At 40.0% G+C, this 62,636-nt stretch overlaps 1 protein-coding gene and 1 long non-coding RNA gene across 3 annotated transcripts; one reads left to right on the top strand and one right to left on the bottom strand.

Annotated features, from left to right (window-relative positions):
• Nucleotides 1–8,433: 8,433 nt before the first annotated feature.
• Nucleotides 8,434–55,463, bottom strand: RDX (radixin). 2 transcript variants are annotated; one of them, XM_071554538.1, is made up of 15 exons: nt 55,185–55,463; nt 47,055–47,126; nt 37,208–37,291; nt 32,302–32,397; nt 29,860–30,134; nt 27,910–27,993; nt 27,287–27,433; nt 25,719–25,815; nt 24,961–25,124; nt 24,206–24,336; nt 21,872–22,032; nt 20,845–20,937; nt 19,759–20,001; nt 18,605–18,765; nt 8,434–9,096 (listed from the first exon to the last, which is right to left on the bottom strand). In XM_071554538.1, the coding sequence occupies exons 2-15, from the start codon at nt 47,064–47,066 to the stop codon at nt 9,060–9,062; spliced, it is 1,785 nt and encodes a 594-aa protein (XP_071410639.1). In that variant the 5' UTR covers nt 47,067–47,126; nt 55,185–55,463; the 3' UTR covers nt 8,434–9,059. The 2 variants fall into 2 exon arrangements, with proteins under 2 accessions (XP_071410639.1, XP_071410649.1); XM_071554548.1 differs by lacking the exon at nt 8,434–9,096 and adding an exon at nt 13,502–13,526.
• A 67-nt stretch (nt 55,464–55,530) lies between these two features.
• On the top strand, nt 55,531–61,815 carry LOC139679510 (uncharacterized). Its single transcript, XR_011699205.1, has 3 exons — nt 55,531–55,576; nt 56,900–56,937; nt 60,793–61,815. It is a non-coding gene; the product is annotated as an uncharacterized lncRNA (long non-coding RNA).
• The last annotated feature ends 821 nt before the right edge of the window (nt 61,816–62,636 follow it).

Genomic DNA, 62,636 nt, shown 5'->3' with positions numbered 1-62,636 from the left:
TTCCTAAAGTCTAATCTCAACTTACACTCATTTAGTTTCCAACCATTGCCCCTTGTCCTGTCACTATCTGCCCCTATAAAAAATCACCCTTCTCCTTTTTAGAAACCCCCCTGAGATACTGGAAGGTGCTATAAGGTGTCCCCAGAGCCTTCTCAAGGCTGAACAATGCCAACTATCTCAGCCTGACTTGACAGAAAAGATGCTCCAGCCCCCTGATCATCTTTGTGACCTGCTCTTATAGGTTCATTTCTTTCTTGTGTGGGGACCCCAGAGCTGGATGCAGCACTCCAGGTAGGGTGTCCCCAGAGCAAACAAGGGACAAAATCCCCTTCCCTTGACCTGCTGTCCACGCTGCTTTGCATTCAGCCCAGGACACAACTGACTTTCTGGGCTGTGAGTCCACATTGTGTACTCATGTCCAGCTTTTCATCCATGAGAAACCCTGAGTCTTCTCTGCAGGGCTGCTCTCAATGAGCTTTCCCAGTCTGTACTCGTGTCTACGATTGCTCTGACCCAGGTGCAGCACCTTGCAGTTGGACTTACCGAACTTCGCTGTGAAGGGCATCCTATCCTTGAGGTATGTCACCTGCACCACCCAACTTCATTTCATCTGCAAACTTGCTGAGGGTGCAGTCAATCCCTTCATCTGCGTCACAGATGAATATAGGGAAGAGCACCGGTCCCCAGACTGAGCCATGAGGGACACCACTCATCAGCATCCCCCACCTAGACATTGAGGCAGTGACCACAACCCACTGGCTGCATCTAGCCAGCCAGTTTCTTAAACACTGAGTGGTCCATTGTCCTGGGTTGAGCTGGCAAAATGCCAACTGTCCAGGACAGAGTGAAAAGGGTTCCTCCTCCCCCCAACCAGCCAAGGGAAAAAGAAGAGGGAGAGGAAAAAAAAAACCCTCAGAACAGGTTTATGCTGAAACTAACTACATATATTTATACAGAAAAGAGAAAGCTACAATATAACACACACTTACACAAGTTATGCATATATAACAAGGAATAACTTCCCACTCCCCAATTAATACAAAGCAAAGTCTATTACACTAGATCTGTAAGTACGCTAAGAGACACATAGCAAGAAACAGAAAGAGGAACAACAAAAATGTTTCTACTTCCCTGAATGCAAACAAAATGCAAGCAGAGGCAACAGAAGCAGGGCCTAGCATAGTAGAGGAGCTGCTAGATGTCTTCCTCTTAGTGCAGCCATGATGGAACTAACCAAACCACTCCCACACACTGGATTTTACACCCTTTGAGATGATGTAGTATGGTATGGAATACAATATTATTGGCTGGAAGAAGTCAGCAGCTAGCTAGCTCAGCCCAGCTTAAATCAGCTGACAATCCTAGGCCTAGCTGAACTTTAAAACCTAAATTTAGGCCCACCTGGCCAAACCCATAACATATATCCATCAAATCCATGTCTTTCTAATTTGGAGATAAGGATGTCATGTGGAACCATATATAAACATATGGTTTTACATAATCAGTTCATTTTTAATGTGGTAATTCATATTTAATATGGCCTTTCCCTTCATAACTCTGTGGTTAAGTAGACACATCACTTATTTATAGTAGCAAACTCTGGATTTAGACATTATGCCGGTGAACCTGACCTCCTTTCTAATACTGCTACATATTTATTTGTCTTTAATTGAGTAACTGCTAGTGTGGCCTGGCTCTGGCTGTTGTGGGGTAAATAAATAGAAGTTATCTGATGAAGGCAAATATGCGGCAGCAGGTGATATAAGCTGTAATAGAATACTCAAAATACACAGAGCTGTTGAATTGCAATTTTTCCCAATTGCAGTACCTGGCTAGGGCTGGCACTCCAAACTTGCTGGGACCATTTCCCTTCCCTCTACAGCCTATTGTGCAGGCACAGGAGCATCCTGCCAGCCCTGCAATGTGGAATGAAGTGGGGTGATACGAAAGCAGATAAAATGAGCAGTTCTCCTAAAAAAAAACACAGTGTTTTTGACCTTCATTAGTTGTGACCACTTGAGTTTGCTTAATGCAAATGTTTTGCACAGCTGTGAACATGTGCTGTTCCACTGCATCCTGCCTGAGCACATCATGTGGCTGTGCCTCCTCTCAGGGCAAACGGAGGCACTGGAGTGAGATGTGAAGCTCCCTCCCTCCCCAGCAGCTTGGTGGAAACACTGCAGTGACACACTCCTGGGGATGCTGATCTCCCAACGCACAATGTGCATGAACCGGACTGATCTTAAAAGCAGCAGAGTGGAGAGGTGATGGGAAGGTTCCATATGTGTAATGTGAGGGGCACATGGCACTTCCCTGGCTCACAGGGTGAGGAGGCCCCATCCCAGCATATATCACTGGTACACTCCTTGGCTGGATGTAGTGACTCCTCTACAAGCTCCAGTATGAGACTGCTTGGCCTCCAACCCACCAGTCTGTGCCTGCACTGTATTTTTCTGATCTGCTTCTGGACACAGCACCTCTGTTGCCTTGTCAGAAGTCAGGCTGGGCATTGCTGGCCCAGGTGCTCCCATTTTCTTCAGCTCAGCTGAGCCCTCACACTCTCCACATAGAAATACATGGTTTTTTCTAAAGCACTCTTTGAATAGTTGTAGCTACTTTTCGATAAATCAATGCTTGGAGCTTGATCAAAGACAGGATTCAGAAAGAGGGATCTGAGTGGATGATCACATCTCCAGTGGGAAGAGATGAATCGATGAATCAATGAAGAGGTGAGGTTTCCTTGGCTGCTGTGAGTTCCTTTGGTCAGGTGCTTGAAGTCTCTCTCTAAAGTACTTTTGTCATGTCCCTGCATGATGGATCCAGAAATCAACTATTTGCAGGAGATGAGGAAAGTAAGTAGCACCTCCCAGGTGCTTTCCTTAATGCTTTTCAAAACAGTCACATTATTCACCTGGCAAGAAAATGCAAATTTGGAGGGTAGAGCCTCCATCTCCCAAAGCACAAGTAAAGGAAGGACCCACTTTATGGGCTCAGAGCTGCAAATCACTTCTGCTGCATTTATCAGGCTGAGCAGATCTGGCCCAGGACAGCATATGCATGTCCCTGAGGGCCCTATCTTGCTCCACTTGCTCTGCAGCATCCACTCCAGTGAGTTAAGAAGATGGGTTGTTTTTCATGCAAGTCACTGTTCTCTTGAAGGCATTGCTTAGGGCAAAGGAAGAGAAAAAAATACATCATCCATTTCACATGCAGAAGCAGACAGAAGATACACTGACACGGTGCTGTTCCAAAGCTGAGAGCTGTAACTCCTGAAAGCTGAGGAGCAGATGGTGGGGGTGGGTGGATGCCCAACCACAACCATCAGCTCATTGTTGCTGTAAAGAGTGAGAAGTAACAGGGCCTGGAGCATATTCAGAGCTTGGGTCATAAACCCAGTATAAGATCTATTGAACAGGTTATAACCTTTCTCTGTTACTTAGCATTATGTATGCTTAATTATTTAGCATACTGAAGTTATTTATTTTCTAAAAAACAGTTGCCACTTCCCTGTTTGACTGTCAACTGTAGGATGCTTCAGCTCTTGAGCTGTGGAATGCTGGGTGACCATCATGCTCTTCTCTCTCCTGGGAGGGGGCCAAGCACCCCCAGAGCACAGCCTCCAGGTACATGTGGTTGTAAGGATCCACCCCCTCTGTTCCATACAGAGGGTTCATTAGTGGCAGTGTTACACACTGAGGGCAGGGCAGTAGAAGTGATTTTGACTGATGAACTGCTTTAAGCATCACTATTCCCAGTTGTGTAACTCCTCTTCAGTGAGACCTCACAGCCACTACCAGGGTTATGCTCTTTCCATGTTTTTTGAGGAAACTGGTAATCTGGATAATGCAGGAGAGTTACAAAGCCACAAGAGTGATTTGGCATGTCCCTAGAGATGCTGGTTTCTTCATAGGTGGTTTGCTAGCACAGGTTGGATTTAATTTTATGAGATTGCATCAAGAATGCCAAATCCAGCCCTCTTGTACTCAAAACACTGAGCTGCCAGTGTTTGTGTAATCGAGGTTGGTCTCTTTGGATGGTGCTCATACCATCACCTGAGGCTTCTCCTCCATAGCGCTGACTTCTCCCTTGAGCTGATCAAGAACATTGAGTTTCCTCAGTTCAGTCAAGAGTCCCAGTCCCAGGAGGATCTCCCTTCATCATGCAAGGCATGCCTGGAGAGCCTGTCACCAGTTTACAAATTTCTAACAAAATACATGTCAGGCTGACAGGCACCACAGCAGCCCCTGATGCAGGTTGAAGTGTTGTGACACTGGAGACGAAAGGACTATGTCCATCATCCTGGAGCTGAAACCTTAACTTGACAACCTGCATGACCTTGTCTAGAGCAGCTACAGGCACACAGGGATGCTCTTCGCAAGATCATTTCCAAGCAGGAAAAACTGTCACTTTGGCTGCTCTGGACAGCATCCTCCAGCCTTGCAGGATCTTTGAGCTCACTCTGTGATGGAAAAATAGAAGGGAGACTTAGAGATTTTGTGGCCCAGTGCATTAACTGTCCCCTTTGCTTTGAATGTAGAGAAAAAATCTGGCAAGAAACGGTCGACATTATGAGCCCATGCATTAAATGCCACCATCACCCTGCTCTTCAGTGTTAACAACAGCGGACTTGTGTTCAGTAGTCTCAGGACACACTCCTGAGACACCTGCCATGGCAGAACCAGCAGCAGAAGTGTTGGAAAGGATTGAAACTTCCTCCACCATTTTTGTCACAGACCCTGTTTCACCAGGCCTTCCAAATCACACAGCAGGCTCCCAGAGTCCTGCAGCCAGCACCAGGAAAAAGGTGCTGCCCTGCATTTCTCTGCCCATCCCTGGGGACATATCCAACCCACAAACCTGTTCAGGGAGAGCCTGGGGGAAGCTCCAGGCTGAGGAAGATCTGCTTAGATCCAGCTTGTAGGAGATCAAGGGGATCAGTTCCCACAGGACTCCTGCAGGGCAGTATAGGGGCAGGTTGAGGAGCAGGGGTGGTCCACTCCTTCCCTGACCAACAGCTGGGTGTTGGGACGTACACACAAGCACCCTGAGGTAGTGGTGCCAAAGGTGTTCCTGGTATCACTCTATCTAATGGTCTCCATAGCAACAGCCAAGTTTTTCTCCCCCTTCCTGCTCAGAGCTGATCTTGCCAAGAGTAGCAGGTAGATATGATGGAAATTCAACGCTGCCATTAATTTACATGAGCTAGGTGAAGCGCAAGCAAGGGGATCGTGGGGAATAAGGAGCTGGCAATGCTCACCACGCAGGTTCCTTATGTCGGCTGGGCTCACCTTACACAGATCCCGATTGCACCTGGAACCAGACCTGGCAGCAGTGGTTTGGATGAACCAACATTCCACTCCTGAAAAGGGGAAAATTGCACTGGGGTCTGGCCAGGGTGGCTGGGAGAAGAAATTTGGTTTTCATCCACCTATACAAAGCTTTCATGCATGCATAGTCCTGGATTTTAATTTAAATGAATGCAGCAGAACTCCCTGCCTTAGGCAGTGTATCCTATCTGACATCCCACTGTAGCCACCTTGCAGACAACAGCAGTACCTTGTGCTGCCCCAGCAGCTGGTGAGTGTGGCACAAGTCACAGGTTTGCAGGCTGACTATAACAGACCCATTGGGGCTCAAACAAAGGAAAACACTCAGGGTTTTTTGGGGGGTGCAGACCACTAACCTGCCCCCACTGTTCACAGGCCGAGGCTCTGCCCTGGTCTCATCATGGTCACCCTGCAAGGAGAAGCAGATGCTCCACAAACTGCAGAGAGCCGTGGTGTCATGTTTGCTTGTTTACTTATTTCATACCAGATTAAATGAGGTTCCCTTGGCTCCTTCTGTGACAAAGTGATCTAATGAATGCCTAAATTCTGTGCATACAGGATGCTGCAAAGCTGCTCGTGGTTGGCATGTGCTACATCTATAGAATTATTTCAGAAAAAGGAAAATGTCAGCATGATAAAAATGGATAGTGTTAGTGTGCCATGTGCTGCCAGGAAATGGGGCTGCTACCCTGTTCTAAACCTGGATCAGATTTTCAATGGAAGTTAACTTGCTCATCCCACCCTTTTGATATTTAAAACTAATTTAATGGGATACCCCCCACCTGCAGCTGAGGGTCAGCAAGCGCTGCTGTAGGAGGCTGCTGGGCTAGGAAGGTGCGCAGCCTGTCAGTGCACATCAACTATGGAAAGCAAAGGGACAGCAGAACAGTCACACCATCACAAAAACTGTGGGAAAAAAGCCCAAATGGCTGTAGGTTTCCAGTATTGTCCTCTGCAGCTGGAGCAGTGAGGTGGCTAAGCCCCAAGACCCAGGGTGTCTGCACCCCAGTGACTGCAAGCCTGTCTAGCCCAGGCCGGCTGCAGCCTGGCTGCTTCCTAACCCAGACCCTGCAAAGACCACGTTGCAAAGACCACTTGTGAAATTAGAGGAAAGATCCATGATGGTCTTCTGCAAGGACAGATAAAACTGCTGGCCAGACACTGAGTGTAGAAATAGCATGGAGGAGAGAGGGACAAGGAGGGACACAGCCACTTGCAAGTGACAATCAAGTTGCTTCCTGACTCACAGACCAGGCCCCACTCTTTGATGCTGCGTATTCACAAGCACAATGAAATTCATGTTTTCCTTCCCTGCAGGATAGGACTTTTTCATCATACAACCCTGCTACAACAATTCAAACAGATCTTTACCTACAGGCAAGTACCAATCTGCTATTTCACCAACATTCTCACTAGGGAAAACCCTGACTGCTGCAGAGGTGACTGAGATCCTGCATCCAACCACAGGCATGACTGCCACCCTGCAGGGAAGACAGTGACCATGTCCAGCCATTTAGGCTCATACGAAGTGGCTGCTGGAACAGAGAAGAGCAATCCTCAGGCTGGGCCCTCCAGCAGCTACCAGTGGAGAGCTACCACTCCTTCCCAGAGCAGGTCCTGCCAGCTCCTAGCAGCAGGTGAGAACCTGCACATTCCAGCTAACAAGCTGCCAATCTGTTACAGCTGGACCAGAGCAGCTTGAACAAAGCAGCAGTGCTACAAATGCTGCAATTGGGACCCCAAAGCCTTCATGACATCAAAACCACTATTTTCATGTTTCCATTTTTAGATCTGGCTGCTAAGGTATATGATTAAACTTTACCTTGCCCCATTCGTCCTCTTCAGGACCATCCACCACAGAACTTCAACATTGACAAGAGAAGCCAAAAAGCATTGTGGGCAGATAAAATACTTGGGAACATTTCATGGTTCATCACGAAGATGCATTTGCATGAAAGGGTTTTATTACCTTTCACTGTTGGTACCTGAAGCCAACACAGTCCTAAAGAAGGCTGCTTCAAGTGGCAGCTATTGTAGAAACATTTCAAAATCTTGCTAGACATAAAACTTAGGAGGCCTCATGGAGGCCACTGTGTCTTGGTCCCCTCAGCACCAGGAACATCTCTAACCCCTGGCGTGAGTCACACAGGGAGAGGGAGGGTGCAGAAACAATTTTAGAAAAATCATTCAAGTGCTGAGCAAGCTGGTCCCAAGACCCCAGTGCTGCCCTACATGTGCAAAGCAGACCCTGAAATTCCACAGCTCTGGGTTTTATGATCCTGTTGGCATCCTGAACCCAAACTTTGTCCTACATGGGCTGAGCTGGGGTTTAACTTCAACTGGTGGTGTGCTGGTGTACCGTTAAGAGGCAGAGGAGGCTTTCTTCTGGACAGGCCCTGGCTCTGCAGGGGTTTCAGTGGGAGGCTGGCAATGACCCACAGCCCACTCTACCCACCCACAGTACTGAGGTGCGGGGGATGTGGCTCCCAACCCTACCAGAATGGAGAGGCTGTTCCAACAGGCAGTGGTGGCTGCCTACAGGAGGCACCGCAGCAGCACCAAGGTAGCATCCCAGGCCCACAGGATGCTTGCAGAGCACCAACACAGCTCCCTCCTTGGGCAGTTACCAGCTGATGATTTTGGGCATGTGCTGTAAGGCTTTGGCAGCTGCTGTTTAGATCTAAGTGCTCCAACAGATCCATCCCTGGAGTTCCTAATGCCAGAGGCTGTGGAACATGAAGGCACTGTGAGGAACATTAAGGCGCACTGTGAGGAATATACCAAGGTTTGCTATATTCCCAAGGGCTGCTAGCTGAATTTGGGAGTGATCTGGGTGTCCATCTACTCAATTACCAGCTTCCTTACATACCAGATGATGTCTTCTTCAAGAGCAATCCATTCTTTGCAAATAAAGCCTCCCATTGGCTTACGTGGTCATAGCACAAAACATTTACCTGGAAACTCTGCTTTGGATTGGCAAAACAAAACAAAGTAAACTTCTCAGAGAAGCCAAAAAAATTCACTAGCACCACTGATCATCAAATGAATAGTGATTCTCTGGATTAAGGTTAAAACCCATTTATTTTGGCTTTTGTGCAGGGTGCACAGTTTGACGCAGTTACGTATACACAGTATGCACATCCTGACAGGATACAAAAGGGCAAGGAGCAATGGGTGCTTACACTGCACTGTATGTACAGACATAGGAAACTGGGAGTGTTACATTAGAAAAGTATCTGACACTATTCATGTATCATCAAGGCTATTAGAAATTGTGTAGAAAACCAATAAAACTTGGAAAGTATCTACTATTATTACACTTTACCCAGGCTGGATAGAGAGTCAGGCTTCCCATACTACAACACTTGTGGGCAAAGCCTACAGGATCCCTCAAGCACTTTGAAGGGTCACATCACTGTTCACTCAAGCACATCCCATTACATGTTAAGATTAACACATTACTATTATTTCCCGTTTTTCTGGGAAGAACAACAGCTTAAGTACTTGAAAAAGCTAATTTTCTCCTGGGAAAAGACAACAAGGAAAGATTCAGATACCATGAGAGAATGAAACATTAATAAAATGTTGTAACAGCACTTCCTTGTCATTCCAAAAACCTCTTCACTGACCGGGCAGCACTTAATTTAAAGCGCTGTACATTGTCCAGATTTACAGAAGTGCAATAGCAAGCCTTGGCAGACCCCAGGTCTTCTGCTCATCTTTACCTTGCTCCTATCCTAAGGGCTGCAAGAGATCGTACTTTTGTAACCTGCACAGAAAGACACAAAGAGATCAAACAAATTTAGCAAAATTATACTAAACAAAAGCAATAGATAGAAATATGCAGCAATGTCACATGAGCCATGCTTCACTCCCTGTAACTATTCCATACTTAATTTCTGACTGAACTTGTTTCCTAAGATGTCAGCAGAATGAGGGAGCATTAGAAACAGAGTGATTTAAGAAAGACTTGGCCAAGCCCCACAGGGACATGCAGAACCCATCTTTGTTGACTCTCAGCTTGAAGAACAGGTCCAACTTTCTTTAAGGACTCTTGTTCACCAAATTCTTGCACATAACAGTTCAGGTTTTATATCAGACTTTTGCATTATAAAGAACCCAACTGAAAATCCACCCAGAGGGTAGTTTTAAAGGACCGATTTGCTATTGCAGGTAGCACAAACCACAGCTGAGTGCAACATAGGTAAGACCATTACAACTGCTCCCAAAAGTAAGATGCTGAAGTAAGATGCCTTGTGCACAAATACACCGAATATAGGACATATTTGTAGAACATTCAATCACAGCCGAAATTATTTCAGACATCTTTTCCTTTTAGCACAGTATATATGCCATTTGCTGTGTAAGCTCTGGAGTTTAGTTTATTCAGTTTGTTGCCTTGCATGAGCCTTTTGGAGAAAGCTGAGGACAGCATAAAGAATCTCTCTCAAATTGATTCCTAAGTTTAAAGTTCTCCGGTGGAAGTCTTTACATTGAGACAAAACTTATTTTAATGAAGATACTGTTCAAAACTATGTATTTTCCATGTTTATAGTTACAATTCATTATTGAATTGTTACAATTCATTGTTGAAGTGGCTTGAAAATTGCTTTCCTTTTAGAGAATTACTTCCTCAAATAAAATAATAACCAGTATTTTACATGCAGCCTTCTTATAGCATGAACTTCTCATTCTAATTGTTTTAGAGAACGAACCACTTCAGCTGTAAGTATTAATAGACCAGAACTTATTTAAAAGGAATCAGAAAAAATACTCCATTACCAGATTCTCTTTGTCATTAATAAGCAGGGGAATGAGTAGCTATTCAAAAGTAAGAAGCCTCAAATAGCACTTTTTTTACATGTACAAGTGCAACTACTGGATATAACACGTAGAAACAACACATCAAATTTTATACCACAGCCTGTTTCTCACCCAAGTAATTTTCTGGCACAGAAAGGCACTGAGAAATTCCAGGTCTTGAGCATAAGCAAGTAAGACATGTGGTTAAGACTCTGGTGTTAAAAGTCTGACAGCAATTCCTGGACAAGGATGCGGAGAAGAAACAGGTTTCTGTCAATGAGTGAAACTGTAGGCTGGGAAGGCACCACTGAAACCAGTGAAATGTTTCCTGGTACTAAAAGATCCCCAGAAACAATTGGCTTTCACAGGAAGCTAAAATCAAACATGCAGGTAAGTAGATCTGATTTTGAGATCAAGGACAAAACTGAACCACACTCACCTGCCCGCTATAATATTCTTTTTAAATTGTATTTTAAACACAGTTTTAAAACTTCTCATTTCTAAAACAATTCAAGATCAAAGGTTATAAAAGTAGCAACTTGTATATTTCACTTTAAGACAGCCATTACAAGGCCTGATGTCCTGATGTCACATGCTGTCTTAAAAAACTTGAGCTTAACCATGCTTTATATACATATTTAATATATATGTGCATATATATATACACACATATAAATTATCAAGGTCAGTTAAACACAGAACAAGTCATGATACTTTTCCCTCAGAAAAGTTTCATCCATTAAGCTTCAGATTGCAAAGCTAGTTACAGTGTCATAGGTAAAAAATATTTTACAAAATCATTGGGGAAGAAAATAAGCATTTTTACCCTTACATTGGTAGAATAAGCTGAAACAGAAGTAATTAAAGGAAATATGGCTGAAGAATGAAATACACAATACTTTCTTCTCTGGTGTTCTCTAAATAATCTGGCTAATGCAAATAAATAAAAGCCTGGTGAATTTTAGCAAAGTACTTTTCTAGCACGAATTTAGTTTGAGAAGTTCACCTCGCCATAGGTACGTGTCTGCCTCTAGTTTTCACCTTGCAATCTAAGTAGTTAGCTAATGCAATGTATTTTTTTTTGCTAAGGCTTAAACTTCCCCCCACAATGTTTGTAAAATATAACATCTCCGTTCGCTTAATTTGCATTCTCATCCTGAAACAAAGTTATTTAATTGCCTTAAAGACCTCAATGATCTAAACTGAAATCTCCTCCTCAGATGAAATAAATGACATGACACATTAGCAAGAAAAAAAAAACAACACCAAAAAAACCAAAACAACAAAATAAAGACAAGGCCAAACGCAGCAGCAAAGCAGAAAACAGAGGTGAGAAGTTAAGAACCAGTTCAAAGAGTGGGATAAATGCACATGATAGATAGATGCCACTGGTAGAAAGAAGGTTCTCCAGTTTCTATTTTCATGGTCCCATGTTAAAATGAACAGAGACAGGTATGAGATCTTTTCCCCACACACCTGCCACTGCTTCTTAAGTACAGGATAGGCTGAGGAGCCACAGGATACCCAACCCCTCCTCTCAGGTATCTGTGCTTATGCTATAGAGGAGTTCAGTTTTTAATTGGGGTGACCTGCAGAGAAGGTTCAAAGCTAGGCAGGAGGCCAGGAACATAACCATAACTCCATTAAATAAGACTCCAAAAGAAAAGCCAACTATTTATGTTGGAGGTTTTCTGGTTTTAGTATTTTCACATGTAGGACATCCGTTGTGCAGTAAAGCAAAGCTGTAGCACAATACAGTTGTGCCTGACAGCTCTGCTGTTGGAGCAGCCTTAACCATCCTGCTCCAGTGCTTTATCTTGCCTAGTCCAGACACAGAGATGACCCACACAACGACAGCACAGGATTTCTCTTCCATGTGCTCCCTTGCATGTTTGAGTAGGGCTGGGCTCACAGTCGAACCCAGTGGGTATAAACACTGTGATTCAGATTCTGTATTAACATACTTGTTTTCTGACATTTCTGAACTAGTCAATACAGTTACTTATAAGGTGGCATCTGCCATGCATGAACTGGTAAGAAGGAATGTAGCCAAAATCAATCCAAAGATTATTCCAAGAAGCAGCAGTTATAGTTTTAAATTTAAAGATGATGAATTCACTGGCTTTGTTGAAAACAACAATAAGATCCCAAATGCAAAAGAAGAGGAAGAGCTGTGTTTCTAGATGCTGTGAAGTACAACTGGCACCAAGCAGCAAGCTAGATGCCCAAAACACTGTTCACAAGAGAAGAGATCCAAGAATTCAAAAGGTGAATTAAACTGAAGAAAAACTATCAAGAACAGGAAACAAACAGCAGAAGTGCAGATTAGTGCCATGAATATTTCTTATAATTTTTAGAAATTTTTCTGAGGTGTGAACAAGGCTGGAGTCCTGACTCAAATCCCTAAACACTGAATCCGCTCACTCCACCTTAAATTAACTTGTTCCCAGCAATAAAGGTGGTGACCGGTCTGTGTATTCTGGATATTATTTTTCAACTTACTTTGCTGAAGATTGAAGTGCACTTGGCAGAAAAGTTTTGAGTCTCAGTCGCAATGCAAATGAATCTCCTCCTAGTAATACAACTTCAATTACCATATTAATAGAGATTATTAATTAATCAGAAGTGCTATTTGAATAAATGTAAAGTGTGGCTATTTCAACTCATTGATATATTTTAAGATATCATTTGACACAGTAGTCAACCATTCACTGGAAGCACAGATTAGCAGAACATTACTGAAGCTATAGATTAAGAAGTTAAATACTGTATCAAGTTTAATGAAGATATCAAGGGTGAGTAAGAAGTGTGAAAGCTGAGGCCATAGGGAGCTGTGGATTGGATACGAGATCCCGCAGAGTTCAGCGTATGTGGTCACTGAGCCCGTCATGAGATTACTGTTTCACACGGGTACACAGACAGGGGTTTCGTGTTGCTGGAACAAGCAGTGGGGCAGCCAGAACAGTTCATGTACACAGCTCTTGTCAATGCAGAAATATGCTAAGGCAAAATTACCAGACTGCAGAGAATGTCTTCTGCTGAAATTTAGCAAGCTGTAACACAGAGGCCACTCTTGGGAACAGATGGCCTTAAGAACTCCAAGACCTTTTAGTTCTGGGCAGCAGGCTCTCTATCAGCCTTCAGATAATGGCAACAACTCCTCTGCGAATCAGGTAGCTTAAATGTAAACAAACAAACAAAAAAACAAACAAGCAAAAAAAGCAATGCAATTGTCCTACCTCTGAGCTTGATCTCTTTTCACCTGATCCACTTATCCAGAGCACAGGAAACATTAACTCTTATGAACACGTGCATTAGGAATATTTACAGCAAGCAGGCCGCCTCCTTTGATGTGCATTTCCATCTCCCCTCGTTTCTTCTGCTGCCTAAAGCCTACTGCTGTGAACAGAAACACTCTGACACATTATTTACAAAAGCCAATATAAACACCTCATGAAATACCAGCAATTCAAAATGCTCCATTTCCTTATCCTAACTTTGTCTTTCCTGAACTATGAGCTATGCAGGCACAATCTGTCTCATCCTGAATATCCAGAATGTTGTAGGCACTGCTAATACTGTGGTCCCTTCTTGTGAAGAAATTTGGTGGTTTCGTGGGAAAGCCTTTTGAGCTGGGGGAGCCCCCTTCACTCACATTGAACAAAACATACACACTTGATGTGGCAGCAATCTCCTTGCATGGAAGGAAGAAAAAGCAAAACAAGCCAAAGTTTCTCTAACGGCATTCCAAAGCAGCAGTTTATCAACTCAGACAGAAGAGAACACAAGTGACAAACTCCATGAATCAAAACAAAATCAGGTAATTGGCCTATGCCTATAGATCTAGACTCAGCTCAGTGAAGTGAAAACTGAAACTTGTTTCAGTAAATTGGCTGCTGAATTTGCTAAACAAAATATTGGTCACACAGATGCTGCAGTAGCACAAGAAAATGAGTCCGCAACACAAATGAGTGGGCCAGTAAGGGATTCTAGCACACAACATCTGTGTGTTTGAGTTTTTTCCCTCTTAGAGCCCTCTACCATTTCACCACCCCTTCACAGCCCTAAGTTGCTCCTTGCTGCTGACTGGGACCCCAAACTGGGAAAGGACCAGTCATGTAGAATTTACATGCTTGCAGACCAATTGGTTGAAAAGGCATTGCTTCATGCTGCTCAGATCAGAGGGACACCCCACTTGGCAGATGCCCACAGCCACCAGTCAGAACCATCTCCTATGCCACCCATCCAGCTGGCAGCCAGCACAGTAGCTCAGCTGGGGAGGCAGGTGCTTTCTATCTCCAAGCACAAACAGCAGAATGTGCACTGAGTGGGTCAAAGAAATCACCACAGTCTGTATGCTGATCCATTGACACTTACTACATGTTTCCAGGAAAATCTCATCACCTAACCAAGATGAATTAAATTATGTGTATGAGAAAACTTCTATTAATAAGGGAACTTTGCTCTTTTAACTACCTGAAGGGCAGTTCTAGCCAGGTGGTGGTTGGTCTCTTCTCCCAGGCACTCAGCAATAGGACAAGGGGGCATGGGCTCAAGCCCTGCCAGGGGAAATTTAAGTTGGAGATCAGAAAAAAATTCTTTCCAGAGAGAGTAATCAGGCATTGGAATGGGCTGCCCAGAGAGGTGGTGGATTCACCATCCCTGGAGGTTTTTAAACTGAGATTGGACATGGCACTGAGTGCCATGATCTGGTAAATGGACTGGAGTTGGACCAAGGGTTGGACTTGATGATCTTGGAGGTCTTTTCCAACCCAATCAATTCTATGATTCTTTTGTAAGGAAGCTTTCAATTTTCTTATGTTGGTATTTTTACTCAAAGTACGTTTACGAACACTAGAGGATCAGCTTGTCCACTGGGATATGTCATCTTTGTTAAAACACCTGACTGTTGAAAGTAATCTGATGTCTTGGGCAAAACAACTTTCTAGATTATCCACATGTGAACAGACATGGAAAATGCTTGCACAAAAGTTCCTTTTTAACAGCAAAATGTTTAACTAATTATTTCAATCTCTGTATTTTCCTTAAAAATTTAGAAAACACATATCTGAGGAACTCTCTCCTCGGAAGTTTGAAATATTTCATTTAGAACAAACCTCATTTATCACTACTGGTACTTAAAGCAGTTAACATGAACAGCCCTACAGAACATGTTTTAAGGAAGAAGCAAAGGCACAATGCTGCTTCCAAACTGGTACAAGCAACAGAAAATGTAGGTTTTGATGTGTAGAGGGGACTGCTTCCAGAACACAGAATACCTTTCACAACAAGGCATTCCATTGGATTATATCAGTCTGGCCTGTAAACAGGGGCACTACTTTGCATCCTTTTCTCTCCACCTCAAGAGCATATTTAAAAAAACCCAATCTTTCAAAGCACTTACCTCCCCTTTCAAACACAATATTCTGAAGCTACGTACCTATGCAGAAGCTCTCTAACAAGTGACAAGCCTCAAATCTAATGCTTCAGCAGGAGAGGCTCCAAGAAGAGAGAAATATCAATCTAGAAATATGCAGTTAAAAGCATCAAGTACACATTTTAATTCCTCACATCAATTCTGACACATGGAGTAACAAAAAAGGTCATGTGCTTGTACTGAGTGGAAGGCCAAACAAATACAACAGAGAATGGAATGTCACCTGAGAGGAGGTCTAATTTACACAAGAACTGCTTAGCAGATTATTTGTATACCTACTTACACTGTTCCTGCATTCTCCAAGCCTATTACACAGATGAGAAAGACCATTAACTTGCCATTACCTAAAACATATGGCCATGCATGTATTTGACAGCACTGTCCACTGTAAGGTGTGGTATCAAAAAACTACTTCAAGGTTGCTCAATGCTTAAGAGATATGGACCATTAAACTAAATTTCACGTAACCTGGGGCTAAGCAATATGTAGGCAGTGATTGAAAGTTCTTACATTTCCCAAAGATATGGCCAAATTACCCTCCGTTCTCAAGAGACCAAACTTGCTCTGATGATTCACATCCTGTTTTGAATCGACAAACACCAGTGCTTCCTCTCAACTGTACATGGTAATTTCTTAAGCAAAATACCATTCTCTAGGGATACAATTTTTTCTTTTTTTCCACATTCTGACCAGAGTATGAAACAAAAGATGATCAGAATTTGTACAGTGCTCTGGAAAATGGCATTGGAGTGTGCTCAGTGTAAAGCTGTCAGAAATAAAAGGCATTAAATAACAACAATGGGCCTCAGAGAAATTAACTGTATCTCTTTATTGTTAACCAATGAATGTTATCCAAAATAGTAGATGTAATTGTAGCTTAATTGTACAACACAAAACATGATGCTAAAGGAAAGAGCATGTGGAAAATTACTTCACCAAGTAATCATTAAATGTATTCTTAGTATTTCTGCACCAGTAAGTGTTCCCAACTGCTGGTGACAGCAGCTATTACCGCTTTGTTCATGGTGAAAATCTGTATTACAAATGGTTGTTCCTGGGTGTTTAGATTTAAAAAAAAAAAAAGAAATCACACAGCTTTGTAAATGGATCTAATCCATTTAGCCCTACCCTACATGTTGTAGATTTAGAACAATAAACTTGACTGGTGTTTTTTCCCAACACTGAAACTGATGTATCAGTGTTAGTGCACACTTTCCAGAGAAAAATGAAAACTCACTGGAAGCACAGTATTTCACCTGCTATGGCAAACTGTTGGAATACTTCAGAAATTTGCTTAAGCTTCGGGGTATGAAGCCTATGAAACAAAAACTGTTCTTACAATGCACTGCAAGTTGAAACACCAACTTCCACCAAGCAGCATTTTGAAGCATGTGCACAGCACCTGCACATCAGCCTTCAAGGTGAAGCAGATATGTTTAGCCCCACAAACCAAAAATATATTAATGTATCTTTATTTAATTTTCATGATGTCACCCCACATAGCCAAACTTTTACTCTGCAAAATAAAAAAAAACTTAGTTGGACTGTTTGTAAGAAATTTAAATCTATTGTGCATGAAAAAAATGTTTAATAAAATGGCAAATTTTAATAGATAAGTGTAAATTTATGAGTGCATAATATCAAACAGAAAAAAGCTGAACCATCCTCAGAGAAAATTAGGTTCTTCCTCCGTAGGTATTTACTAGGGTACACTAACATAAGGGATAATTGCAGTCCACATTAACTGTAAAGTTAATACTAAAGTTCAATTTATAAGCAAATTTCTCAAAAAAGCAGATCTCCTTTTCAAGAGGGAAAGGACACGATCTGACATCAGATATGACAATTACAATACTAACTTCACTGAAAACTGAAGCTACAACACTTTTACTCCAATTCTGGGAAGTTTCGTTTTGTATTTGGAAACCCAAATCAACTGACATGCACATTCTACACCCCTCCCAGAAGATAGGATACCAGTGACAGGTTACAGCTTTAAAATACATCAGATGTTTTCACAATTTAAACTCAACAGAAGGCAGTTAGACAGTATTTCGCACTATAAATCCATCAAAAAGTAAAACAAAATCCTAGGAGTAAGGGCTTCTAGCAATCTGTGGTATCACTGTGTAGTGACAGTCAACTTAAACAGTTTTTTCATGGTGTTTGAAGGACCAGTCATCATGTACATAGTAGTGAGGTAGGATACTGTCCCCTCCCTGGGACTGATGTTTTCATATGCTCCCTTGCCAGAAAGGTCCAGGTCTCCCTACTGCAAATAAAATAATTACAAGCAAATAGCACATTAAGCTTTGTTTATTTTTTCCCCCCTCTTTGCTGCATTAGAACACTTTGCACATCTAAAAGAATCACATAGGAAAAGTAAGACTTACTCAAGCCTATCAGCAACCATGTGCTGCTCACAGGTAGTGTTCCATTTAAAAACATTCCTGGAACTACTACCTGCCATCCAGACCTTTGTGAACAGGTAGGCAAAGAAAACCATCAATGATGACAGGACATGAAACACCAAAGAAATTCACTTGGGAGAAAAAATAAACCAAAAAAAACCAAGTAGAAAAATAACCAAAAGTGAAGCAAAAATCAAACTCTTAATGGTATAGCTATATTGAAAACTAATTCCAAAATTCATAGTGAAATAGTACCTATCCAGTTTAGTTCCATTCTTCTTTCTATTTCTTAAAGTTAAGCAATATATACACTTGTCAGTTATTCTGTACTTCACATCTGTTTCCAAAGGGGATTAAAAAAAAAAGAAACAATGAAACTGAAAGCACGATGGGGAAAAAACTGCTCTTAATCTTCACACCCTCCCCCCCAAAACCTAGGGCTGGGAGACTGCCTTACTGTTGAACAGCTTCCCCTAATGATCTGTCTTCTAGTCACTGTAGTCAACCTGGTATTAAGTGCTTTGGCAAAGTGGGGTGCAATCCATCAAATCTGCAAAGGCCTGCTTTTTTTCTCTGTTGGTGGTTCAGCTTTACGAGGAACATATATGCAAAATAACAGCTCTCACATTGCTTCAAACTCATCAATACGCTGCTTTGTATTGCCTTGTCGGATTTGTCGAAGAGTCTTGTACTTATCGCGGCCTGCTTTAACATTCTCAGCATGAAGGACATCATTTTGTGTTTTCTTGGTTTCATCTCTGGCTTGAGCCAATTCAGAACTTAAAGCCTGTTGAATAAAATATTTGCATTTAAGTCCTTTGACTAATGTTTTAATGGTTCTGGAGTTTCTGGTAACAACTACTTTGCAATTTGGATAAGAATTTCTTGAACGCCAACCTATGAAATGCTTGTTGTGCTGTTCAGTAACTCACATTGTGAGATCTATCACAAAGAACACAGAAGGAAAGATAACGAAAGCATAGGATTCCTTACTTAAGTGAGAGCATCACATGAAAAACACCCAAACAATCAAAAAACCCCCACACCTCATACACCATAACATCCAAGAAGAAAGGGATCAGCAGGATAAAGCAAACCACCTTATTTTTAAATTTTTGCTTGACTAAAGACAGGTCTTGTTCACCTCCCTGATTTTATTCAGTGACTGAACAAGCAGGAAGCACATTATACATATATGGTGCTAAGATATTGCTACCAGAAGAAGTAGCAACTTTCCATTTCTTCTGTTTTTTCCCAAATAGACATTCCATAACCAGAAAAAGGGTTGCTACTAACATAGATTATTCTGCTTTGAGGGATAAGACTAGTCTAGGAGGAAACAGTCCATTTCAGGGAAATAAGACTAATCCAAAATGGGCGTAATTGAGTTTCTGAAATTACAACATCTGTGAATGACTGGAAACACACACAATAATATTAAGCAAGCATCTGTTCATACCACTTAATGAGTTTTTGTATTGAGAAAGGAAAGCATTACCTTTTTCCATTCAATCTCCTGGACATTCCATAATTATTAGACATATTTACTGGCCAATGCAATAACATACTACTTACGCTTTTAGGCTATAAAGCCCAATCTTCTATCCAACCTTTCTATCTATTTCACTTCAAGAACACTGTGAATGATATTGATCAGTAAATCAGTAATAAAACTAGTAAATGATAAAAAGGCTGTTTCCTCGGCAATGAGACTTTTACAAAAAAAAGTCTGAAAACCCAAAGCCTGAATTACGCTGATACTACTATGAATCTTCATTACCTGGAGCTGTTTCTTAACACGTTCGTTTTTCTGTGTTTCTGTTACCCGTTCTTCTTCACTCCTGTGATTCATAACACCATCAGAAGACAGTTCTGCACTGGCTTCAGCATTGTTCTCATCATGTTCATCATGTTCATTCTCTGTTGGAGGAATAACTGGTGGGGGAGGAGGTGGAGGAGGAGCAGACATCACAGATTTCAATTCTTCTTTGGTCTTTTCCAAGTCCTCTTGGGCTGCAAAAGCCTAAATACAGTAAAACAGCACTTAGCATCTTTTAAAGTGATTTATCAATAGTCAGAAAAATAAATATTTGAGATGTTTTCAGACACATGGAGACTATCCTTTGTAATTGACATGACTAGCTTACACACTGAAAATTGTCAAATTAAGATATAGGGTAAAAGACATGACTCAAAATCAGCCATACCAGAGTCAAGCTATTTCCAGCAAGAGACAAGCGAAGAGTGAAAGAATAGGGCAGTCATACTGATTGCTTTCCAACTTTCTTAGCCTCCTGAAATTTAAGGCTCATGGATTTCCTAAATCAGAGGTGATGTCTTTAAACTTCATACTCAACCAGGACACATGAAAATTTTTTCAATCACTTTTTGAACCCATACCCACAGTTAAGTATTCATATTCCACAGTTCATTACAGATTCTACAAAGAAATGCTATTTTGCTTTAAATTACTGTCCAGTTGCATTTCATGTGTCTCTGTTATTGCTTTGGTTAATCTTTCCACCACAACTCATGATTCTATACACCTCCCTCCTGAGGTGTTTTCTTCTCTAACACAAAGCTCCAATTTACTTCATCACCATACAAAAGAGGCTATTTCTAATCTTTGACCATACCTTTGTGATGAGATATCCCCCCCATTCACGACTACGCTATATCAAGAAATGGGTTAAACAGAAGCCAAGGCTGTCTTCAGTGGACTGGAGAACGAAAACCTTTAAGAAAGACTACTCTGAAGCCCAAGGGAAAGAGAGATATTCGACCCCATGGACTTCCAGTGGGATTTCTGCACTCATCTCCCTTAGTTTCTTTGAAGTTCTGACTTCACACAGCATGGGCTCATTACTTTGTGCTGCCATTCCGAAGCCTCCTCTTCTTTCTTTTTCTTGGCCTCCTCTAGAAGGGCAATCTTGGCTGTGAATTCAGCAATTTCTGCTGCCTGAAACAAGTAAGAAAAAAGAGAAGCTTTAATTTGCCATCATTTTGGCCTTGCAGTGGAAGAAAGCAAAGCCTTTGCTTGTGATCCAGCTTGAAGGGAGTTAGTTACCATCCATCACTTCTCTGCTAAAAATAGAAATTTTAGGCATACATGAGAGGGGTAACAGATCAGAGTACTCTTGTCTGATGGGAGTAAGTCCAGAAAAAAAATTAATCTTCTGCACTTCCAAAGCTTACCGGGAAACAGCAAGCTGTAGTTACAAATTAGCATTTTAGGCTGTTTTAGTCTAATACAACTGTAATGGTCCCACCATTAAGATTATGATTCTGGATCATAATCTCAGTACTACTAAGCTAAATCTTGCCTTCAGAGTTGCATGCTAAATTTACAGAAGATAAAAAGCTGGTTTATAGTCGAGAATTCATTCTTCTACTATTTTCATGCCTTTATCGACTATTATGCACAAATCTTGAATTAGAAGTAGCCTAGCACAGAATGTGAGAAGATACTGCAAATGCTGGAAATGGGATGGGAAAAACAACAATAACAAAAAAACCAAACCCAACAAACCACAGTGTCGCCAACTCCCCACCACCACCAAGCTTCAGAACAGACCCCCCCCAGACAACAGGCTTCCCAGTGGACTACAGAAGGAAGCCTGACACTATTAGGAAGATAATGTAATGAGTACTTTCAGTCTGAAAGGTCATCCTCTTTGTTTAATTTCCTGCTGCTCCAGTGGATTTTTTTTGCCTTGCCAAGTAGTGGCAAATCTAATGCAGTTTTCTAAAGCAGTTCCCACAACAACCTAGTGGTATCTCACACACTTTTCAATGTACTTCTTCATTTGACATAACCAAGAATAACAGCTACATTTTCAACTATCTTTTACAATTCTTTTTTTTTTTTTCAAAATAGGGTTAAAGTTTCTTACTAGCTGCTCCTGGTTCTTCATTTGATCAGCTGCCTGCTTGGCTAGAGCAGCTTTAGCTACTTCAGCTGCTCGACGCTCTTTTTCCAGGCGCTCTGCTTCCTCTTTTGCACGCTTTCGTTCTTGATCCAGTTCTAGAGCTCTTCTAGTCTGTTCCTCTAGTTCTGCCAAGAGCAAAGTTTGCAGACAAGGTATCGCTACCAAGCTCTTCCTCATATATAACACAGGTAACAGCTGTAACACACTCAAAGTAAAGTAATTAAATATTTGCTAGCATTTTACAAGGCTGCCTCAAGCTAAGAAAAGCTGTTGAGGACCTTACCTGGAGCTTTGTTGCATGTCTGATTCTGCCCACACCCCTAAAACATCCTTTGGATATAGTTCATCTCACCTGACAGTTCTGCTAGTCCAGTGTTTCAGAAAATTGCCACCTCACTGATAAAAGTAAACACCCAAATATATGTACATATACATGAACATACAGCCACACTCTTACTAGTGAGGAGATTTAATGTACAAGAAATCTTACTAGTGAGATTTAATGTACATGAAATCATCCTCTCTTGCAGCAACAAAAGCAAAATACTCCTCTACTCTACTGAAATGCCTGACATACTCCATAATTGCAGCTGAAAATTTAGGCATGTGCCTCTGGCAGAGTGACCCAAGACCAATTGCAAGGGTCAGAAAAATTCTCTAAACAAAAGATGAGAAAAGTTTTAAAACAAGAGAGTGGTAATAGTTGTGTAGCTGCCTGGACAGCAGAATATTGAAATCTAAAGGGTAGAGCCCTTAGAGAAACAGGAGGAAGTAATAATCTATCAGTACTGCACAGCAAGATTTACGCACACAAAATACACTCCTCCTCTGCTGTGAAAAATTAAGTGACTACAAAAAAAGTCTTTCTGAAGCTTTTTGCTGATTTTAATGATAAATTTTCTACTGTGTTCTCGGTTAGGCATGGCTGCCCTAGACTCCTTCACCAAAAAACCTTAACTCATTTTTCGGAACAATCCATTTGCCCTTCACTGTATGCTTTAATACTGAAAAGCATCTCCCCAGCTTTGCTGACACAAGCTTCATTTTAGCACTTGTAGTTTTCAGTGGGTCTCATGTAACCATTATTCTTCAGTTGGTTTCCCAGGTCTACTATTACTTCAGTTTTACAAATAAATTAACAGTATCACAAGGATGTGGAGTTCTACAAATGCAGTACTACTTAGAAAATTAAGTAAGATGTGAAACTATTTAAAAACACTGCCCAAACAAATCTTTCCACGAAGACTGAGAACACTAAACTACCATGTTAACTACAGAACAGACACCATTTATATAAAGATGTTTCCAAATGCGAATAAAAGGCTAAAAAGATCAGCAACACATAAACATGATGTACTGCATCAGAAATTAGGTTACAATGCTTACAAAAGTTATGGGAAAATGTATAGTCAAACCTCCAGAATCACCCTGATACTGTTCTGTTCTGGGCCAGACAGTTGCCCCTTAAACAATTCCACGGCACAGTTACTGTGTTTGTTACCTGTCTGGATGTGTCCAACCCTTCTGCACTGAAAGACTGAAAAATGCAGTGGTAGAGCTGGAGAGCAGTGTCAGGCACATGTAACTTATTTGCATAGATTTAGTCAGTGATTCTCTCTATCGTGCCTGAAGCCAAAAGTTAGGAAAAGAAAGGAGCAACAAAACATTTATGAACATGACCAAACCTGAAGCAAAAATCCCCAAAGTAACATGTTGAGGAGGGACTGGGAAGTCGTGGAGGCAGGGACTCTACAGGGTGATTAAACACAAAGAACTGTGATTGGTGAAACATGTTTTGTCCTGAAAGTCTGACAATATTTTAAGTTTCAATTTCTCATATCTTACAAGGAAATAGGAAAATGAAGGAACAAAAAATTTCAAAATTAAAAGCTATATTCAATAAAACCCTAGAGGAAGTACTTTGAATCTTCCTCTCTAATTTCCCTGCTCACTCCAACTCCAGGTTTGCAGCAGTTTAAGCATTTTTTAATTCTGAGCTGAACTACATTAATTTCCTTTTTACTAAATTGAAACTTTTGTTATATTAGAAATTGGTTTTAAGTTAAACAGATACACACAAATGTATGCACACCATTGCTTAAATGCTGAAAAAGAGTATCTTTTACATCCAGTAAAACACCACTAAATTCTTGCTATTATTAGTAAAATAAACTTTCTAAAAAAACAAGCACAAAACAAAAAGCCTCCAACATATGAAGTGAAATGTGGAATTGAACCACTCAACTAAACTAAGCATTGTCATCACATTTAAGAAATCCATGACCAGTAAGAGCTCACCTTTCTGAGCTTTCATTGTTTGTTCCTCAATTTGTCTTAAGCGTTCCATTAATTCTTCCTTTTCACGCTCTATTCTTTCCTTCTCCTTTTCTGCTATCTCCCTTTTCTTCTTCTCATTTTCTAATTGTGCCCTGAAAAAAATAATAAAAGGAGGGTTTAGGCTCTCAAACATGTTAAATTCTACTCTTTGGATGCTGCTAGCCTATTTTTCAGTTTACTCAGCTAGAAGGCAAGCACATGACTTTAAATATTTCCAATTCAGTTTATGTTTCAAAATACTGTACAGAAAAACGACTTATGAACAGAACTGATTAGTAACCTTGGTTATGGTTCAAGCAGGTAAATCCACAAATATATCTGCATTTTAGCCCTGACGTTTCATCTGGGCTAGAAATGACAACAGTATTTTTAAATACACAAAAGGTAAGCCATGCCATTCTTCACTGAATTTGCTTTAAAGGCTCACACGTAGAGTATAGAGGTCCCTGAGGATCAAGCAACAGAGAGAGGTAAGGCTGTTTCACAAACACATAACTAGGAACAACGGCACAGCTACTATTACTGCACTGAAAGCTCAAAGAAGATAACGGCTTTCTACTAAGACAGGTGAGCCATGCCAGTCCACAAACCCGCCTACAGAGTGCAGAAAGAAAAGCAGCTCTCTCTTTTCTAGAGTACTAAGATGCCTGATACTTCTATGACTTCTTAAAAGGGTAGGAGAATTTTTTTCTGTTTCATGGAAGGTTGTTAATTACCTTTCCAATTGTTTCTGATGTTTCTCTTCTCTAGCTTGGGCCTTCATCTGTTGCACTTCAATTGTATCAGGTTTCCTCCTCCTCATGTACAATTCATGATTTCCCATACACAGTGCCAAAATTCGCTTGTTAATTCTCAGACGGGGTGCATAAAAAACAAAATCCTAGCAAAAATAATTGCAGTATATCCATTAATCTAAAAAGCACACTTGTGACAAGACTCAAAGCATTACTGTATGCTCACACTGGTTAAATGAAAACTTTACAAGCATTTTGACATTTTCAGCAAAAAAATGCCATAAACTATAAATCTAATTACTTGTAAGATAGAGTATTCCAGGTGCAATTTTGAAGTTGAGTAGAAATAAGCTGGTTTACACAACTTATTTAAAATTCTAAAACAGCAAAACTCTATTCTGAAGACATTTGACCTAAAAAGTCTCATAAAACATGCTGGTGTAACAAAAAAAAAAAGAAAAACAGAGGAGGAGGACAGAAAATCTAGACTCTTACACTGTCTTTTCAGCACATCACAAAGTATAATTGACATAAAAAAATGCTCAACAAGAATATTAACCAGAGATAAACATACCATATTTCAAAAATCAAAATTTCTTTTTTCTTACTGGCTATTCTACCAGTAAGAATAATAAATGTCACAAAATAATTCCTCATGTCATAATGCCAGAGCAAGTCCCTGCAGGCTCAAATCTCTTCATACCCATATACAAAGGGATACTATTCTACACACTACTTACCGGGGCCTTTTTGTCAATTGGCTTTATGACAAATTTTTTGTCGTTAAAAGAGATGTTTCTTATTTCGCTCCAAGGAAAACCAATCTTGGGTGTCAGCCTTCAAAGAGAAAAAGTTCTCATTAGAAGCAGCAAGGCTGTGCTCTTTATATATATATCCAATAAGGTTTATTCCCATACCATTTTCACTATTATACTTTGTTACATTTAGAATGTTGTATTTACAACACTATGTTTACACTAAAACATTAACAACATTTCAAGCACATTTTAGTAGACTTTTTTTCTTTACACATTATTCCATCAGATTAATTACATAATGAATAAATTACATGACACTGTAACAAAAGGAATTTTGATTTGTGACTTACTCTACTTCTATCAGCTAAATGCTAAGCATCACAATCATGTACTGACTCTTTATAAGCTATTTGTAACTTTATTTTCAGCAAAAAGAGCAACTACTTAAATTTCAGAGATTGACATTTCAAATATTGAAATTAAAGTACCTTTCAGTAACTCTGTACTTCAGTTTAGCTCAGACTTAAGATGTGGTCTTACATTTCCAAAATTTAATTTATTTCATTGCATTTTAAGCAAAATAAATTACATTCAGAAACTGTTACAATGTTATGCATCAACTGCTTATCCGTAAATATTTTTCTCCATCTGCACAGAAAGATTTTTCAATTCACATTATCTTAATTATAAGCAAGAGGAAATATTTAAGTATTTGATTGCTAACTATCAAGAGTTAAAGACTATCAAAAACTGCCTCATCATTCAACCTGATCTGAACATTTTCTGAATATTCCCTTCTTCCAGGAGTTACATTGCCATCTAATGGCAATTAAGGCTTACAGAATTCTCTTATAGAGTGTGTACATCAAAAGTTGACTGCTGGAGTTTGACATGCCACATTTAACTTCAAATCACTGGGAATGGACTGTTGACACCAGATACTATTAACAACTGCTTGTAAAGAAAGAAAAGAAGAGCTCTGCTGTTCTATTTCCAAATTCTTCAAATTTTGTACATTTCAGCTTTATACCTTTTCAAGTAGAACAGATTATTTCATCTCCTTATCAGGACACAAAACTGATCTATTTTCTTTGATGTCCAACACGTTTCACGTTTAGATAGCAAAGTTTTTCATGCTCTAACATCTACAATCCCAGTCACAGCTCTTACAAAATGTTTCTCATTAAACATGTTGCTCAGCTTCAAAATGTGCTTTTCATCCTGACTGAAGGGGAAGTCTTGAGTGAAAAGTACAGAAAGAAACCACATAAACACAGTCTAGCTGTCATAAATCTGTATTAAGCAATGTAAATTTAAGTCTCCACAGAACTGCTCTTCCCTTCCCTTCTTTTGCATCCCTGTTTAATCTTTAAAATTCAAATATTCTGGCAGTGAACATCTCTATCTCTTTTTCTACTTTTTACATAGATTAGAAGGTTTTTGAGAACCTGTTTTGCCAGGTCTTATTGAACACACAGTAAGGTGGGGGTTGTATAACCTCAGACAGTATCCCCAAGAACAGAACTGAAAAATGAGTATTAGCCACTTACTTATCATCATGCTCATAAATATTCAGGCCCAAAGCATCAACTCCCAGCCACAATTCAGTGCCTTTTTTATTCTTTATTTCAAAATAGTTGACTCCATACATTTCCAAGTCTTGTGCTATCTTAAGGTATTCCATCATAGAATCTTCCCTGATGAAAGAAGAAAAATTAGTATAGCACAGACAAAAAAATCGTAAGTACATTTTCAGAATAAGGGAACTACAGAATAACCAGTTAGCATAAAATTTAGTTACAAATTAAATCTCTCTTTGAAATTCAGTGTAGTTTGACTCAAACACTTGTATAAGCTCTACACCCTGACATCCAAGTAGAGTCCAATCACTGCACTTTGTCTTTTTGCCCCAAGAGCAAAGGAAACACTAAATGTGTTTTAGGGGTAGACAACAGTGGACAAATGCAGTTGACAGTCTTACCAGAAATTATGCAGGTAAATCAGTAACTTAACTGGAAACTGAGCCCTCACGGAAGGTTTTGTGCAAGTTTTTCACAACCACCAACTCTTGTTAGAATAAAAGAAAGCAGTTTTCCAAAGAAAGATACTACCTCCCAGAACACATCCTAATAATAATAAAAGGTCTTGGGAACACGTTTTTTTACATTATTACCTTAACATTCCCCTGTGCTCTTCATGCCAGTTCTGTATTCTTTCCTCCCACTGTTCTTTTGTCAGTTTGTGCTGTTCTAACACTCTGTGAACACAAGTTGTTGCTATTAAATGACACTGACAAGCAATTTAAACTCTTAAAGTTATAAAAGCAAGTTTAGTTACACAGCGTAACATATGCTTTAATTTAATAAACTTAAAGGTGGCTTCCTATACACTGCTCATCTTTTTGACACAAACAAGACACAAACTTTGTATTTGAACAAATCACTTTTAAAATGGTGTGAAAGTCTCCTCTTTTTTCCTGGTATTCTGTATGCTTTGTAAGATGAAGGGTCACACCATGGCATATCTCAACTTACAGTAAAGTCATAAAAAGTAATGATTGGAACACTTGAAAATGCAGACCTACAGAATCCTCATATGACAATGCTGCAAATTAATCTCTAGGTATACAGAGATACTTTCAAATGACAACAGAATGGAGGCTTGAGTGTAACACAGTAAGACAAGTTAGCAGATGAGCTGCTGGGGGGTTTTGTGTTAGTTTTTCTTTATAAATAAAATCAACACAGAAGCAGCTTTAGAAAGCTATTTGAGGTTTGTCTACAAGAGTCTGCAATGTAGGAATTTCATTTTGGCCTACTAGAATTTTCAATGTAGCACTGCAGCAAAAAAAATCAAATGCGTATGATAATTTTATTATGCTTTTATTCCACACACCCAGACCTTCAAGCATGCCTAGAGAAATTGTTTTAAAGGACAATTCAAACAATCATCTGAACATTTGTCTACTGAAAAGAAGCTTAAAATTAAAAGCATTTGAATTTGTATTGCACTCAAGCACTATGGTGTTCACAGACTGTCATGATAACTGAGCAAACCCCAAGATTTGTGAACATACTCAGTAATGACAGCTGAACTGGTTTTATATCTCCCTGTCTGCCTAACAAAGGGTATTTTTCTAGGAAAAGTTATAGACTTCACTGTAACAAGCTGGAAGCCAACAGCTAAACCCTAACTTTTCAGCAGGATTTTTAAAAATCTGAAACATTTGCTGATATATTTCTTTCAATACTTCACCACCACCTGTGAAATGCCTTTTTGTTTGCTAGAAAACTCTCATGCTTAGTCATGATAGTGAGTTTCCACTTTTAGTTTTAAAACCAAAAAGACAAAGCAAATGACTTTAAAGAAATGTCAAATTGCTCCACATCTCATTTCATTGACAACAAATGTTACATATTTAGCAAGCAGACATTTGCCCACGATACATCGCCATGTATTCACCTACACTAACTAAATTGTCTACCTTTGTACATCTGTGTTGCAATGCTCCTCTTCATGCCAAACACACCAGGAGCATGGTTTCAATTGCATAAAGAAACAGGACTAATCCTGGTGCTTACTTTCTCTAACCAATTAGATGAGTGACTGACACAAAAGGGTTTATACTCAACAGCAATGGCAACAATTTAGTTGCTAAATCTTCTGTTCAGGGTAGCATTCTCCTGCAATATATTTTATTTGCAGTACCCCTTACAATTACATTCAGGAAATTATTATCTCAGTGTAGAAAAACATTGAAAATGACGAAAACCAGAGAGTATCTAATGACTCTTAGCTACTTCTATGTTCAGGTGTTTGGATTTTAGTTTAGCAGCAGGCCTCCAGTAACATTAGACCGTTTTGGAGTACCTTGGAAAGGGGTTCAAATAAATGTCTGCAGGTGTTTGTGGACAGGACAGGAAATACACCTCAAGAGATCTGTGGCTGTGACACTTCCTTGTTACTTAAAGTCTAAATCAGGATCTCTAAATTTTACTAGCAAATCATAAACTGCTAAGAAAGCCACCATTAAATGCATATTATCACTGAATAATTTATTTATAAAAAATGTGCTATAATTAAGTTTCTATGCAGCAGTTGGTGCAAAACCAGCCTCACTCACCGCTGAGGGAGAAGTCTGTCATTGGCTAGGTAGCCGAGTTTATGGATATCCTTACTGTAATCTGCATACTTGGACTGGACAGCATAAGAAGCCAGAAGAACTGCAGTTTCTGGTGGGCAATATATTTCATCATTTAAGATTGATTCTTTGACTTGCAGGAAGAAAAGTCTCTGAGTTATTTCCTGAATCAATTCTTCAGATACATCCTCTGGAAAAAACTTGGCCCTGAACTTGAACTGCAAAGGATTTTCTTTCCGTACATCTTGCTGTGTTACCTGAGGAAGAGAAACACAGAAAAAAAGTAAGAAGAGCACTAAAAGGTGTATTAAATATAAGTGAGTAGTACAGAACCCTTCAGCTCCTCTACACTGCAATCCATCTCCTCCTAGCAAGCCCACCATGGAATTCACTTAAGGTTCCCAAGTTACAATCAAGCACACCAATCTGGATAAACTAAACAATGTGGAAATACTCCTTCAAGGCTGTTTAACAGATTTTTTGTAGGCTTATGTGACTTTGTATTTATCACAATAAAGATCTGGTAAAAAAGAAGCTGTAGAAAACATTAAAAAAATCAAAACTGTATCTAAGAATGACTTTCAGGAAGTAACAAATTAGAGTCTAACATTTCTTTAGCAAGAACTACAGCACATTTCTTCAACGTAACTGCAAAAGTTGCATTCTTTTAAGAGTCTTTGAACTCTTGACTAAATACATGTGCTTTGTTCCTGAACAAAACCCATAATCTCTTTAATCACACTATTTTTCTAGAATGGATAAGCTTTATAATCATGATTTCTGTGAGGAGATCAGATGTGGTCTAAGTGTGAAATAATTATCTACTTGAGCTTTCAACAAAAACTCATTTTTACATAAAATGTTTCATTTCATTTGTGCTAACCTTCCAGCACCAATTATAACCAAAGCAAAAACATTCAAAATTTAACTAATTTTAACATAAAATAGTGATTGCCAAAAGGTACATTCACAGTAAAATAATTCTTATATATTCCAATTCAAGTAATTTATTGCATATTTAATTTTATGTGCACTATTAGTCCCACTAGAACTTCTTTGCTAGACCTGAAATGATCTGTTTGCTTGACTTGTATGAGGTCTGAAAAACTGCAAAAACAACGCAAGCTTTTAACCACATATGTAGGACAGCATAAGTACCTACATATTCAACACTTGAGATGTCAGTTTTAGAAGTTTTGCTCACTTCTCATTATTGTCATGCATTATCTACATGTGTAGTATTAATGTAAATCTCACCAATGAAAAGTTAACTGTGCTCTTGCCATACTAAAATCTTACTTTCACATCTATTCTTTGATTTATCAAATTTTATCTATGTTTACTGCAAATATTTAAATAGTAATTTAAAAGCAAGAGCCAGTTTATGACAATGCATTTAAGAATTGAATGTTACAACCTTTCTTAAAAAAAAATAACTGCCTTAGTCAAAGCTAAAAAAATGAGCACACCCTTGGTTGCTCCTGAACTGTGTCAGCAGCTTAACTTGCTACAGGTTTTCATACAGCAATCTCTTCTGTATTTCTCACAAATGATGCCCCTAAATCCCACAGCCTTCAATCACTTGAGCAAGTTATTCCAGCTAACAAGATACCTGTAGCACTGTAAAGTTCACAGCGTATGAAACAAGAAACGTGAAATTCTAGGAGACAGCTTTGGTGGTCAGCACGTTTGATTCACTGGATTTACCACAGAGGAGAAGCAAAGGTTATATAAATGCAGACAGTGGGACTTCCTCCTAAAAGTCTCCAAATTTGCCTCCTAATACTGAAGATAAATAAGGTATTCTTCATTCAGTTCAATAAAAAATGTGTCCATTCTAAACAATGCCACTAATAAATAACCTGACAGCCAATATTAAAATAAAAGGTGACCATTGAAACTCATGAATACAATTTAAGGTAAAATGATCTGGTTCCCAATAGCTCGGAGATACAGGATGCTCAATGCTGTCTGGAAACAAAACAAAAATTATCCTACAATCCATCTACGAGCCTATTGGATACCTGAAGTTTAGACACCTACTATTCGTGCCTTGTTTAAGGATCTACAGCTGGATACGTACCAATCCCTGAAGCCCAAACAGCTCCACATACATGCTCAAAATGTAATACATTCATTCTATTATGTTTTGCTTCATAACAGGACAATAGTAAGTTTTCCTAATGCATGCACTGCCATGGTACTGGAAACACCGAAAACTATCTCCCTCTGAAATTAAATATTGATGCAGCTTTGCATATTCTTTATAAGTAATCAAATTTAACACTATATTTTGGCATTTAAAGAAAACGAAAAGCAATTTTTCAACTAAATTTGAAGTCAGCTATACCTCACCTAAAACATTAAAGCATAAAACCTTATAAAGTAGATTTCAAACTTGACTAAATATTAGGGAATTGTTACCTTTTTGTTTAGCTTCAGCCAAGTTGAATAGCCTTTGCTGTCCACATATTGTAGCCCAAAAAACCAGACTTCACGAAGACCAACAGTTTTCACCACCTAAAGAAAAATGAGCCACAATCATCAGTAATCACTGTAATTTTTTAAATGGTAATTAAGCTACGTAAACAACCTCAAACTGAGATCAAGCCTTACAAGAACAAAACAGATAAAATGGTAGAAAAACATCAGGTTCAGGGAATCCCACAGCTCTAAATACACTGAAACACTGTGTTTCCAGACTACCAACTGGAGCGTGCAGCTTACTGTGCACATCAGCACCTGAGGAACAGAAGGCAGTGAACAGGACCCGCAGACTGGGAAGCGATCTGCAGACCTATGAGAACTAAGTCCAATTCAACAGATGACGACTGGTGAAATGATAATAAAGAATAACATTTGTGGACACGGAATAGGGGTGAATCAACTCCTTCAAATATTTTTGCCATCTTCTAAGAGAGTTAATGATAAAAGGGATAAGGATGATCCGGCTAATACACCATACATGACTTTTCTGTAAGATTTCTGATCATATCTATCACCAAAAGCTACTAAAGAAACAAAATTGTCTTTGAATAAAGGGCAAGTTGTTTCAGAGATAGCTAGTTAAAAAGAAGAAAGAAAACAAAAATCCTGTTTTCACAACAGACTTGTAGAGTAACCACTAGGGAAGTCCCCCAGCACTTCTAAAAAGGATGAAACTGATGTGACAAAACCTGCTGTAGAAAATCTGCCATAAGGATCCGTGAATGAACAGTAAAAACACAAACCTCAATAAAAGATTGTATTTAATAAAAACAAAATACTGTACATAAAAGGCCACAATTTATGTGAACAAAGTTCTAGTTGTAAAGTTAAAAGGCAAGAAAACTGTTACATTACTATTCAAGTATATAGTATACCCAAATCTCTAATACTACATAAGGACTGGTCACATCAACTTTGAAAAGGATGCCACAGACTGGAAATGCTTCAGAAGTGTTGGAAAAGATTATCAGTGACTTGGAACGTCTTCTGCATAGCTAAGACAAGAAGTAGGGCTACTGACAGAGAAATGAGGAAAGGAAAAATATGACACAAGTCCTTGCATGGCACAGAAGGAAAATAGAGAATGATTATTCATTATTTGTCATAATGTAAGAATTAAAAGAATCAACAGAAATTATGACATTGCAGGCTCAAAGCAAACAAAATTAAGCACTTTTACTACAGAGTGTAATGAAACTGTGGAACTATTTTACAAGACTTTCGCACAGCAAAAGCACATGTGGATTCAATAAGCAATTAATCAGAAAGGTCCAGGAATGATCCTTAAATGATCGTATCCTCTGGCTCCAAAAGATCCTGTATGGCAGTACTTACGGATGGGCTCAGGCTGGACCATGCTGGGAAGCTGCTTTACTGAAGGCTGTTTTATGGAAGCATTCAGATGCATGCGAAGTAAATAGAATTTTACACATAGATCCTTCTCCATTTTAAAGTAGTACTATCAGTTGCAAAATTAATTAGAAAATGTCCTAAGACAGCTGTGCAAACGTACTTCTGCTGCCTTGCATATCTGCATTGTGATTTAACAATCATTCAAATATGCATCTTTTTGCCTCCTCTACCCTTTCACCATCAAGCTCCAAAGCACAAAATGGACAACATTTGTGGATTCAACGTGATGTCTTCAGTGAGCACAGTTATTTCTTCTAGAATTCCCACATCACTTACTTTAGAACATAAGAAACATTAAAAATAAGTGTATGTTGCTAGTATGGTCCTGAGTAACATTAAATTTGGTGTCCCAACACCAATGTCAGACCTGCTCCTTCTTCTGGCACAATCTCCCATATAATGTTGATCAAACTACTTATGGCTTTATCAGATGACTGAGAATGCTCATTACTTTGCAGCTGTCCAAGTTGAGCCTTTGCACCTTATCAGCTCTCTGAGCTGCAAAGAGCTGCAGATGCTCCACAGCTCTGCCCGTAAGGCACAAGGAGACAAGCGCTAATGCTCACGTCAAAACATTTTGCTCTCCCCCACTTAACTATGGCCCGCAACTGAGAGCCACTCTGCACATTACTTAAATACAGACAACTTGGACACAGAAATGCAGCTACATATGCTTGCAAACCAACACTAAACACAGCTTACATATTAGCCTGTTTTACTTCAGACTCCACAAATAAGGAAAAAGCATTGGTAATGTTGCCTCTCTGCTCAAAGAAAAAAAACTTTTTGAAACTTTGTACCAAGATTATATAATGCCCTTATGCACCACAGTAGCATGATATGAAAAGTAAATACAGAATGAGAAACTTAGCAGTTTGATTCTGGATCAAACATTAAGTAGCTTCATGCATGTCTTCATCACACGTGTAAAACAGATTTATCCACCATCCCATCCTACAGCTTGACTATAAATAGACCAAAAAAACTTCCCGGAGAAGAAAAGCAACCAGAACAATATACATTTTTGCAAATTCAATTATACATAAAGACAACCTAACAAAGATTTCATTTAGTCACCTTCTGAAAGAATGTAAGGAAGGCTTCGAGACATCTGGAAAGGACAGTGGAGTAGAATTCAAAATAAGGGAGACAACTGTCCCATTTTCTCCGAAAGGCAACTACAGTAAACCAGAACGACCAATGCCCAGAGCTAACACGACAAAACAACCCCCACCACTACAATCAGTGTGGAAACACACCCACCACAGGGTTCTTCCTCTCCCTGGGAAGTTACAGATGCTTAACTTGTTGACCAACCAAGGACAGAGCCCCTCTCTTGCCTATTCTGATGACTGACAGGACAGACAGAAGGTCCAATGAGAAATATGTTAAAACACCTCCTGAAATGCAAGTTGTAATAATGATAATTTTTTAAAAGTTTCTGCAATAAATTGCTGAGTTTGACAATGGACAAGAGAAAGACACAGATGTCAAATGGTACATTCTTGTCTGCTAGCAGATGAAGATGATGAAAACACATACATGGAATGGGAAACAAAACAAGAACTCCAGAAAATACCAATTAAAAAGTTTATAAGAACGCTGACTGAAAAAAGGACAAGTTATTCACAAAAAACATACAGGAACACTAAATAACAGCTAAATTCATGGAGAGGTTATTTTCTGCAATCAATAACCACGTTCACCACTTCTGCATAAACCAATCCTTTCAGTAACAGTGCTATGAAATTCTCTTTCTATAGAGAAACAGGATAACTTTTGTTTAAAAATTTCATGCTGGTTTTCCAATACAGTTCAGCTCTTGATGTTACTCTGTAGAACTCACACACGAATTTAAGATCAGGCTGAAATGCTTCCCCTTTCACATACAACTATGCTGGTTGGTTTTTCTCAACCTAAAATTGTTTCAATTTAAACTTCTAGTGCTAAGAGTTGGAGAGATGTCAAACACCACAGAGTGAACTGAGGAACAAAGAAGAGACCACAAAAATAAATTCAGAGGTGTATCGTTGTTCTCTGTTTGTGAATTCCCCAATTTGGATGAACCTGATTACCTGGGCACAAGATGTTACACAGCAGAACGTCACCCCACCCAATGCTGCATGGCAGAAGATAGCAAAGGTTGGCAGAAGAAAAGTAAAAGCTGGAGCCTTCTACATCACAGAATACCACACTTTTATTTGCTGGTGATGTTGGTTAGAAAAAAAGCAGGACAGCTCCTTTTTTCAAGAAGTCTTAGGAACAGACTTCACAAGTGTTACAACTGCAGAGGCTAAAGACATACTATTACCAATGTTAGAAAGGGGCAAGTGATACAAGCATTGAGTCAGACAGTAATTTCAAATGAAAATTGCAAATGAAATTTCCTTCATCTGAAAAAAAAAGCTCAGTGCTACAAACAATACACATTCTGCATTTAATCAACTCTAAAAGGTCAGCTAAAAGTTTAAATGCCCTTCAATGTCTTACTTTCCCTTCGTACTCATCATTACATACCTCAAAAGCAACTGCAGTGGAGTGGACAGAAACAACAGTTCTACTAGACATAACTGTTGATCTAGTTAAAATATTTTTGAAGAGTAATTTCATATACTGACACTTTTTTAAATAAACACATTTTTTAAATAAACACCTACATACATAAATATGTCTATAAGGTGTTTACTTGTATATTGAGGAAAAACAAAACAACACATCGGACAAGCTTCTATTCTTCATGTTTTGTGTAACACTCCACAACTTAGACCAAAAAATTGCATAAAGAATCTGATGGCTAACATCACATGAGTGCAAGAACAACCCTGTTTTAAGAAATCATTCATTTAGTCCATTTGACTGATGTATAAGAGAGAAACTATCAAGTGAGACTATGCAGTTCTAATAGGTCTGCAATCCATAAGCACATTAATGCTATCATTTTTATTTATTCTTTATTTTTTCCATTTTTTAACTTAAATTTCAAGGTAGTTCATAGAATAACATTATCTAGTTCTAATATTTGGGAAGTGAAAAACTGTCTACAGCTTCTATTGTTGGGGAAAAAAGTTAGCTTTCACAAATGAACTTACTGTTACATTCACATTTCTAACATATGTAATTCTAACAACTATATTGCAGTAGCAACTGTAACGTTATTAGACATAAGAAATCCTATTAATTCCAAAGTAGTTCTAGACATGATCCAAATGAAGCCTCACAGGCAACATATTTACAGTGTTGTCTTTGACTTCAATATGTTACATGAGAAGTAATCGGGAAATTCACACTAACTCACAGAATACCTTAGATAATATAAGGAAAAATATAATCTGCATGTGAGAACACTTTCACTTTTTCCAACTATGCCTTAATTCCCACAATACTATTTTATCTGTTTGTACTCGTATATACACAGAGGCACATAAGTTACCTGATCAAAGAGTTGCTTGCCTGTTGTATTGGGCTGGATGGCAAACTCCAACTCTGCATCCATTGTGGTCACTCTGACGTTGATCTACAGAAAATAAGGAAACATTTAAATTATACTATAACAGTGTAATGCTTCTGTATTCTGTGATTAGCTTGTGAGAAACAACATATGGGAAGTAAATTCAACAATATTAACGCTCTTGTGAACACAGAGAACACAGCAGTTAGAAAACTAGAAATTTTGAATCTGAAAAAAATCTCATCTTTTATTTAGTATAAAAGCATAATCAGGATAATACTTACCATTAGGTTCGTAAGTCAAAACGGAGAATAAATTTCAAAATCAATTTTATGGGATAGCTGACATCACTACTGAACATCTGAAGAATATTGTGACATTCAGCTACTGGGCACCGTCTTTCAGAGGGGTTCCCAAATGCATGCAAATGTTGCTGTCATATATGTATCATTTTAAGGTAATGTTTTCCTGGCAATATAAGAAGACAGCAGCCTCCTGCTTGCCATTTCTAAAATTAAGCAGCTTCAGCAGTTTTAAAGTGTACAGGACTAGAGCTTGCAAAACTCATGACAGATTAATAGCAGATTTTTAATCTGTAATAAAACTACAGAAGTTAAGTCCCCTTAATACAGATTCTCTTTGATGCCCTTATTACAAGACTGAAAAAACACCACCATTCAATGAACTTCTTCCTAAAGGGAGAGCCATTTTCCAGATGACTTGTGACAATTGCTGTTTTCATTTGTTATAAAATAAGAAGTCAAATATTCATAGAATCATAGAATCGATTGGGTTGGAAAAGAACTCCGAGATCGAGTCCAACCCTTGGTCCAGCTCCAGTCCATTTACCAGATCATGGCACTCAGTGCCACGGCCAATCTCAGTTTAAAAACCTCCAGGGATGGTGAATCCGCCACCTCTCTGGGCAGCCCATGGCAATGCCTGATTACTCTCTCTGCAAAGAATTTTTTTCTGATCTCCAACTTAAATTTCCCCTGGCAGAGCTTGAGCCCATGCCCCCTTGTCCTATTGCTGAGTGCCTGGGAGAAGAGACCAACCCCCACCTGGCTAGAACTTCCCTTCAGGTAGTTCTAGACAGTGATGAGGTCATATATACTTTGCTATAAATGGAAAAAACCCCAAACTCATGAAATTTATTTAAGGCACACAGATATATTCTGATTTTTCCCTACTGCAAAATTAGGACTTGTATTACAGTTTCTTATAATACTTGATCAACGCACGCATGAACCAGTTCCATTAACTATATCCCTAATTTTTCCACCAGGTGGAATACTCTGAGAACTGAGTATGTGGAAGACAGGACAGAAGAGAGACCTAAGGTTAGAAAAAGAAAATTGGATAACAGTTTGTTCTCACACAACAGATGAGGCTTTAAGTCCTTCCTTAAGTGTCAAGCTAAACAACTTTGGGCATGAGGGGGATAGGCCAGAAAAGAGTAGCCGGAGTGTGAGGACCTCAGGTAACTGACCTGCAAACAAGGATGGCAGAAGGGGCTTCGCAAACTTTTGTGTGTGCAAACAGTGATAAGGAACGAGTGTTGAAGGCTTTGGAGTAAAAGATAGCCAAGTTTTATTGCCAAAAAAAAATTAAAGGGTGTGTGTCAGGAAGAGGGAAAAAGAGCTGTATTCTGTAGATTCTCTGACTCTGCCCATTTCAAGAGCAGAAAAAAATTCCTTACAGAACAAATAACTCATTTTAAAATGGTAGGTCTAACTCACTGCCAGTTGCACTGTTTTAAGTGTGAGTGAGTGTCCCTTAACTGCAAGAAGTTAGTTTTTCTAAAGCAGTTTTTCAATTTAAAAAAATGAAGCCTACAAGTAATCATGTTACAAAGAATAAGGCCAAAAAGCAACTTTATTAACCCCAAAGAGCTCTGCTATGTAACAGCACCACTGCCAAAACAAGAAGCATCACAGAAGACCTACAAAGCACAGCAAGATCAACTAACTGCAGCAGCAGGCAGCAGAAATTTTTTTCCATAAATATCCTTATAACAAAAGTCATCTTCTACAAACACAGGAATTACTACCCAAGTTCATCCTTCTCAAGAACTAAAACACTCAAACAATAAAATAATAGTAGACATAAGGCAGAGGCAAACTCTGTAGACTCTGTTTGCTTCTGGATGTTACTGCCTCAAAAAATCTGAGTGCTCTAAGACTACACAGCTCCTGCACCTGCAATAGGCTGCCTGGCCACTTACATACATCACAGAACTTGCTTAAGTCTTTAGCAATCCTGTTTCTCTTTGAACTTCCAATTAACAGATCACCTGACTGCTAATTAATATTTACACTTTCAGTTCTAATAAAGTCACAAATTAAAATCACAGCAATATTACAATGCTAGCTTTTGTGATATGAGTTACTTAAGAAGATACTTACAAATTTTACACTACACTTGATGGTTTTCCTTCCAAAGGCATTTGGATTTTTGGCATACAAATACCAAGCTTTTATAACCTCATAACACTGTTTCACAGTTTCAATTATTTCTGGGCATGGAAAATAAGGTTACTTTTCTCAAAACCTGCAACTGAGCCCCAAGGTTTACTTATCTAATTCAAACCTTGATCACACAGCACCCTCTCAACAAAAATCAAATCTCTGATGTCAGCTGTGTTGTCTGTAAAGTAACACTGACCAACTACATTAACAAAAGTCATGGGGGGAGTTTCCACATTATTTATAAGACAGGGATTTAAGAAAACATACGCAAGAGAAAGAAGGCACGGAAACTTCAGAAATGGATTGTCACTCATGGAACTTGCTATTGTGTTTTCAGCTACTCTGAAGCAATTGTCTTTCTGTGACATTGCTGACAGCGGGAAATTATCTGAACCACAAATTATGAAGAGAGGCTCTAATCTGAACCAACTTTACCACAAACACAGGAACAGGAAGAAGCTCTTGCAATGGTGACAAGAAAATTGCATAAAGGTTTCCTTTAGCAAGTGTCAGAAGGCTACCACTACTCATACCACAAGACCCATCCAATGCCTGCTTTTCAAGCTTGCACTCACCACAATCACACATTTTTGTTGAAGATTGGTGACAGTTCTCTTCTTTACCCTACAGAATCATAGAATAGTTTGGGTTGGAAGGGACCTTTAAAGGCCATCTAGTTCAAACCTCTGCAATCAACCTCATCAGGCTGCTCAGAGCCCTATCCAGCCCAACCTTGAACTGTTTCCAGGGATAGAGCATTTACCATCTCTCTGGGCAATTGTTCTGGTGTTTCACCTCTCCCATCATAAAAACTTTCTTCCTTGTACCTCGGTCTGAATCTACATCCTTTTAGCTGAAAACCATTACCTATGCAACCATGTCCTATTGCAACAGATGCTGTTAAGAAGTTTGTCCCCACCTTTCCTATAAGCCCCCTTTAGGTACTGGATAGCAGCCTTTTCTCCAGGCTGAACAGCTCCAGCTCATTCCGCCTTTCCTCACAGGAGAGATGCTCCATTCCAACCATCATTTTTGTGATCCTTCTCTGGACCTGCTTCAACAACACGATGTCTTTCTTGTGCTGGGGACCCCAGAGCTGGATGCAGTGCTCAACATGGGGTCTCACTCCAGAGCACAGAGGTAGAATCCCCTCCTTTAACCTGCTGGCCACGCTGCTTTGGATGCAGCCCAGGACACAATTGGCCTTCTGGGCTGCCAGGGCACACTGACAGGTCACACGCAGCCTCTCACCCACCAACACCCTCAAGGCCTTCTCACCAGGGCTGCTCCCAATCCCTTCATCCCCCAGACTGCGTTGATACTGGGGGTTGCCCTGACCCAAGTGCAGAACCTTGCACTTGGTCTTGTTGAACCTCATGAGGTTCACATTGGCCCCTCTTCTAGAGCTTGCTCAGGTCCTTGGCATGAGAACTGGCAGCCTGAGTTTATCTGCATTTTACTAGACTTGCTTTGGGGCGGTCCCGTGGTGTAATGGAGAGCACTCTGGACTCTGAATCCCAAGGACATGAGTTCCAGTCTCAGTGGGACCGTCCCCTGGCAGTTCAATGCCTCCCTGCCATCCTATCCCGTCACATCTCGGATGCTCAGCAGGGTCAGCCCCGGTTAGTACCAGGTGCTGTGACAGTCCCGAGGACTTCACTGTCACTGTCCAAGCTCGCTCGGCCGTGGCAGATGGACCTCAGGACTTAAGCGGTGGGGCCAGTTCTGCACACACTGTGCCTCACCTAAAAAATCCACTGTGCAGGCTGGAAGGGCACACCCACGTGGGGAGAGCCCTGCTCAAATCTGCATTCATGAAGTCTGGCCATACTTACATACATACTGGACTCGCTTCAGAACGATTAAACACAGCCAAAGGAAAGGGAAGAACACATACATACCTCTGTGCTGATGATTCTTTGTGAAGGGAACAACTGATGTTCTGATAACAAATGCTGCTAATGGGTTATGAGAACATTTGACACAGCTCAAAGAATAGTATTCATAAAAATCCCAATCTACAGCAAATTATCTATTAAGTAATTTATCAAAATCAATAAAAAGCATAATCAATGAACATATCTGGATGAACATAGTTGGAAAAACAAACATCCATGTGCACTTAATAAAAGCATGCACTTCATATGGGAATTATGTTTTTCTTGTATTCTTTCACTTTTAAGAACTTAAAAAAATATTACTACACTTCCTTGTAGTACCCTCCACAATTTAATGAGCTATTACACCAATATCACACTAACCCTTGAACCTCTCCTCACAGACCCAGTCCATGGAACATGCACAAAAACTGTTGGCTCAATACTCTAATACATTCTATTACTGTATTTCTGCCATAGACTGCAGATATTAGTCGTGGCACTTCAGCTTTCATCAGGAAGTCCAAAACTGAGTAGGTACCAATATTTAGTAAGGAAGTAATTTAAAATAACATGAAAAAGGATTAAAGAGGTTTTGCTTGGTTTAATAAATGCAATATGAATTAGTCATATGTAAAAGCCACAGATACCAGTCTAATTCATATTTATAAGAAAACCACATAGAGTAAAAGAAATGTCTTCAAAGACTTTCCTGGCACCAGTTCAGCCAATTACTATCTCAAGTTTGCATATTAAATTATCTGTTAAGGCGTAGCAGTCCCACTGCTTTACACACTGCACAAACATACACAGCATGCTCTCCATGCCAACCTCAAACCATACACAGAAGAAGTGAAAAACTTTATGAAAAGGTAAAAAGGTAAGGATTAAACAGCAGGAGGTACAGAAGGCTACAGAATAATGGCAAACAGATTTTACTAGCAGACAAATCAAAAGCAAGCAGTTCTCCAAGCTGACATCAGTTGTCTACAATGCAGAAGTAAATCATATATTCAAACCATAGTTCAAATACTTCACTACATGGTCTTAAAGACTTTCCTGTACAACACCACTGTAGTAAAAAAGTTCATTCATACACTATTTCAATTCAAACACTTAACAAAAATCAACTTGGTCTTGTGAATATTAATTCAAATTTTAAGCCACCAGCTTATTCCAGAATGCTATTTACTCCTCCTGAATACACAATACCATAAAATGCTGAATGAGTCTAAAAAAGAATCCTTTTTAATATTAGTAAGTTTGACATAGAATCATAGAATTGATTGGGTTGGAAAAGACCTCAGAGATCATCATGTCCAACCCTTGGTCCAACTCCAGTCCATTTACCAGATCATGGCACTCAGTGCCATGGCCAATCTCAGTTTAAAAACCTCCACGGTCAGTGAATCCACCACCTCTATGGGCAGGACATCTACTCGTTACTGCCCAGTGTAATAATGTCTTCTCCTTCATGCCTTGCAGTCTTGCACAAAATGTGTTGCAAACTACCCCCAAAAACAGACAATATTTTAACTCCTCTTACACCCTATAAATGCAACTAATATTTCAGTCAATTAAACATAATCTTCTCAGCCTATGAAATGATTAACAGTTATGTAACCCATGATGTCTAATTTTAGCTTCTATGTTTCTATTTTCAGCCAAGAGCTGCGAGAATGGCATACAGCTGAAAAGCATTTTGTATCTGTTCTTTTAGGAAGAAAGCACTGAAAATAAGGGTCAACAAATAGTCTGTTCCTCAACATGCAGAGAGCTAAGCACACTGAGAGCAGATCTATTAAGAGCTCAAATTTTGAATACAGCTGCAAAGACCTAATTAAACAAAGAAGTCACCAATTTTTTTTTTACATGGATCACAACAGATGTTAAAATTTCTCACTCCTGGGTAGAACTGAGAATATTAAATCTCAGAACTATTTGGTCTTAAAAGCAGAGGAGATGCTGAGTAAACAGCTTGGAAAACTGGAATGCTACTTTGTTACAAACACAACCTAAGTGAACAAATAGGCTTTTCCACAGAAGCATTCACACAAGAAAGTGTTTCAATAATGTATATTTTTTGGACACATTGCCTTAATATCTCAGGACAATACATGAAGTCAGTTTTACCCTTTCAAAACAGGGGTTTCATTCAAGCTCTTTAAACTACCAGCCTCTGAGAGAAAATCTCAAACACATAACAACAATGACCTTTTACTACCACGTATAAGAAGATCATTCACAGTGGCATAAAACTTACTTCAGACTGAGACTTCCAGGAAAACTTAAAGATCTTTGCTATAAAATTCAAATATGCCAAGACCTTTTACTGGTCTTCATTTACTTAATTTTGTTTGGAATACTACATAACTCTTTGATGTGGAAAAAAAAATGAAACCAAAATCTATTTCATTGTTTTTTCTGTGATCTAGTGTGTACTGATTTCATTCAAACTGATTTATGGTGTTTGCATAACAAAAAAATTTATTCTAAAAACACTGGGAGAATCTACTTATAGTTGTACTGCACAGGCTACAAGACTACCAGACTTTTATGAAAACTATCAGCTGGATCATTAGAACAGACTCTGAAAAAAGAAAACCTAAATAGGTCACAGTAATAACACAGGAGAGAGATAAATAACACTGTCAAAAACCTCACCAGTTATGTTAAGTGGCTTTTCTCAGTTCTTACCCATGATTATGTCACTAGTTTTCAGGTTAAAAAATTTCCAACAATGAAGCTACAGAACACTGACAGTCTTCTTGCAACAGCTCTCAAATAAACAACAAGGAGTTAAAGCATAAATAGTTTCCTGACTGGAAGTACGTTTGGTTATTCTGGATTGTCTATAAAGACAACTCCCAAAAGCTACAGTAAAATATCCATAGCAGGAGACCTCAGAGTCCAGAACTATCAAATCCAAGCAGAACAGCAAGACCTTTCAGAGAACGAAGGCAGATTCCTGTAACAGAACCGATGATTAGGGTCTTACCCAAAGAAGGCAAAAAAAAAAAAAAGAACCAACCAAAAAAAGGGGAGGGAAAGTGCTCCAGCACATCTACCATTTAAGAAGAAACCAGATCAAACTCTGAGGCTCAATTTTTATAAGTAGTCACTTAATCTTTGGCATGTGTGCTACCTGTTAATTCACTGATTACCAATTATAATTACAACCTGCAGTTTACAAGAAGACACTGAGAAATGTAATCAAATTATTTTCGTTTTTAATGACTTCTTTCACTTGGCTTCCTTCTAAGATCTCACATGCACTTAAACTGTCAGGCAACATACGAGAACTCTTCATAAAAAGTCCCTTATGAAAGAAAAAAATTATATTCAGCGTGAGTCCAGTTTCTTTCCCATAATCTGTTAGCTAATTTCCATTATTAGGGTGGGTTGTGTGCTCTTTCAACACCTCTGCAATCCCAGTTCTAAGGGTATTGCTCTCCTTGTGATAAGCTCTAAAATTCCATTTCCTTCAATTTTCTCTGCTCCTTAAAATAGAGAGAACCCTGCCTGCCTAAATTTCATGGTTCCAATCCCAGAATTTAAAAAGAAGTTACTTCATTCAAGCTTTTTTTTTTTTCTTAGTCCTCACTTCTGTGGCTTCATGGCTCTATAGCTGCATAGGGTTGAAGGCCTCAAAAAGCAAATGAGCTCACAGTGACTTTTTGCCTCCTTCTTAAAACATAGTTTTCAGTTGAGAATCATAGAATCGATTGGGTTGGAAAAGACCTCCAAGATCATCAACCTTTGGTCCAACTCTAGTCCATTTACCAGATCATGGCACTCAGTGCCATGGCCAATCTCAGTTTAAAAACCTCCAGGGATGGGGAGTCCACCACCTCTCTGGGCAGCCCATTCCAATGCCTGATTACTCTCTCTGCAAAGAATTTTTTTCTGATCTCCAACTTAAATTTCCCCTGGCAGAGCTTGAGCCCGTGCCCCCTTGTCCTATTGCTGAGTGCCTGGGAGAAGGGAGCAACCCCCACCTGGCTAGAACTTCCCTTCAGGTAGTTCTAGACAGTGATGAGGTCACCTCTGAGCCTCCTCTTCTCCAGGCTAAACAACCCCAGCTCCCTCAGCCTCTCCCCACAGGGCTTGTGCTCCAGTCCCTTCACCAGCCTTGCTGCTCTTCTCTGGACCCGCTCCAGCACCTCAATATCCTTTCTGAACTGAGGGGCCCAGAACTGAACACAGTACTCAAGTTCTACCAAAGGCACTGCTCAATTCTCATAGCCAGGTCAGAAAATGGTACGCTGTTAATTCATTTTCCTGCCTTTTCTAGCGCAGCTTTCTGTAAGAAGCACCCTCAGCATGTGCTGAGATACTGCCCCTCGTGCTCTGGAGGGTGAGGAGGAAACTACAGAAACAACAAGGTATGGTCAGTTGATCAGCAGACCAACCACAAAGCTGAGAACAACTTCTAGCCCTTGGACAGTCCCATGTTCACATCCTTCATCAAGCTGAACTAGTTCCAAATGCTGGCATGCAATACAGGCTATTTACACAGGTAATTTCTGACCAACAGCAAAAACATTTTACATGTCTGTGTGTCAGTATTTATGTGTACACACACACATACACACACACACATACACACACAGACACAGACACATTTATTCTTAGTAAGAGATTTGCTGCTCCCAATCTACTACCGAAATGAAACATCAGTAAACAAAGCAAGCCTGAAGGCTATTACATAAACCAAATGAGTTGAGTAGAAATAATCTGACAATTTGGTTCCCTTTCTGAACGTTTTGCTCACTGAATATAAGAGGAAGAGAACCAGAAGTCATTGAACACATGGCAGATGAAATCCTAAACAACCAATATTACATCAACAGAAAATGAATCAAACTGCTGAATAATTATCTCCTCAAAGTCTTCTAGAATTATTACCAAAACAGAAATCGGAGGTTTCTTTCCCCTAGAAGGAAAATTGATTAACCCTTATCTCAGCCGAAGTGAGAGGAATAGGAGACCACAAACAGCACTTATTTCCTCCCTTCAAAACCTGCCTTCTCTGTGACCCCCCTCACCATGGTAAAACTACAACCTAACTTAGTGCAGACACTTCACCTATGTTCTGTCTTCCCTTGCCAAACACTGCAGCAAATCCTTCCACTGATTCTCATGGACACTGAGTCAGGCTTAAGTCATGCCTGTGTTAACCACTGTATGTGAGCTCATCTCAAAGTCAACAATTCCTGAAAAGTCGTTCCTCCTGCCAGCCGAACGGGTTCCAAGTACTGCCCCCACTTCCAAGTGTTCTCCACATCACTTGCACTACCAAGCTCTTTTGATCATTTTTTCCACATGTTGGTACTAAACAATCTCAACTTCAATTGTACATTATCAGATCTTATGAAAACTAGAAAAGCAGAATCAAAAGAACTGGAACTGCTTTAAGATCACCACTCTGAAACCTGAAAACCCTCTTAGATTTTAGATGGGTAAAAAACAGCTACTTACTGGTTTCGGCATTTTTCTTGTTTTCTGTAGTCTCTTGTCCACTTCAGTCCTCTACAAACTCTCTGCCCCCTTCTGCCAGAAACAAAATTAAAAGGGATGTTTTTAAGTGAATCAAAACGGAGTTCATTACATCACAGCAAATCGTACACATTCCAAAACAAGCAAAAAAGTGCTCTACATGTACAAAATACACTTTTCAGAAGATGACATAAAAAGCTACTAAATTAGCCAGTGGCAGAATCTACAGGCCTCTAAGCAGTAACACCCTTCCTATTTGTTGTAGAGCATTAATGCACTAATGTTAGAATACTAAGAGACAACAGTTCAAGTGCTAGAAATTCTTTTTTAAAGTTTTGTTATCAGACATCATCTACAATTAAAAAGCTCTAACATTATTTACAAATAAGTATAAATTTGTAACATTGTGAAGACAACAAAAAATCTAACAATTTTAAAGCATCAAAACTGTATTTCACATCTATAAAATCACTCATTTATCTGAAAAAAGATTGATATGGTCATTTTTCCCAAATGAAAAGAAATGCAAGTACACAAACACAGAAAAAAAAGAAAAAAAAACTTGCTCTGCTTGAAACAGAGGGTTTTTTTCTATTTTTTTTTAAGCAGAAAGGCTGTAACTTATGTCTACATGGCAGTGAAAGTATTCCCTATTGTGTTCTGTTCCAAAGAAGTTTTTATGCCTTGAAAAAACATGCTTGCAGTGCTACTGGTAGACAACATCCTGCCTCCCTTTCAACTCATTCTAACTCTCAAGGAACAAGCAGCTACTCAGCCTCTTGCACACATTTACGGCAATGAATCAGACCCATTGCTGGTTTGCAAAGAGTATCAAAGACAGCATTGCCTTCAAAAAGAATATGAACTGCAATTACACTTATACTAAGAAAAATGAGTATGATGTACTACTCAGAACAATTTGAGACTTCGATATTATAATTCCATGGCTGCAACAGATGAGTCAAACTTTCAGAAGTGCATAAAAGGAAAAAAAATATATAAAAACAGAACACTCAAGAGTAATCCAGTCATCAAAAACAATCTCTTGTATAAATAATCTTTCATTCATAAAGGAAAATTAAAATAGGAAGTATTTTTATACAAAGAAGCTAATTTTCCTTGCTTCTTGGCTATAAAAAAATACAGTAAATTTTAGAAACATTTGCACTGCACTTTAAGGTGCACTAGCCCTTCATTTTTTGTTTCATGTTCTAACCCGTAGAAGTATGTTTGAAAAGGGTGACTAGAGAAAGACATAAAGGTGAGAAATAGAGTTTAAGAAGCATCAATGTTGTTGTCTGGTAAAAAAAAAATGAATGTAAAGACTAAGAATTACAGAAAAAGAGATCTAATGGCATAACGCAGATATGGAGCAAAATTTTGTTTAACCAAAAATTAGTTTGAAAAAATTAAAGCAGTATTTTTAAGTTACACTCATTATGATATATCTAATGCAGCCCAACTATAAAAGATAATACTACATTTTTCTGGAATAAATACAATTATATTCCAGTAAATTTTTTTATGTAATTCCAGAAGATATTTTTAAGAACTCGACAGTATGAGTAATGCCCCAAGTGCAGGCTCGCTGCCTGATGCGCCGCACTGATTTACACACCGAGATGAGGTATCTTTGTCCTTCAGTCCAGTCTGTGCAAAGCAGGGAGCTGGGTGCTCACCCACACAAGGCTGCACTGCCACCATCAACACTTTACACCATTTATACGGTTCAGCACTCAAATAAATCATGGTTTATTGCCTACACAGCTCTCTTACTGATTGGCATTCTGCCTTCTGCTGGTTAAACGATTCTGTCTCTTCTCACACCCATCAGTCCACGTGCTCAGTCACTCTTCTCTTGAGTTGGTGGGCCCTGAGTTGTGGTCGCAATCTCCCCCTGCCAGAATTATCTTTTTCCCAGTTGGAGCTGATTTCAGCAGCGTTGTTGAATTGGCTTTGTTAGTTTCTTCCTTATTTTGGGAATTCCGCCAAATGTCCTTGTGGCTTGTGAATTCTGCATTCCCTGTTCCCGCTATCAGTGGTTCATCCTTCCCAGGCTTTGTTAACCACCCCCTGGGTCTGAGAGCACCCAAGCGTGTCAAGATCTCAACCTTAGCAAGGCAATTCTACCAACAAGTAATTTATCCTGCTCACACCTGGACATGGGCAGTAAGGCTACTACTCTAAGATACTCTTAAAGGTATCCTTGAAAAACAGGAATACATTTTTCTGCAATCCCCCTCCTCTTTTTGGGGGGGCAGGGTCAGGCAGGGGAAATATTGTCCTTACAACTCTGGCTTTTGATAAAAATTAAACAGCACATTTCCATTTCATAGAAGAGATTGCTTCCTCTTCCCCCTCTCTTTCCCAACATACTCCTTGGAAAAATTCAAGAGTGATAAAAAGCAAACCAAGTCTGGCTCTAATATCTGCCAATGGTTCACAGGATTCGAGTTGTCGTATTCCCGTGTGTTCACCTTTTTAACAGCGGAGGTTCACTGCCTCAAAAACTGAAGGCAGATTGAAGCCCTAGAGTTACACTCAGTTAATTAACGATGCAAAAGCTAAATTAGATTCTCATCTACCATTTTGTCAGCGAGCCAAGTCAACAGTACCAAAAGGAACAGAAAGTAGCACAACTATTTTTATGTGTCTTTAGTTATCCTAGCATTGAAAAGAGGGGTAAAGTAAGATGACTGATAAGGAAGTTCAGTCTCCAGGAGACAAATGACAGCATATGGCACAAGACTGAGATCTGTGTTATCAACTGATCACTTTCCGAGGTCTTTCTACAAGAGAACATGTCTGTCACTTTCTACAATGGCTGCCGTAGCCTCATACACTTTAAAATTACAAACTCTTCCATAAATATGTCCCAAATTTTTGCTTTGGGTTTTACCCAAACACCTTGTTGTAATACTATCAACAAACCATAAATTACTTACTTGAAAACATTTAAACCCTTAAGGTGACTTTTACAATCAGAAACACAGTTCTACAGGTTAATTCTCTGTTACCAAACCACAACTGGCAGACATGTGCTTGCATGCAAGAGAACTAAGCCATCAGTAAAAAGCAAGAATCCTCTGTTCAAAACTCAGTAAAAATGAAGTCTTACTATGAATCCCAAAGATCCACAGGCCTTATGAGCCCGAGAAATAACCACAGTATACGAGCACCAGAAAAAAAAAATCTATGCCAAACAAATAGCAGTGCAGGTATTTTTTGTTGAAATGCTTGTTGTAGTCTCTTTTACTAATGAAAAAAAAATCTCACTTCTTTAACAAAACTTAATAAATTTATAGCCAGCTATGCTGACCTAGTTCCCATTTTATATACAAAGCAAAACCAGCCTGTGCTAAATGCTTTCATGCTCAATATTGTGCAATTTCAAAACAGTACAATCAATACAAATATATTGCAACTCTTGTATATATGTATGTATATAAAAATCAGTAAGTTCACAGATCTTAAAACTGTGCAAAAATTGAAATCAAATCAGCATCCCATCTTTCTCAATTATTGGCACCAGCTAACTTTAAAACCAAAACAAATATAAGGAAAACATTTGGCCAAAAGAAACCAAAAATAACAGTCTGGCAAAATATTGTGCATCTGCACTGTTATCACTGGAGTGGGAGTTCACTTTTGCTACTAATGCGTTTCAGATAAATGTACATTTAGCAGATGCAATCGTATCAGTTTTACTAAATTTTAAACTTTGAAGCAACCAATTACATACAGTTTTATCTTAACACTCATGTGAAATGGCATTGCAAATAGAGGGGAAAAAACCCAAACCAGCCAAATGGGATTAGAAATTATATTCCTGTTGCTTCCTGCATTCTGAAACCAGTTTGTGACCTACTAGACACAGGCATTTCAAATCTTAAAGGTGCCTCTTCCAAATTAGGATTACCAAGGCTGTGACTCTGCAGTCTTCCTACTGCTACAACACTCAAGATCTTCAAGACTACTTGCAGTAATCTGGACTCTGGACCAGCAGGCTCAGCAGGCTCCATATCATAAATAGACCACACACAAAAAAAAACCCCTATAACAAAAAACCATCCAGAATATGAAGAATTCTCTTCAAATGAAGAACTGTGATGTCAATTCATTTCACCACAAGAGAGCAAGGATTTTTAAATCAGTATCATCCATGTTTCCAGTTATGCCACAGAAGCCAACAAATAAAGCAATTGTTGAAAGATGACAAAGAAAGCTTTCTTCAGGAAACGATGGCGCACAAAATGCCTGATGCCAAAATTCTGTCAAATAATTTATGCAGCAGCTGTTTTCAAAAGAAACATTCATACCCACAGCCATGAGTCTGAGGTGAGGATGGGACAGGAGGCAGAAGCTCGAGCAGGACGCTGGGCTGGTGGAGAAACAACCGTTAAGAGCAGGATCCCTATCTGCCAGCTCAGGGCCTTCTCTGAGCAGCAGTGTCCTCCCCAGCAGCATCCTTCCTAAACACAAGCAAGAGGGGCATCATCCATTTCCCTAAATACAGAGGGCAGGGACCACAGTGCTTTAGCCACAGCAGTACAACTAACTCATTTATTTACAGAAACATATTTAAAATTAATATACTTTTTCTTTTCAAAGTGTTGTACCATTCTGTTTTTGTGGTGCCTTAAAGGTTTTAGATCTTTGGGGAGGCAGCAATAGACAACTTAGAGGCCACCGTACCTGACTAACTGGTCTCAGATTTCTACAGAAACGTCTCTCTGCTCCAAAGCAGTCTGTCAGTGAATGCCTGCAGGGCAATCATCTTTCACACACTAACGACACACTTGCTGCAGTCCAATAAAGAAGCTCATTTGCCACAGACTTTACTTGTGCATATATCTTTTTCAGAGGGACAGAGAGATCACCCACACAGCTGTCTGCAGCATAAGCAAACCGGGAGGGGGGGAACTGAAACAAGTCATTGATCTCACAGGAAAAAAAACAAAAACAAAAAATAACCAACCAAAAAACCCCACCAAACAAACAAAAAAACCCAACAACAAAAACCAAAAAAACCAAACCAAACGAAACAAATCTAGACAAATAAAGAGCTGAATTCTATACCTAATAAATGAGATTTGATCAGTGCTCAATATCACATGCAGAGTTTTACATTCCAACCTTTTTTCTGAGTACTGTATCTTTCCCTTCCTGAAACCACCATTTTCCCCAACCTTCTCTTCCCTGAAACACTCAAGAGGCTTGCTGTCTCTGAAAAAGAACTGCAGTATAACCAGTAGAACTGCTATGCATTCAATGTATTTATAGGAAAATCCATTTGGAAGAGTGAAGGACTCCTGCTAAACTGGAGTTCCTCTGAACTTCAGAAGTACAAATGAAAACCTGGCAGTTGCCAACACAGTAGTTAAACTAAAAGCAACACAGACCAGTCAAAGAACATTCGTGCAATACTTACAGGTTTTCCAGTTAATAAAGTGATATGTTTTAGACACACTATATAATTTGCATAGTTAATACTTACCAAGTTTAATCTTATTTATTAAGCATTTAATATATATAAAATATTGTATATTATTTTTTCATAGTATTATAATACATTAAGTAATTGATTTATTTAATCTGTTAATTAACTATGAGCCTTCACTGCAAGTACCCACAACTGCACTATCTGACACAACTCTGTAATTCTGAAGAGTCCTACAATGACAGAAGAGCAAATCTTACCATGTACACGTGATGCACCAGCAAAATGGATATTAAGAATGGAAACTGATGGTTGTTTCTAAGTGAAATAAGCCTTTCTCTAAAAACACAGTTAGCAAAGAAATATGACATACCCAAAGTTCTGGGTATATGCCATCTCAAAGCCAAGTACTGTATTTTCTGAATGATACTGTTAAGTCTCTCAGAACTAGTTCCATAAAGGAAACTTAGGAACATGAACTGGCCACTCACATCATTCTCCATATACAGTAACTAGATTTATTAAATTGATATGTTCTAGTGTAAACGTTATTAACTCCCTTTTGGGCCAATGAACTATTTCTTTTTCCTTGTACTACATGACTTGAAGGCTTCATTTCACAGTGTGATTTATAAATGTCTAAAGTTGAAAGAAAAAAAGGTTTTAAATTCAAAGTACACCTCAGCACAAATGCACACAAATGCAGCTCTTCAGTGTTTAAAGGAAAAAGTCCACCTAGGCCCCCTCAGCTGTGGAGTGAACTCGCTGAGCATGCAAGACACTGACCCATTACGGCAGCACTCTGTATCTTTCAGCAATCAGTACTTTCTTCAGAAGTTCGTATAAAGCTTTGTTTACATTGACAAACTCGAAAATCCTCCCTTTCCTCTACTCCCACAGACTCCCAATGGGATACAAAGCGATAGGACAACTTTGATGTATTTAACACATCCAACAGAAAGACATAATGCCTTAAACAACTTTCCTCTTCACCTCTGCCAATAGAAATACCCCTTCTCAAAAAGCAGAGCGAGACTGTTGAAGAAGAAAGGCCGCATATCTATTCTGGAAAAGGATAAAGGAACTTTCTTTACAAGGAATGGCCTTCTACGTCATAACCTCTGCACTTCTTACCCCCTCTAATTTTGCACCTTGTAGGTGGATCCATATTCTCACTCTCTCTACAGCTTTACCCAATTTTCTGTGAAAACTTTTTTTCTGGCAGTACTGTTACCATCAAGCCCTGCAATGTTCTCTACTGCAATGGCAGAAATAGACCAGAACTCTTTCCATTATCTCTACAAACACTTTTACACCTTTTCTTTCAGTCAGCACTAAGGAAAACCCTCTGGACAGCTTCTGACATGTCACACCATGTAGTTTTCTATGCATTTTCTAAAGCTGTTCGTTGTACTTCTGCTCTCCAGTCTACCAATCCAACAAAAGAGCTCTGTCGCTTGAGGACAGAGCTTGGAAATACGCCACTGCCTTGCAATTGCCATTTGCTGGGAAGCTGCTTATCTGGGAACACTGCACTTACAGTTTATTTTTCTCACAGTCTCTCTTATGCTAAATCAATAGATCAACAGAGGTAAGTCTTACAATCCAATAAACTGCTACTACTTGTCCCATCTTGAACGATTAAAAAACTACGTGGTCCCAGGAGCCGGGACGTTCCTGCGCACCGCGGCAGCCCCCGGTCCTCCCTCGCAGCACGCGTTGCTCAGCAGCGATGGCAACGCAATATCTGAGAGCTGACAGCGACCACAATCTCCTCAACATATCAGGGGCCGTGCGGGCAGAGGCATCCCCAAAATGCCCCTGTGGCTTAAACACAACGGCGAGCATCGCTGATGGAAACAAAACAAGAGTGAGATGCGGGGGAGACACGTCTGAAGCCTGACACAAACCAGTCACAAAGTATTAATTAAAACTCAGAACTGCCCCTCCCATGACTCAGTTTAAAAAATGGAATCTTTCTAAAAGCCTGTACCAGAAAGAGGAACATGAAATACTTGTCTAGGATGTTAGAGGTTGGAAAAGACAGCTTAATAGCACCTTACAACTGAAGTGATTAGTTGTGTTGGCATAGAGTCCAAAGAGTCGGTTTTTTTTTTTTGCACGTTCAAACGAAGAAAACTGACAAAAGAGAAGTGAATTCCACCAAGCTGAAACTAAAACCTCTTATCTGCGCTAAACTTCAAGCGACAAAGTTAATTACAAATGCCCACGACTTGTTTAAAACATTAATCCATTCAAAACACAATGCACAAAGGCTCATTCAGGGCCGCTGCGCTCATTACGTCGCTCAGCACTTAAGGACTCTTAAAAACGCACATTGTCGAAAACAATAGACAGCAACAGATGCTCCACAGCACTTGTTTATGAAGTAATTCCGTATTATTCCCCCGCACGGCCGCAGTCAGCTGGCCCGCCCCGGCTGCCACATGTCTGCCCGGTGCACCCTCCGCGCCGCTCGGGCACATCAATAATGCAGCGGGGCCGCGCGGGGCGGGCGGGGGCGCGCACCGGGCCCCAGGGCGGTGAGTGCCCCGCACACGAGCGGCGCGGTGCCGTGTCCCCGCCGCCGCAACAAGTCGCACAGTGCCCCCCGCCCGCGAGGGCGGGTCCGGGTCCGGGTCCCACCCCCGCGGTCCCCGGTCCCACCTCACCTGGGGCTCCGCTCCCTCCGCGGCGCTGGGCGGAGGCGGGGGACGAGCCCCCTGGGCAGGGCGCGTGGAGCGCGACGCTGTCCGCTCCTGGCGGGGCGGGGCGGGGCGGAGCGGAGCGGAGCGTGGCGGGGCAGGGCGGTGTGTCCCCCCCGCCGCCCCGTGGCCGCGGGGCAGGAGGCGCTGGGGGCGGCCGCCGCAGCTCGCCGGGGCCGGGGCGCGGAGCGCGGCGGCCGCTCTGACAGCTCCGCAATATGGCGGCGACCGCCGCCGTTCGGATTTTCCCCCCCTATCAGATGTGGCTCCTGCGCCCGCACCGCGCACGCGCCCCGCGGCCGGGCATGCGCGGCGGGAGGCGCGAAGCCGCTGCCCGGAGGGACGCGGGGGCGGCCCTGGTGAGGGGCTCCCGTGAGGGACCGGGCCGGGACCTGGGACAGGGCGGGGGCGGGACACGGAGCTCCCGGGAGCGGAGGGCAGCGAGCGCCCACCCACCCTGTGAGGCGACGGCCCCTCGGGCGGAGCCGATGCTCGGGCACCCCGCGGGACCCCCGGAGCGCAGCCCTGCCCGTGCGGTGTGTGTGCCTGGGCCCGCCGCTACCTCCGGGACCCCCTGCGCGCTGCGGTGGGGAGGGGCTGAGGAGAAGGAGCTCTCCCGGTAACGCGGGGGGCGGCCGGGCGGGGAAGGAGACGGTGGTGAAGCCTGATCCAGGGAAAGAAGGGGCCGCCGGCAGCGCGGGAGTTTCCCGGCCAAGGCCCGCCAGAAATGGTGCCGCGGTTTTGGCAGGAGGTGCTCGGGGCGCGGTGGCAGCCCGGGTGTCTCGCCAGATAGGAAGGCACGAGCGGGCGATGCCACCAGGCCCGGGCTGCGGCGGGGACGAGCGGGGCTCGGCGGGTGGTGAGGAGGCGCTGGGAGGGGCCGAGCTCTTGACAAGAGAGATACCTTCAGGGGAAAAGCATGGAATGCAGTTTGAGTGGGGGCACTGACCGTATTGCCCTCCTCCATCTCATCGCAACGATGAGACCTCTCCTTTTCCATCATCCAGTTACGTGATCACACGTTTTCCTTCATGTACATATTTCCATTTTCTTCGTGTACAGTCCCAGTGGGGATGGAGAAGAAAATTGTAGTAAGGAGAATCTTTCTGAAGGATAGAGAGGTTGAGGCAATCCCAGCCCCCACTGTGCTTTTTCAGTTTATTTTTGTTTGCAAGAAAGTGAAGGTGCTCGCTGAGCTCAGTAGCAACCCAAGCAGGGAGGCCAAACAGCAGAGCTCAGTGCAAAGGGATCCACTTGAGTTACCAACTCTTGAGTCATGCAGCTGCTATTAATACACCTCGCCCTCCGGCTGTCTGATAAAGAAAGGTTGGGGGAAGATCTATGAGGAATTTTCAATTAAAAACTGCTTCTAAAAGAATAAAAAGAACGTTCTAGGATGTATTGGAGGTGGGGAGAAGGGGAAGAAGAGAAGAGCAGCCTGGCAAACAAGGAATAATCTCCCAGATAATCTATGGGAGCCTCACTGACGACATTTTTAATTATTTAGGCAAAACTTGAAGAACATTCCAATAAAGCAGATGACTACATAATACAAACTATGGTGAAATGAAATCGAATTATATAAGTTCAAATTTAATTACTTGTAGAGATATTTAATGAGTTTAATCCATGATGATTTTATGCATTATATTCTATATTTAAAACAGGCATTTCTCTTGCAGTCATCATCACAGAACCTGAACATCTCAGTCTGTTAAAGGTATGTTCAATTTCCTGCCATGGGCTATTCATTTCCAGCTTTGTCTATGCCATTTTGCTCCAAGGAAGAAGTGACAGTGGCTAATTCCTCCTCTCTGTTGTTCTTCATTGTGATGAACATCCTGGCATGAAATGGAACATTTTACAGTATGTTAAACTTCTAAGGCATCTTGCAGCCTCTGCATATACACAGTTTCACTGACCAGCCACTACCAGTATGCAACAGCAGTTCAGACAGCCTTTTCCTGCAGGTAGGTGTAAGGTAAATGAAAAATACAAACAATCCTGCAGAAAAACAAACCCTATTTCACTCAGTCACCTAAATAAATTGACTATAATTCATTGCAGTGCACAGATAAAATGTGTTTAGTTGACAGAATTAAAGGCTTGCTTTTCTTCCATAATAGTCCGTTCTGAACTGACTCAAATATAGAACTATTCCATTAGGGCCCAGTGTCTTTACTAGTGTTGATAGCATGAGGAAGAAAGTTCCTTTCAGTTTCTGCATTATCACTGCAGGATATGCTTTATCTCTTATCCCCTTACATGAAGAATATTATTGCTCAAAAATGTCAAGACAAATAATACTCTTATCTTCCTTGTCAACAGTATAATGTGGTTTGCTTCTCACCTTGCTTCCTTAACAAGGTGTAAAATTGCAGTTTGATAAAACAGGGCAGTAAAAACAAAAGTGTAGTTAGAGATCATATTCTTTGTAACCATGAAACTGAAACTACCGGAGGAACTACAGGCAATAAAGAGAGCTTTCAGATACCCCTATCAACTTAAATTACACAGTTCTTTAAGAGGTAGGTTATAAAGACAAAGGTAATGATAAGAATGCCTTAACTGCAAGATATAAAAGTTTATCCTTCAGTAGTAATGCCAAAACACAGCCCTTCATTAAAAAACAGATTTTAAACTTTCATTGCCCGATCTGAGAAATCAATCCTACACTCCCTTTGGAAAGTGTTTCTGAGCCAGTGCTTCTCCAGTGCATCTGCAAAAGCATAAAGCGTCAGTCAGTGAAGACCAAGTTGTGTGTTAAAATCTACTTTTAATACAGCTAAATGCACAGTTCAAGAGGCATTTTGAAAAGGAGAACTAAGAAGAAAAATCACCATGAGGAATTTCTGTTTTTTTTAATTTTATTTTAAATATACGCAAAACACCTTTTCTTTATTCTCTAAGTAAGATTTATGCCATTAGCTAGGAGGGAAGAGTAGTTCTGTCCATACCATGCCCCTAGCATGGAAAGTTATATGTGGACTTAGTCTACCAGCCTGGAAGGTCGCCACTCTGGGAATATTTATGTATATGACTCAGCACACACATACCCAGCTATTAATATGTTTACTGAAGCAGACTTGACATTGTCTAAAATTATTGCAGGGTAATTTTAGTGTTACTAATTGTATACTATAAAACGATGTTGGTTTTTTGTTGGTTAGTATTTGAATAACAATAAAAGAATATGTTGCCTTAATGGACATTAATTGTATTTATTTTTCCAACAAGTATGTTAGATTACCTTTTAAATTCTCCAGTAAAAACAAAGGAAATTTAAAGAATTTTGTGGTCATTAGATGAATCCAATTCACAGATATTTTAAATATTTGGTGAAGTTACAGTAGATGTCTGTTGATAAATTTGTCTGCCATGTAAAATTACTCAAAAAATTATTTTTCATGCATGATTTTAAAATACCAGATTTCAATAAAAACAAAAGGGTTCCAGTAGCCACACTGAACATTCCATGTTACTTTTATTGGATGCATATATACAATCGTAGCTTTGATCAAGTTCAAAAGGCAAAACATGGTATGACCCTGGAGGATTTGTCGTTTTCCTTTTTGAAGAACCACAGATGTGTGAAGCTTTCTTAGGTATCCTTCAGGGCCATGATCCTGCACTTCGGCAGCACCTCCTGGGAAGACGTCAGGGAGTCCAAGTCCAGCACCCTTCAGTTGGATAACACGAGTTTTGTGATGAGGGAGGACAGACCTAGTGTGGGAAAAGTTTTATGGAAGGGGAATTCTCCCTCCTCTTCGGAGACATGCAGGAAACAGGATAAACCAGCACCTGAAAGCCTGAAAAGAATGGTCAGGATAATGTACTGAAGTGCAGGGTTGGCAGCTGGCTCAGTGTTAGGCCGTTCTACCGTTTAGTAACCCAGTTGGAAAGACTCTAACATCACATTGGAACGTGAGTGGGCAGCAGACAGCTGTACCCTTGAAACTCCCAATGGTTGTTTGCAAAAGTCTCATCTCACAGCCCAATCAATTCCTGCCAGTGAAGATTGAAGCAGAACATTGTTTCTCTTGATGGCTGCACCCACCAGAAGCCCCGGGCTGGGCTCAGTGAGAAGCCCAATTTACCACTGATGCTCTCTTACTCAAGACAATTTCTTTCAGTGACACATTTTTCTTTTGATCTTAAGTCTTTAGTACTAAAGCAATGGTGTCAGCCTATCTCAGGGCCAAATTTTAATGCCTTTTTTGCTCAAGACAGGAAGTAGTTGAATCACTTGCAGAGGAGTGTGTTCATTTAAGTGCCAAATATAGATCTCAGCAGTTCATTCTAAGTGAATCAGTATTTGCATCTCTGTGGTACTAATTTGCTAATTTAACTTTTGTACAGAAAGTATGTATTACACAGCCCTTATGTTCCATCTGTTATTTCTCATGGAATATACTGAGTTGGAAGGGACCCACAAAGGTCATCAAAGTCCAACACTTAAAAGTGAATGGCCCATGCAGGAGATTGAACCTCTGACTCTGGAGTTATTAGCACCAAGGTTTAACCAACTGAGCTAATCTCAATCACCATTAGAATTTTATTATTTGTTTCTGTAACTTGGCAATTGCACAGTAAAGCTGCTTGCAATTAAGACTGGAGCAAGCTGTCTGATATCCTGCATCTGAGATGGGACAAATCAGCTCATGTCACTGCTCTTGTGTCATGTCACCCAAACATGCCTTCTCTGATACATAAGGTTGTCATCTAATAGCTGACACTTAGCTGCAGTTCCTGCTCCTGTCCACTTAATGTTTTTATCTCATTCATAGTTACAATTATTATGACAAGTACAAGTTGTTCATCAGTGACAGCATTATTTTTTTAGCAACAGCGTTTATTGTAGTTATAATGTGGCTATAGCTGGGTTGCGTCTATAGCATTGGAAATCAAAGTAATTGATAATCATGGAGTTATTCACTTCAGCAAAATAATGTATTTACAACAAAATAAAATAGTATGTAAGGTACTAAGCACAGTAAAAGGCACCCATCCAGATAATAATTTTTTTGATTAAACTATTTCCACAGGCAAAAAAAGGAATATGGTTACCAAGGAATTGGGTGCAAGTGTTTGAAAACTTCAGAAGTGTATACAACTGTTAGAGCCAAAGCAAATGGTTTTGGATAGTTTTGTTGTTTTTATGATTTGGATTTGGGTTTTTTTCTCCTAAGATGCATGTACACTGTTCTGAGATACAGCCATACAACTTTGTGAATAAATAAATGTAAAAAGTAGAGCTTTTTACTATGAATCCATCTACAAAGTATTTTTAGGTCCTGATCCCTTCTAATTTTACTGCATTTACTTGCTTTTTTATTAACAAGCAGAAATAAGCAAAACTGTAGAAGGACTGTATAGAAATTTTCAAATATATTCTCATGACTTCATCATCTCCTGGTTCTACCAATGGACATGTCAAAGCCTCAAATACAAGTACATATTTCCCCACAACTCTAGCCTTTTTCTAAGATGTGAATTTCCTGGAATGTTTATATATATTTAGGGCAGGAGGGAAGAGCGAGCATTGAAGTAGACTGTTCAGGTTTGTGTTTTCCAGATACGGGGAATTTTTGATGGTGTGCCAGGAGCATCACAAAAGATGAAAAAATGCCTGCAGAACTAAAGGAAACACCCCATCACCTCTTTCAAGAGGATATTCCACAACAGTCTGCCCAACCCTTTTTTATGAAGAAAATGTTTTAGTTAGAAGCAAACAGATGGCAGTCTTTGCCAAAGTTGTTTTCAGCTAAACCTTAATCATGAAGCTCTGCTTAAAAAAGAAAAAGTAGCAAAAACCCAAAATGTCTCACCATCAACCTTATGTAAAGAGGTGAAGACTGAATACAAGGATACCTCGAAGGCAGTTGAAGAACTAAGCAGGCTACAATATTGCAAGTACGAAAACAATGGCATATGATTAAACTGAAATGTGAAATTAGTCCCCGTAAGGATGTAAATTCTGCTAATATTTATCTATTACCTGATGAACGGAGGTTGAAAGGATGGTATATAAGGGCAGATTTGATAAGTCAGATGATGCTGAAGTTGAAATTACAAAATAGTTTAATTGCTCCACAAAATTAAATTGAATGAGGTTGTGCTTGGAAACAGAGCCCTGTGACTGACTTGTTGTAGCTGTAATTCTTTCCTGTGGCTCAGGCAGACTTGAGAGCTCTGCCTGGTGTGGATTCCCCTTGGACCAAGAAGTTACGAGATTGCTCAGTCAGTCCTTCCCAGCTGGTGACACCTCAGATGCCTTTTTCTTCTTTCCTGAAGGCTATTTACATGAAATTTCTCTGATAATAATTTCTTCCAAAGCTCCTACCTTTGTTGTATTTAATTGAAGTTGGCTACCAGGTTTTGAAAGTTATCAACTAAACTTGCAGAGGAACAGAGTTTGATGACAAAATAGTTATAAAACTGAGATCCACTATGAAGGCAGAAGAAATACCAATCCCAGTCATTTATCTTGTTAAACAGCAAACAGTTTATTCTTATATCCTGAACTAATGTTCAGATTTGACTGTAGATAACCCATTATTAAGTTTTATTTTTGGCATTAAATGCTACTTGCAGCCTCCATTGAAATCATCTGGTTTGTTCATTACCTTTTCCATCTGAAGGTTCAAAATTTCATTACATCCCAAACTTGAACTCTGGCAGCAGGTTGAAAATCTGTCTGCTCCATGCATCTCTATAGCTCAGCTGTTCATTTTTTGAGTTTAATTCAATAAGATGAAGCATCCCTCCTGCAAAGACTTCTGGTTTGTTCACTTTTTGTTTCTTTGAAACAAAATATGTTCCTTGCACCCACTTAACAGATCAAGAGGAGAGTTACTCTGGTTGCCTTGCTGATTGCTCATTATCTTCTATATGGAGTTTCTTCTACATAGAGCCAGTCAAAACCATTGTGGCTTTACATGAAAATGAAGGTTTACTAGCTTGGAGACCTGTCCTTTCTTGCTTCTTTACACAATTTCCTATAATTTAAATACGGTTGAGATTTTTTCCCCCTCTTCTCTTTAGCTGTGCCCTGCAAACTTCATTTCTGTTGTCAATCCACAAAAGACTGGGGAAGTTTCATCAGTGTTTGTGTACAGGGAGCACAATAGTGAAGTAATTTTGCACAAGGTACAGAACATAAAGAATTAATCATGCACATTGTATGTTGACAATATTGTTACCACAAAAAGAGCTATCAATGTAGACAGTACAGTACATGGCTATAACCAACAGAATGTTTAAGATTGATGTATGTACAGATGATGCAACCTCAGCTGAAATCTGTACAATTCTGGTTTTTGCAGTCTAGAAGCCTACAGGATTAGGAGACATTTGGATACAGAACTAGGAGACATCTGAAGACACTGAAAGAGCATGGGAAAAAAGGCCTCTAACTGA

This window comes from Pithys albifrons, chromosome 1 (genome assembly GCF_047495875.1).
Source record: "Pithys albifrons albifrons isolate INPA30051 chromosome 1, PitAlb_v1, whole genome shotgun sequence".
Taxonomy (NCBI): domain Eukaryota; kingdom Metazoa; phylum Chordata; class Aves; order Passeriformes; family Thamnophilidae; genus Pithys; species Pithys albifrons.
The sequence above is the reverse complement of the archived record's forward strand: the minus strand, read 5'-3'. Positions and strand labels throughout refer to the sequence as shown.

Coding starts and splice junctions, on each gene's coding strand:
- RDX (XM_071554538.1), bottom strand. Junction 25,125..25,718: donor CAATTGACAAAAAGGCCCCG/GTAAGTAGTGTG, acceptor TATTTTTGCTAG/GATTTTGTTTTTTATGCACC. Junction 18,766..19,758: donor GTGTTAAGAAACAGCTCCAG/GTAATGAAGATT, acceptor TTTATTCAACAG/GCTTTAAGTTCTGAATTGGC.